Genomic DNA, 72,089 nt, shown 5'->3' with positions numbered 1-72,089 from the left:
TGCAAAATGTCAGTGTAAACTGTCAGGGTTGTAAGGTAGTATATTAATGCTACATTAAAAAATGCGTGTTATGTAGCATACAATACTGCACTGTCAATTCAAAGGCTTATTTTAAAAGGAGATCGTTCTGAACTATTTTGTGTGCGTGTCTGTGCTGTGACAGCTAAAACTGAATAGGTTCTTTACTTTTCATCCTAAAAGTGAAACGTTATGTCACTTCATTCGAGGGAACAAAAATGGGAATAGAAAGCATCACAGAGAGTTTGGGACTCTATTACTGTCTAAATTAAATATCTATTTTGCCTCTAATGTGAGCCATGGTTCTCTACTGCACTGAAGTGGAATTCAGCTAAAGCAAAAGCCAATTTCAATGCTCTGTGCCTGGAACACCAAAAGCAGGACATTCAGCCCCCACATCAGGTAATACTCCCACAAAGCTAATAGATTTAGCGGAATTGAAAAGCAATGTGACCCCTGAAACTGAAAAACTAGCTGACAAGGTGGCAATACCATAACCCTGGGATCGCCTAGGTTTGGTTTCATAACCAACTCACAGGGATTTGGAGCTGGAAGGGACCACCTGGTAAGGCCCAGGCTTTTCAGAGTAAGAATCTAATTTCATAGCCTTTAGCATTTGGTTGGGCTCACTGCATTGTCAGTAGGACTACAGATAACTGAGTGAAGGGACCATACCTCGGAAAGAAATATTGCAGCTGATAATTTTAACATTTGTTTATAGGATTCTTCTCTTTCTCTTTCCCTCTCTCCTTTAGGAAATATGTAATGAAATGCAATACTACTGTTGACCTTCCTCTGCTACCTTTTATATTTGTAAATATAATTTTTGTTTAAAATCAAAATATTTGTTGGATTAAAAATCACCATGAATAATCCAATACATGAGATCAAAATGGACATTTTTGCTTTGAGAAATAATTATCTTAAATTAAGGCTATTTCAGGAAGGTCACTGGTGGGGACACAAGGGAAGATGGGACAGATCTACCCCACTCTACCAGTCATGATACACACAAAAGCCAGGTCACAACACTTGACTAACCAGAGCTTATCAAGAACAATTATGACAAGATGCTCCATTTTTAACATTACAAATTAGGAAATGAACTGAATAATTTCTACATAGTTTCTTAGTTATGAATGTGTACATCCATAAATTATTGTTACTACTAGGGGCCCAGTGCACAAATTCGTGCAGCTTGCAAGGAACAGTGGGCCGCGAGGCTTCAGTGGGCACAGGGGCAGGTCTTGGCCCATCTTCCGTGCCCAGCCCGGCCCCTCCCACTGCAGCCCCTGGTCCCCTGTCTTCCAGCAGCTCCCATGTGCTGAAGTCGCCAGCCCCGCTCTCACCTGCTGACAGCACTGAGCAATCGGGGCTGGCACTGGGCGCTGGCAGTGGGTGTAAGCGGTGGCTCCAGCATGAGCAGCAGGTGTGAGTGCTGGGTGGGAGTGCACATGGGAACTAAGAATTTTTAGTAACCACCAGAGGCTCGCCCCATGACAATGACCGGCGCCCCACCTTTGTCTGGTGGCCCCGCTCACCTGCCCCACCAGCCTCCTGCAGCCGACGCCCACCACATTCTGCGCTCTGCAGCCTGCTGCCAATGCTCACCATGTTCTGCACGCATGCCCCCTGGTGGTCAGCGCACGTCATAGCAACTGGTTGTTCGGTTGTTCGATTGTTCTGCCATTTGGTCTATTTGCATATTAGGGTTTTATATACACTGAGTGGCCAGATTATTATGACCACCTGATGTTTGTAGGCAAATTAGCTATAATTTCGCACTGAAGCTGCTAGAGGGCCAGACCATTATACATAGGGAAGCAGGTTGTTTACCACGACAGTAGAAGTAAATTTTTTTTCTGAAGATATGGGTAAACAACGTGACTTAACAGCCTTTGAACATGGGATATATATTATTATGAGTGGCCAGGTTATTATGACCAACTTACATTTGTAGGCAAATTAGCCGTACACTGCATCATATGGGATATGGAAGCCAAAGGCCTGTTCGAACACCTTTGCTGTCTGCAGTTACCAAGATAAAACATCTCCAATTCGCACAGGAACACAAGGATTGGACAATTGAACATTGGAAAAAAGTCATGTGGTCCGATGAATCATGTTTCCAGTTGCATCATGCAGATGGCAGAGTGAGAATTTGGGCGGAAACAGCATGAAAGCATGCACCCCACATGCATGAGTACAACCCTTCAAGCTGGTGGGGGCAGTGTTGTGGTTTGGGGCATGTTTTCCTGGCATGATTTGGGCCCTTTAATCCGTGTGGAACAACGTCTGAATAGCACAACATACCTAAGTATCGTTGCTGATCAAGTTCATCCTATCATGTTGATGGCGTATCCCAATGGAGACGGCTTCTTCCAACAAGACAGTGTGCCATGCCACGGTGCTCGTACTGTGCAGGAGTGGTTTCAAGAACATGGGGGAGACTTTACCTTGCTTAGGTGGCCCCCACAATCACCAGATCTCAATCCAATTGAGCATTTGTGGGACAAAGTTAAAAGAGCCATCAGGCAGCTGGTTCCACAACCATCAAATCTCACAGAACTGGACAGTGCTATTCATCAGGCATGGTGTCAGATTTCTCACATCACCTGTCAACATCTTGTGGAGTCAATGCCAAGAAGAATCACCACAGTATTGAAGGCAAAAGGTGGCCCAACGAAGTACTGATGAGGTGGTCATAATAATCTGGCCACTCATAATAATATATATCCCACGTTCAAAGGCTGTTAAATCGCATTGTTTACCCATATCTTCAGGAAAAAAAAATCACTTCTACTGTTGTGGTAAACAACCGGCTTCTCTATTTATAATGATCTGGCCCTCTAGCAGCTTCAGTGCGAAATTATGGCTAATTTGCCTACAAACGTCAGGTGGTCATAATAATCTGGCCACTCAATGTATTTATAGATAATATTTGTTTTTGACTATAAAGACCAAAGGGGCTCTAGATTTATATGCCACCATCTGTAAGAAAAGGTTTTTAACTATAGTAAAACAGCTGTTACACCAATAGAGAAGGCAGGTTAAAATATAGCAAACCAAACACACAATCCAGGTCAACATTTTAGTTAACAAATTCTGGCAGCCTGCAGGAAAATCTCCTCTTGGACTTTTCTTTCTTGTTGTAAGACTAGATAGCAGGTGTCATCTTTACAAACCATTTAGGTGGTTACAACAGCTAGTTGTGATGAAATGGTTCCCTTTATCTGTCTCAGTAGTTTAGTGAGCACCAAGTTAGTGCATATTTTAATCAGAGAAGTTTAGATTATTTGACAATTGAATACATAACTAATAATTGCAATTATTATAGAAAATATACTGGGTTTTACAAACAGCCATTTTGAGTCTTTATTGGTTAGCATCAGGGGTGCTTAATTCAAAGAAATCAAAGATGTGAATTTGTATCGCTAATAATAACTGTTAGATAGCAATTGTTACAATTGAAAAGCCCTTATGCTATTTGTACAGGCGTTAAAGTTTTTGGTTATAAATTTCCAACCAAAACATTTTTTTTGTGACAAATTTCTCTTAATTTCAAGCAGTTAATTATTGATGTTTTTTATGGATAAATATAACCTATAAAGATGCATATTCTATTCATTTATAGAAGAAATGGATATTAACAAAATAATTATAAATGCAACATAAAATATTAGCATAATAATTAGAACAGGGAAATGAAACACCATTCAAATTATTAATGATCATTCTCTGGTTTGTTTTATTTATGTTTCAAATATATTACCAACTGTGTCTTAATCAGGATGTTTTAATATTGTAGGTAGTTTAATATTGAAACACAGAAATAAATATACACATATACATATAAATACATGCACATGCAAATATGGCACTTTAAAAGTCCAAATATATTTTTCTCTAAAAATATAGAATATAAATGATTACATAAACTGAATTATAATTTATGCTTCATTTGTTTACCAGTATCTAGAGTTTTACCTTAAAATTAGTAAAACTAATATGGGGGTTTTGGTGGTTATAGTGTATCTTAAATAGGACAGAATGGATAGAGAGTTTACTCTCATAGATTGTAGAAAACTAGCAAGATATTTAAAAGAAAAATTAAAACATTTTTCAAAAAGCTGGTTTGAGATGTTAAAGCCATGCAATGACTGTGTTCAATGTATGCTCTATGAAGGTCTGTGGGTTTATATCACTCTTACATTATTGAGGCCAGTTCTAACAGCAGCGGCCATTTACAATACCTGGGAGATACCAAGCAGTTTATTAAAGTGCTTGTTTTCACTAATAGTAAATCAGATCACTAGCTCTTTTTCTAATGTTATTAGGAAGGCAAAATGCATTTCCTCTAGATTAGATTTGGTGGTAATTTATCTTTGAGGTAGATGTATACTTACCCTTATTATTTTACTATATAAAAAAAGTAGGCATTTAAAAAATTGTTTAATAAAATTAATTCACAGAAAGTGGGAAAAGGAATTCGCACTTTACCAGGGATATTTTCCCAGGAGAATAAGTTGAAATAATGGACCCACCCTCATCCACATCTCCAGAACTCTTATTTACTTGTTTTTTTGTTTTGTTATTATTATTATTTTATTATTCCTCACAAGCAAACACATTGAAATTGGGAAATAGAGATGTGTTCAGAAATCTAGATTCCCATACCAAACGTCTTCTTTCTGTATGGCTTGTTTTGTTATTATCAGGCATAACACCAATCTCAAGGGAAATCAAGCTTTATTTTCGTGGCTAATAGAGATAAGTAGCAGCTTGAACAAAGCAAATCGGTAGGACCTTCTTTTTCCATACTTTTAGAATCAAATATTCTTAAATACTATATATACTTCCAGTTAATCCAGGATATTCCAGAATATCAAACCATACCGTAATTTAGCATTAATCTAAATTGGAATAGTATAGCCGTTATAAATGAATCTCCTTAATGTGAGAGATTATTAATAACAATTAAACATCTATTGGCACTAATAATAATAAAATAATGGTGTTGATAGTTTTCACTTACTGTTTGCTGTCTATATGCAAAATCCCCTTTTGGACTTTTCTTTCTTGATGGTAAGACTAGGTTGTGTCAAGTGCTTTACCTGGAGTCCATTATTTTACACGGACAACAAACCCTCGGGGGTTTATTATAGTCACTGCCAACTTTACTTCCATACTTGTGCTGATTTTGCAATCTCTCTCTCCTTAATTTTTTATAGCTATCTCATTTTTCTATCCTGCAAGGACTCAAAAATAAAATACAAAGCAAAGTGTTTTGCTTTGATTTTTTTCCCTGAAACATGGTTTACCAAGAAGAGTATTTGCAATCTACTGGTCGTTCTAGTTTTAGGATAATAATGGAGTTGTGTTGCAATACATTATAGCAAAATGTGTGTGTAATGAAAAATGTTCCAGCTTTTAAAATCCTCATCCGCTCAAGCACATTGTATCATTCCTCCCCTCCTGCCTGTTCTTCTCTTGGGTTCCTTTGCCTCTTGCATTTTGGTGTCCCTGATCTCATTTTTGGCTCAGCTCATATCTTTGGTCTAGATGTGTACCCAGAAATTCAGAGGCCCTATACTTTTTGTGCAGAACAATTTAGCTATCTGTTTATAATAATTTATGTATATATATTCCTAATGAGCGGCTACATTTTAAATCTGTTTAAAAAAACACACAAAGCCTCCACTGCTACCCTTAGAAAAATAAATGTATTTCATTCTGATTCTAGTATTTAGCAGTGGGACAAGCTGGGCCTATACCCATTGAAAAGTGGTAAATCCATTTCTATGCAAGTGGCATTATTCAGTTGGTCCATGTTGGCTGGGGCTCAAACCAATCAGCAGGAAATATAACCCAGAGGGAGAGAAACCTGGGTTGCTATTTCAGAATCACACGCCTTCCAGAGTGGGCTGTGAGAGCATCCCCTTGCTGCCTGGATCTGGGATCATGATATAGACCCGGGCAGAATTCCCAAAGGTTTGAAATGTGTTTCCCCCAATTAGCTGCTCTGAGATTACGCCTGTCGCCCTGTTATTCCCAGGTCTGCACCCAGAGGTCAGGCTATTGTGAAAGGCGTAAAGTCACCTCGCCTAGGGAATACCTTGGACTTCAGAGCTGGGCACTGTCTCTGTGAAGCTGCAATCTCCCAGGGTGGGGGGCACCTATTCTCCCCGTACAGACTCTATAGCTTATCTGAGGTCTTGAATGTACTGCCTGTCATATACCCCTATGTGTTACCTGGTGGGGTGTGGAACTCTCTTTTCCTCTATCCACTTTTTTTTGTTTGTTTTAGAGAAAGGAAGAGAGAGGAGAAAGGAGAGAGAGAGAGAGAGAGAGAGAGAGAGAGAGAGAGAGAGAGAGAGAGAGAGAGAGACATCAATTGGCTGCCTTCTGCATGCATCCCAACCAGGGATCAAACCTGCAACCTGGGCCTGTTCCCTGTTGGTATATGGGACAACCCTCCAACCAGCAACCAATTGAGCCACGCTGGCCAGGGCTCCTCTATCCACTTTTAGTTGAGGGATGGCATGGGGACTCTTCCTTGCACGCCTTTTGAGTTTATATTTCCAAATACCATTTATATGGTTGACATTGATAATGGTTAAATTAACTATAATAACTAAAAGGGCAATCCTAGCTCTCATCTCATAACTCCCCTCTAAAAACACCTGTGTCCCACATATTTTTGAAAGTCCCTGGGGAGTGTCCCACAAATGCTCAGAAACAAGCCCATATGTGCTGCACGTGTTAAAAGCCACTCTTTGGGGAAACCTTCTCCCAGCCTACCACAGCATATGCTTTGCTGCTCTGCCACTGTTCCTGCATAATTAGTAAGCTTTTGCCTTCATGTTCAATAGCTTCTTCTCATACTGAATTTACAGTAAAGTGCCTTTTAAAAATTAAAGTCTGAGATAGGACCTGGAGATACTCTCCAATGATAAAACCATGCTTGGAAAATGTGGTTCTCCCTGCATATTCTATCTGAAGAGTCCATGGGGGATGAAATAAATGGTTCCCATGATGATTTCTGCAGGGAGCAAAATGATACAGAATACTGGTCCTCAGCCCTCGCTGCACAGGAGAATCATCTGGGAGCTTTCAAAGTTCCTGATGCTCAGACCTGGCCCCAGACCATTTAAATCAGATGCTCTGGGATGGAGAAAGGGCATAAGTCACTTGTCAAGCTTTCCAGGTGATTCTAAGGTGCAGCTAAAGTTCAGAACTATTGATGGATGTGCCAGGACTGGCATGTGCTAGACCAGTGGTCGGCAAACTCATTAGTCAACAGAGCCAAATATCAATAGTACAGCGATTGAAATTTCTTTTGGGAGCCAACTTTTTTAAACTTAAGCTATATAGGTAGGTACATTGTTATTAACTTGATTAGGGTACTCCTAAGGCTTAGGAAGAGCCACACTCAAGGGGCCAAAGAGCCTCATGTGGCTCGCGAGCCACAGTTTGCAGACCACTGTGACCATTAGTAATAGAATGGAAAGAGTATGTATTATCCTTCCAATGTCATTGCCAAAAAAACAATCTGACAATCACTAAAGTTTGACCCTCAACTTTGTCTGAAAAATTCTATGTACACAAACCTAACCATCTTAGCTATGTATTCATTCTTATTTAATTTGATCCCAATTTTAAACAAATGCATACTATATGTACAGCATATATATTTATAGGAAAGAGGTATTTTCTCTTAATAAAGCTACTTCCTGCTGCCAGCTTCACACTTAATATCATAATCTTTTGTGACATCACAATTAATTCCTGCAGAGATGATTATAGTAACATGGAGAGGATTATGATTTGGGGAAAGTGATAAACAGCAGGGCCATTTTTTTTTTTTTATCTTCTCACAGATTACTACCTTGGTAAGAAAAAAAAAAAAAAGGAAAAGGTTTCTGCAGAATGCAGAATATTGTAAAATAGTGTAAAACAAGATTTGTTTCTTTTGTGAAAAGCAATTAACTCTTTAAGCAGTTTTCTGTTGATTGCACCAGCTTAATTACTTACTTAAACAGCCAATGCTTTGTCAGCTCAATCAAATATTTTATTAGTATTGCTTTACATTAAAGTCACAAAAGTGATTTAGACTTATCTGCATCGTTATTGTGAATATTGGCTATCTGTGGATGTTTTACTTTGCAAATACCTCCAACTTTAGACTTAAGAGCAGCAATGAAATAAACTTGGTCTTCACAGAAAGCCTTTATTGCCACTAAAGTTATAAAGAATTGGGTGATAAAGCAAGTGAGTTTTTTTGTTTACATAAGCCCTATATTCTTTTGAGAAAATAAGTTATCAGTGTCCTTAATTCCAGGAACCGATATCCAAGGGTTATGTACAGAGGACCTGCCTATATACTTTTGCTTAGCCATTCATTATATTATTTGACCCCCAAATCTCTCTTGATTTTTTTTCCATTTACATATATAGAAAGTGAGTACCACTTATTTATAGTGTGTGTGACTTATAGTCTTATATAAAAAAGGCAGAAATAGGAAGAGAGAGATGCAGATCAAGTTTGACTGTGAAACAAATATTCTCCCCTTGCTTTCCTGTCTGATGTGTACTCAAGAAGGATATTTGTGTAACTACAACTTTTCAGGATTTTTGTTTGCCTAGACTTTCATAGAAGATCTAACCAAATACATAAGGAGACATAAATTACCAACTACTTTCACTAATAATTTAAATAAAATTCACATCTTAGCTTAATGGGGGTGCTTTTTTTCTTCTTCAAATTTTGAAAGAAAAGCATAAGTGTTATTTAATTGTCTTACAAGCCATACTCAGCCTTGAAGGATTCAAAAGTATCTGCTTTCTTTCTGACAGACAGTTATCACTACTAGAAAGCTCAAATGCTACAATCAATAAATACAAGGTTAATTCTTTTCACAATTTTGGGAAAATAAAAACAAAATGAAAAAGTGTATAAATAACTTAAGGACCTGCAAAGAAGCATTTGCATTTTGTGAGGCTGCCTTTTTAAATAGGAGGAACTTTCTTCACAATTACCCAAACTCCATTTTCACTCTGAAAGCTTTTTAGCTTTGAAAATTTCCTAAATTATAATTAATCGATTTAAATCTTGCCTTGATGAAAGAACCCAAGCAGATAAGATTAATTTCTTAGCCTCTAACTATCTAAGTTACCCAAGAGGCTATTCCAAAATGCTCAGCACTCAGACCCCCATCGATTATAATTTATATAAATGATGTGTTTCTCTGCAAAGCTACGGAGGAAGTACAATAGATACACAAATCAGTGGGCTGGTGGGAGCACACAGAGCCGGCTCTCTCCACGTGGGCTATTATAAAAGCTGATTTAATTATTTCTTTTAGAAGTTTAATATGCAAAAAGTTAACTTCTAGAAATATTCAGACCATTGCCAGATGGCTATGAAAATTGTTTTTCATTAAATTGGGTTGTTCACATTTTCCAGGCTCACGAATCCAAAGACAGTTTAATCATAGTCAAAAGGGAATTGTAACTCGGAAAACTAAGCAGAACCCTCCAGCCAGGACTATAATGGTAATTATAATGAAATAAGACCACATGATTGGGGATCGGCCTGCAAGAAAGTAATTCTAGTCATCCAGAGTCTGACACAGGAGGTTTATCAAAGGCAAAGCTTGTGGAAAATGCATGGATTGTCTGCGGGAGACAAGGGGGGTGGGGGGAGTCTACTCTCTGGAAGAGATGAACACAGTATCATCACTGGGTTCCACATGCCCTTGGGTTGGGATTATGGTTTCTTATTTAATATTCATGTGCCCAATCAAAGGGACACTGATCAAATACCACATTTATTTTCCATGTTCGAATACAAAGTGATTTGACTGATTTGAAAACAATCTGCCAGATGAGCGAGCTTTTCACCTGCATCTTTATGAGGAGGTAACTGGGATGCTTCTCAATTATCAAACTATTCTGGAAATTCCCCTTTGCAGACCATCTTCAGAATCAGTTTCTAAACAATGTAAGATAATATATTATGACTTTAGATGTAGACATCATAAAACATTATGACTGAATTCTGGGGCCTGATGAGCATATTGAGGATTTACTATTAATACTAGAGGCCCGGTGCACGGATTCATGTATTGGTGGGGTTCCTCGGCCTGGCCTGCACCCTTTTGAAATCCAGGAACACTCGGGGAATGTCAGATTGCTGGTTTCGGCGCCATCCTTGTAGGCCAGGCTGAGGGACCCCACTGGGGCATGAATCCATGCACTGGGCCTCTAGTATGCATGTAAGATCTTTGGTTAATCTCTTCCCACTCTCACTCTTCCCCCCCTTTCTCTGAGATTCATCAGTCTGTTCCCTATTTTCATGCCTGTGCATTAAACACCTGCCCCTTGGTGGTCAATGCGCATCATAGCTACCAGTCGAACAGTTGAAGGTTGCTTAGGCTTCTCTCTCTCTCTCTCACTCTCTCTCTCTCTCTCTCTCTCTCTCTCTCTCTCTCTCTCCATATATATATATATATATATATATATATATATATATATATCTGAAATAGAGCAATTTCAAGGCTCTGTAACAATTGCATAGCAGTTTGGTGTAAGCACGAGACCCCCCCAGCACAATGAAACTGAAGTCTCTGGTGTCCTGGTGCAGCGGGGATGTTTGGTGTCCTTTACAGATTGTAAAGACATGTATGTTTTTGCAAATATTAGGGCTCTATTTTTACACAAAAATAAATATAAACAGGAATGAATCTTCCCACCAACAAAACATTTAAATGGACCTGATTCCTTCCCTATATTTGCAAATACTAATCCCACATAGAGCCTGGAGTTGCTGAAAGTTTTAGTAACAAATAAAGATAGAGTCATGATGGAGTCAGCTTAATAACCACCCAAATAATGTCAGTGTTTTGCCGACATTGGAGAGAAACACAGCTTTCCATGAAGAATTAATGAAGAGTAGGTACTTGTAGTTTGTGAATTACCTGAATATAGAGGCAAAGCTTGTGGAAAATTATCAGATTGTCTGGGCACTGAACCAAGCAGGATACGTCTTATCTCAGAAACATTGTGACATGTGCAGAAGATACTTTAGATTGTAACAGAAGTATTCTCTTAGCTCCACTGGTAAAAAGTTGCATCTGACCTTTGTAAAAAATAATTCAAGTCTGATAACAGAAACTGCCCTCTTTCAGCATTCTCTTATATGAATATGGAATCATAATTCTCATTGAAGAATTAATTTAAACAACAATGAGGTATTATCTCACACCTGTCAGAATGGCCATCATCAACAATCAACAAATGACAAGTGCTGGTGAGGATGTGGAGAAAAGGGAACCCTAGTACACTGCTGGTGGGAATGCAGACCTGTGAAGCCATTATGAAAAACAGTATGAAGTTCCTCAAAAAATTAAAAATGGAACTGCCATTTGACCCAGTGATCTCACTTCTAGAAATATATCCTAAGAAACCCGAAACACTAATTAGAAAAAAATAAATAAATAAAGGTGCCCCTATGTTCATAGCAGTGCATTTTACAATAGCTAAGATCTAGAAACAGCCCAAGTGCTTATCATAGATGAGTGGATAAAAAAGCTGTGGTATAGCTGAAACCAGTTTGGCTCAGTGGATAGAGCGTCGGCTTGCGGACTGAAAGGTCCCAGGTTCGATTCCGGTCAAGGGCATGTACCTGGGTTGCGGGCACATCCCCAGTAGGAGATGTGCAGGAGGCAGCTGATCGATGTTTCTCTCTCATCGATGTTTCTAACTCTCTATCTCTCTCCCTTCCTCTCTGTAAAAAATCAATAAAATATATTAAAAAAAAAAAAAGCTGTGGTATATTTACACCATGGAATACTATGTAGCTGTATAAAAGAAGAATCTCTTACCTTTGAGACAGCATGGAGGGACCTGGAAGAGTATTATGCTAAGCAAAATAAGCCAGTCAGAGAAAGATAGATATCACATGATCTCACTCATATGTGGAATCTAATGAACAAAATACATTGATGAACAAAATATAGACAGAGGCATAGGAACATGGAACAGACTGATGAATGTCAGAGAGAAGGCAGGGGTAGAGGGAGTGGGAAGACATTAACCTGGGAACTAATATGCATATGTACATAGCCTAAGGACTCAGATAGTAATGTGAAGGCCCAGGACACAGAAGGCCCGGGGAGGGTGGATGCAGGGTGGAGGGGGTCAATAGAGAAAAAAAGGGCGATGGGCATCTGTAATACTTTCAACAATAAAGATAATTTTTTAAAAAAGAATATTGTTGCCCTAACTGGTTTAGTTCAATGGATAGAGTGTTGGCCTGCGGACTCAAGGGTTCCAGGTTCGATTCTGGTCAAGGGCATGTACCTTGGTTGCAGACACATACCCAGTAGGGAGTGTGTAGGAGGCAGCTGATTGATGTTTCTCTCTCATCGATGTTTCTAACTCTCTGTTCCTCTCCCTTCTTCTCTGTAAGAAATCAATAAAATATATATTTTTCAAAAAAAGAATGTAGTTCAGTAATTCTCAATAAATGATTTTGTCATAGTCATAAACATCTTCAATCATTAGTACAAGGATACCTCAACTGGGAGTAGCCCACTGTGTTATCAGAGTCAAGTTCTGGGGCATTGAAAAATGGACAGTCTGGTAAACTTCTCCTTATAAACATCTGACTTGAAGGAGGCCAATTTCAACCAGCAGCTGGACGATAATGTATGTAAATTTAAATTCAAGGGATACTGCAATAAAGGAATTAACTAGGACCTATGGCGATATGTTGACCCCATGCATGTTTCCATTTATTCTTTTGAAAGTTATTGAAATATACACTTATTAATGTCACCACTAGGAAATTAGAAAAATTTCCTAATGGTGATTTATACTTAGAATTGGGTGAAGGTGTTATGCCCAGATTTCAGGATCCCCAAGAAACCACACCAGGGAGCCAGCCGTATCCAAAGCACAAGCATAAGCGTCTTTATTCAAACCCGGGCTTGGCTCCCCTACCCTCCTTACTGATACAGAAACAAGTGGCAGAGACAGAGCTAGCCCTGTGGGAAGAGGGGTTTTATAGGGGGTTGGAGTAAGGGGAGCAGAAAGGACTGTGGGCCCTGCCGATTGGCCAGGCGCAAGTCTGTGTCTTGTTACACAGGATGTGATCATATCTATGGCACGCACTTCCCTTGATTGTCATTGGTTAGTTTAAAGAAGTCCTGGGTGTGGCTAGCAGAGGCTTGGGCTTCTGGGAAGAAGCCTTGCTGAGCACATGGCTGCCCAAAAATGGAGGATCCAGGGTAAGATGGAGGGCATAGTCCTCGCCCTTTCAAAGGCTTGCCTTAACCAAAACTGATTGCTTCGCTTTCTAAATTTCTTTTGGTAAAAGTCAGGAAGGAATTAACTTTCAAATAAGACTGTCTTAAAAATATTCCTACATATGCAAAATAAAAAAAAATAGTAGTAAACAGCTAAATTTCATACCAAGTTGCACTACTCTTTGGGTGCTTTTCTGTTCCCTCTCCAAGACTTAGTAACTACCTGTTCTCTACCTGAAGCACACTTTGCTTCTCAAATAATAACAGCAATGAAAACTGCTAAGATTTATTGAGCATTTCCTAATGCCAGCTTAATTGTACTACCAATGTCATTTCATATAATTCTCACAACCAGGAGGCAAGGTTGATAATCCTGTCATCCCCAACCTTTATTCAGAGAAGGAAAGCTCTTAAAAAGATTAAGTAACTTGTCCAAGGACACTAGAGTTAAAGTCAAAGCCTTTAAATTTTACGTGGTATCACTTCTTTAAACTTTGCAGCAAACATCAACTTGTCTTATAGCTAGCTTCTTTTTTGTTTATCATGTAAGATTTGAGTGCCAACTCTCAGAAAAGAGTTTTTTTATTTTATTATGTTTTTTGGCATTCTTATACCCTGGATCCAGTGCTCAATGAATGAATAAAGACATGGTGAATAAATAAATGACTAAAATTCATTAAAATACCTTTCAGCCAAGGCAAAATTTACTGTTACTTTTGGTTTTTCACATAGATTTTTTAATGCTTTAAATCTTTGCAGCAAAGAAGAGAAAGCTCATATTTTTGTTTTGAAAATACATTCCAGAATGGTATCAGGAACAAAGCTAAATAGTATCACTTGATGTGAGGATAATTTTTTTTTTTCATGTGATGATAATTTGGAGTCCTTCCTTAGAGACAGCCCACAGGCAAGCAAGGCTTATAGCATTGGCTTCAGAAAGTATAAGGGAGACAAGATTGGACCTATTAAGACCTGGCCCTGCAACTCTGGTTGTTTATCTAAATGAAGGGGTTCATTGGTATCTTCGTTGACCTATACAGAAGCTGGATTTTTTTCTAGTACTATCTAGTTTAAACCAGTTTTCTCAGAATAAACAGTGGGTAAGTGCATCATTGAACCACATTTCTGATCCTTGCACTCTTAGTAATGACATCGATTGAACCCTGTGTCCAAGTTCCTACATGAAAAACTGTTGTACACTACGAAGTCTTAGACATTTGCTCCCAAAAATGATAGACAGTTTGAGCCTGAATAGTTTTCAAATGCTTTAAGAACAATATATCCTCTCTTAGCACCATTAAGGTTAGTGACTTTTCAAAAAAATATTTGTAATTGACTTTTAGAGAGAGAGGAAGGGAGAGGAAGAGAGAGAGAAAACATCCATCGATGTGAGAGCAAAACATCCATCAGCTGCCTTGTGGAAGCTCCCCTACTGGGCATCATTCCCTCAATCCTGCCATGTGCCCAGACCAGGAATTGAGCCTGCAAACTTTTGGTGCACTCAACAATGCACAACCAACTGAGACACACCAGCCAGGGCAAGATTAGTAGCTTTTAAAGAATTTAATATTTGCCAAACACCTAAAGCTCCTTGAAACGTTAATGTAAATATGAAAATCGCCCACAAGGTAGGCAATAAATGTAAATGACCCATAACGAAAAAGGAAATGAATCTTGAATTAGGCACTAAGTAAATTAGGCTATTTACCTTATTTGAATAGAATTTGCAAACACTAATCACAGAAGTTTTTCAGCTTCAGTTATTTCTAAACAAAACTTAAAAAATCTTTTTAGTGCTTTTCAATAGTTGATGGTAAAAACCTGCACACAGAAATAACACTGAGCCAACAATGAGATTAATTTTCAGACTTTTTTCCCTGTGAAATGATGTAGATCTTGAACTGATGTACCTCACTCAGGAGAGGCTGGGACAGAGCAGCCACCAAAGATCAGATTTGTTGATGACTATTTACTGGGACTTCCTTGTGTTTATCTCTAAGGTTGTCAATTGCCTTACACCTCTTGGTGTTGAGATGCATTTGAAGTTTCATTTGTCACAGTCTTGAAACTGTGTCCTAAAGGTTAGTTAAAAGACATAATAAGCTAGGCCAACCTCTCAAAAGTTTGGCTGCTTATTTGTACTCCATTCAAAAATAATCTAAATGGCTTTTAATATAATATTCTGACACTTTCCATTTAGATCTTGTTTGAAAGAGCAAGGGCAGAGGCAATCAAAAATAAAATAAAAATGTGGAGTGGGAAGAATAAATATTGAAACTTTATGAGCCTAAAAGATTTAAATTAAGTTTGTGCTGAAGGTCTGAAAGTGCCTTGACGGAAACCCTGCCTAGCTATTGCTGTAGCAAAGCCATTTTTCCTGTCTAGCTGAGATGTGCACATGAGATAAGGTTAGACAAGATTCTTGTCTATGCAGACTCTCTATTCCGCAAGTCTCTAACTAGGTGGAATATCAGAGTTAAGACCCTTTTATCTTTCTTTTTTTCTCATTTTTTAAACAAGTTCCTGTTTTTGCAAATTAGATTAAAATGGAACAGAACTTGCACAACAAAGACAAGCCAAGTCCTCTCATCTTCATGACCCATCCTACACACCTTATACTACTAGTATTGCTAATGCTGCTCCTTCTCCCTCAGGGCAGTGCTCACTCCATGGTGTGATGGTGAAAAGGCATACCCGGGGTCGGGTAAGGGAAAACTTGGCCTTGGCATTTAAATGTACCCTGTGGATGTTTGGGGATCTTTTTTTAAAATTCTTTATTGTTAAAAGTATTACATGTCTCCTTCCCCCCTCATTGACCTCTCCCAGCCCACCCCTGACCCCCAGCCCAGGCCATCAAGCCCCTATTGTCTGTGTCCATTTGTTATGCTTATAGGGTCCAATTGTTTCTTCTATATTCCAATACTTAATATAGACTAATGTTGATCCAGTGGAAGGATCAGGAATTGGGAGATGAGATCACTCTCTGAAAAGGAAGAATAATAGAAATCAGATTATAATGTATACACTGAAATATTACACAGGCATTCAGCTTAAGAGGTGATTTCTAAATAATCATTGGAAAGGTTGGGGGAAAATATTTAGCATGTGTTTGACTATCAGTGACAGACCTTAACTACTCAGTAAATGTTAATGCAGGAATGAGTGATTGAATTCATAAATAAATGATAATAAATAAAGAGGTTGTGCCATCTTTGTATTCACAGTTACTCTAATTATGATTTGAGGAAACAGTGTTGTAATTGTGATGAAAAATAAGATAATCAACACAATCCTTTAATGAATGAAATGCAGCATTTTTTAACTTAGAATGTTTTAATTACACTATCTTTTACTGTAGTTGTTATTACAAAATGTTCTAAGCTACAGAAACCAAATAAAATAAGTAAACAAATCCTGAGCACATAATTAACATGTTATTATGTAATAGGCATTCAATCTCTTTCTGTTCCTTATATTATGTTTACGTCATTCACTGTAAGTATTTCCTTGGAGCCCAGAATGTGCCAGGTATTATTTTATAAGTTAGGGAAACACAAGGAACAAGATGAACAGGTACCTCAGAGGGAAAATTAAGAAACAATCAATAACCAAATAAATAAAGGAAGAAAGAAACAATGTCATTTCAGAACATAATAAGCAATGCAAAAACAATGTGCTATGATAAAGTTAACTGAGAATAATTGATGTTTCTTAATTAGAACAGATGTTTCAGGAGAGACTATCTAAAGAGGTGATAATTAAATGTTTGACCTAGACAACAATACAGTCTAGATAAAAACTTCCCTTTGGTGCCTGATTTTGTCATGGATGTCCTACTGCTAAATTCACACTTTCCTTGATAATCTCCAAAAACCAATGCTATGCTTGATTGAGAAAGAATTCCTCAGAAGAAGAAATTTTAAGACTATACTTCCTCCTTATTTTGCGAATCTTCCAATGCTGTCAGATTTCAGGCTTCTTTTATTTTGACATTCCTAGAAGCATTTTTTTTTTCTTTCTAGTTAATTGGGGACATGTCTGCTATTTTTCAGTGGTTGTGCCAGACTCATGGGCACAGGGGGATACTCATCTTCTACATTTGTATTTCTTGTCAAAAGTAAACAAACAAAAACACTCAAGTTGTTGAAACTGCTGAAGCAGACCACTATCTTTATAGCTGTAGAGAAAATATTCCTTCAAATTTTATAAAGACATTTGGTTTATTACACCTTTTAAAAATAGTAATTAGCATGTCAGATCTATTTTACACCCACCTTTATAAGACATAAGTAGGTCATCTGTCCAATGAAAGTATATCAATAATAAACTATATGCATTGGCATGTCACATGAGGTAAAACAATTACTTGATTTCATTTAGTAAGCACTTTCTCATTTATTTTGTGTGTAGTAAGATCGTCTTCTCCAAAAAATGGACTGCTTGGAAGAGATATCCTTAGTTGGAAATGAAGACTTCTGACAGTGTAATGCTTCCTGATTTAGTGCTGTGGCCATGAGGGACACCTGGGATGTGAGGCTAAAGCCATATGCAATAAAGTGACATTCATCCAGCGGCACATTCCCCCTTGCTTTCAAAACACTATCTCTGTTGTCACACACACACACACACACACACACACACACACACACACACACACGCCCCATTACTTTCACTCACACACAAAAAGACAAACAAAGGAACAGGAAGGAGTCTCTCTCTCTCTCTCTCTCTCTCTCTCTCTCTCTCTCTCTCTCTCTCAGACATCATTAACCCACAGGATTGAAGAGTTTAAAGCATAGCTTCTTTCAGCTTACAGAACAACTGCAGCCATCTTTAGACCTCTAAAGTTTTTAAATAGTACATTATTTAATGGTTTCTTCGACAGTTCCCCAAAGAGCCTCATGCTGACTTCAACTCTGGTACTTGCAGATTTTTTTCTTCTTCCTCTTCATTTGGCAATGTAATCACTCATGACCATGTCTGGCAGCTCTTGTGTTGGTAACTTGAAGTGTAATGTAGATGGTTCATTTTCCTCAGCAGGTCCCATAATGTCCTCCTTTCTTCTATCCATAGAGCACTCAGTCAGAGCTTCAGAGAAGCGTAGTTCATGAAAATTGATGCTTCCATATTTCCTGTCAATAATTCAATTGTTTGAATACAAACATACAAATATGCATATAATTACAGAATTGAATAATTAATTAGTGAGGACAGCAAAAGTTCAGGGAAGCCTTATCTGAAGAAGTAACTCTTACGTTGGGACCAGGTGAGGAGCCGGGGAAAGAACATTCCAGTTAGGCGGAAGAGCAGAAAATAAACAAACCCAAGTGTGGCTGGTGAACAGGGAGCAGGAGGAACTCCTCCAGCCATAATTCTAGAGGGGAATGCAGAAGCCACATCATGTGGTATTTGTAGGACAAGCAATAGAGTTAAAATTTTACTCAAAGTGTTAAAAAATGAACTGAGACATGAATTTTGAAGAATTTACTTTGGTAAACATTGATTCCAATTGGGCAATGCCAAGTTGAATGTGGTTAGGAGCACTTCACCCACCGGAGCTAGGGGCAAGGTGTTTTTATTTTTATTTTTTTTCATTGATTTTAAGAGAGAGAAACAATGATTTGTTGTTCCACTTACTGATGCATTCATTGGTTTGATTCTTGCATGTTTCCTGACCAGGGACTGAACTGCAACCTTGGTATATGTGGACAACACTCCAACCAACTGAGCTACTGGGCCCGGGCCAGAGGCAAGGGTTTTATAGAGAAGATGGGGAAGCAAAGCAAGGACATTATTTTGACTGGCTATGATTTAAGTGGTTACATTATTGGAGAAAGTCTACTTGGCTGTTTGTAATCAGTTTTCTTTTTCACCTTGACACATTTACAGGAATTGACTCTGGCTTCGGTTTTGGTTTGCTTATGCAGGTGACTAAGGCATTAGAGCCACCTCAGTTTAATGCCTTCTTGTTTGGTTATTTTAACACAAATATATTGGGAAACCAATTAAGGAGATTACAGAGAAGAGTAGAATTTTATATGGTAAAATGATGCCACATTAATCCCGCCTCGATCAAGCTCTCACTGTTCTTTTCCACATTACTTCCAGGTGAACCAACTTCAAAGAAAGTTTCTGTTTCACTTTATTAAACTGTTATAATCTCAACCACTGCTCTCCATGGAGAGCTTGCTGCGTGCATCTCACATATATGACCGCTTTTATCCTTTTTGTCACCATAGAAACTCTGGTGATGGAGGAATTAATATTCTCACCTTAAAGATAAGGAAACTCATGACTGGAGAGTTAAATAGCTTCCCATATTTATCCCAGATTTGCCTGACTCCCAAGCTTGGTATGGGACATTGTCTATTCTCTTCCCAACCCACACTGTGTCCCCTTTGCCACCTCAATTGCATTTGAACTCATAAATGTCTTCTTTAAAGCCTATCTGACTACATTCATAGATCCACATTAATCTCCCTCTAGTCCCAGCAAAAATAAATTTCTAGATTTTGTTTCCTTATCCACCCATCCCCACATGTGACCCCTTACCATGTATAATGGGTTTATTCTATCACCTGGATGATAAAATATGTTCTAGAAAAACCCCTGATCAACAGAGAAGCTCAGTTTCACACCAACTCCACTACTTGGGCCTCACTGAGCCTCAAAAAGTCATATTTAAATAGAAATGGTAATCTCCAGCTTACCTACCCCCCAGGAATGAAGTAAGCAGTCCATGAAATATTGTACATGGAGATTCTCTCTCTCTCTTTTTAAGTATTTCTTTTTTTAAATATATTTTTATTGATTTCAGAGAGGAAGGGAGAAGGGGAGAGATAGAAACATCAATGATGAGAGAGAATCGATTGGCTGCTTCCTGCCTGCCCACTATTGGGAACCAAGCTGACAACCCTGGCATGTGCCCCTAACCAGAATGGAACCTTGGGACCCTTCCGTCCACAGGCCAACACTCTATCCACTGCACCAAACTGGCTACGCCTGGAGATTCTCCTTTAACTCTAAAGGATATCTTGTTTTAGACTTTTAAGAAACTGTATGTCTTCAACAATGTATGTTTTAGACTCTGCCCAGAGCTAGAACTCGTTCCCCATCCTCCTCCTGTCCAAATGCTACCGTGTCGAAGAACTGAGAACAAGGAAGTGTTGTGAATGCTAAACTGCTGTTATCCTGTGTGCACTCTCCTGTCCATACCTACGTAAGAATAAATTTGGATCTTTTCTCAAGTTTTCCACGTGTGGCTAGGCTATCATTGGTGCAAAATCTGTAGAAGAATCATATTTTCCGCTATCTGCATCCTCGCCAGGCCTTCCATGTTGCCATCCGAAAAGCAAAGCCCTGTCGGTCAGAGAACAGGCCCAAGCATCAGGCAGGTCTGAGTTGGAATCCAGCCTCTTGTACTTACTAGCTGGATAACATTGAGCAAAAACATGAACTCTCTTAGCCTTAGTTCTCTCATCTTGCAAATGGGATTATTAATTACATCTTGTCCCTTGAGTTGTTGTAAAATTTAAGTCAGGAAAAGTATGGGTAACACAGTGTCTGGCTTTCTATTAACTGTTAGTATGATCATCTTTCTTGTCATTTGCCGGAAGCCGGTCCATCCTTGCTGCTTGACACAGTCGCTGCAGGATAGAAACATCTGCACAGCATATGTTTCAAGGGACCTGGCGTATATAGCATACTGTTCTTAGATATGTTTGCTCCCCTTAGCGCTGTGTGTTTTAACCAAGGTCACCTCTCTGAGAAAGGTTGTTTCCCCAGGTAGGGATTTTTCCCCTGAAGTTAGGGAGGGAATAAAACCCCTCAACTAAGTGCCAGGCGGGTAATTAATCACTTTAACTATGAACAATCATGCTTAAGCTACATAATCTTTACTCCCTGGAATGGAGATAAGAAACGCCCTAACCTTTGTAATAGAGATTGATAGGATTGAATCAACTGGTATAAATACAGATGTAACAAGACAGCAAGAGACAGAACCTACACACAGAATTTAGAAGACAGAACCTACACAGAACCTACAGACAGAAGAACTTCGCTGGAGAGAACATGGCAAAAGATCCTGGACTGAACCTGACTACAGAAATTGGCAAGAGAACCTGACTAGAACCTGGTGACTGAACCTGGCTGGAGAACCTGGACAGAACCTGGCTGAAGAACCTAGCGAGGGAACATGGCTACAGAACCTGGCTGGAGAACCTGGAGAACCTAGCAAGAGAACATGAACACAGAACCTGGCTGGAGATCCTAAGCAGAACCTCTCTGGAGATCCAGACCAGAACTTGGCTGGAGATCCTGGCTGGAGATCCTGGCTAGGCTGCTGATCAACTGAACACTGTCTCCATGTCCTTCCTTCTTCGCCGACTCCGTCTACGCCTTTGGGAACCCCTGGACCTGCTGGGGTTGGACCCCGGCAGTTATAAATAGTATAGTGCAGCCGTGGGCAAACTATGGCCCGCGGGCCGGATCCGGCCAGTTTGAAACGAATAAAACTAAAAAAAAAAAAAAAAAAAAAAAAAAAAAAAAAAAAAAAAGACCGTACCCTGTTATGTAATGATGTTTACTTTGAATTTATATTAGTTCACACAAACACTCCATCCATGCTTTTGTTCCGGCCCTCCGGTCCAGTTTAAGAACCCATTGTGGCCCTCGAGTCAAAAAGTTTGCCCACCCCTAGTGCCCATTTGTGTATCTCATTATCATTAGTTTCCTGGAAGTTCAGTTAATGTGCATTTGCTAAATAATTCAATATATCATCTATTCCTTAGGACTTTTCTATGTAATAGCCATTTTAAGCAATCAAGCTGATCAGATTTTCTCTACCAGATTTCCAATCAGCCTCAGGTAAACGGTAACCAGGTTGCCCGAACCCTTCGATGAAAGAAATTGCATTCTGTTTTGTCAGCTGACAATACCATTTCCCTCAGACTAAAAGCAGTCTAATTACTTTTAATGACTTTTATCAGTTTTTAATCACTGTAGTTTTGTGTACTTAATAATTTAAAACTCATTACTTATATCAAGTCTTATTGTTTGGAATATAGAAATAGCCCAGCTGCAAAAGTGAAGTTAGAGATTGTATTACTGGTTGGTTTGCTTGAGATGCATGGTGTCTTTTGAAACACTATGTAAGTAGAGTATGGACTTGTTCCCACGTGACCATGCAAAGAATGCACCTGCAATTGATTCAGGTTGCCCTCCTTAACCTCTGAAATGTTTAAACTAGATATTAACTATCTTATAGTACCATGATAAATTCATCACGAACTTTACATTGTCAATATTTTGAATCTTCTTACCATAAGTTAATAACATAGAAAATTTAGGGATAAAATATTAAGTACTTTAGACAAGAAGGGCTTTGGAAAACACTTTACCAAAAAAAAAAATCCATATTGCTTTGGAACTATATTAATAAATTGGATTTAAGAAGATTTAATCATGTCAGTTCTTATTTACATTCATGGGATTAAACTGAAGGCTGGATCTGAGAATGGAGGTTTTTTTTTATAAAGGACATTGTGAACATAATTTGGCATCTAAGTCTTTTGTAATTGAAGCGTTTAGTTCATTAAGCAGGTTGTCTTTAGAGCGAGTGAGACAGAGCCTGCCATCACTTTAGAATTTCTTAGAACACTGAAGTCAACTTTGCCAAGAAGCTCTTTGAAACTTTTAACTTTCAACTCTAGGGCATTGATAGACACCTAAAACAGGAATACAGATTCCTGAGCTGAACAACTGTGTCCAAGCCTCACAGGCTACTGTCCACTGAGGAGCACAACTGTTGTACCCTGTTTCTGGTGCACTGTTCTCTGGCCTATCCCACAGCCTGAATTGGCATGTGTGAATTCTCTTTCCAATGCACTGGGGGTTTGGACATTCTGCTATCAAAACCAAATTCTTCCCACCCGCAGCTGCGTAACACTGGAGAAGTTATTTTATTCCTCTTTTACTTCCATTTTGTAATCTGTAGAGGGAAGATAATGTTTATATTTATGTTAGGAGATTTTGAGAGTATAAAATAAGACAATCTATGTAACCTAAACATAGTGTGTGGCCAATAAATGTTCACCATTGTTATAATATTCTTATTTATATATTAGTAATGTTTTTAATTGATCTTAGAGAGAACAGAGGAAAAGAGAGAGGCAATCAGTTGCCTCTCATACTCACCCCCACCAGGATCAAACCCACAACCTGAGTATGTGCCCTGACCAGGAATCAAGCCTACCACCTTTTGGTGTACAGAACAATGCTCCAGCCAACTGAGCCTCACCGGCCAGGGCTTATTTCTATTATTGATATGTTAAAAACACCAATAAGAAGGTGGGAATTGCAGAAAACAAAATAGTCTGCTAAGAGGAGTCAGATTAAAAAGGTAGCATGTCTAAAAGTGTCAGTTTCTTCATCTGGAAAATTGGGAATAATTATATTGTCTACTTCAGAGCTTTCTCAAGGATTCAGTGAAATAGTGCATTAAAGCATTTAATCCAGTGCATTGCACATTGTAAACATTTGAAAAATGGTAGCTATTAGGATGACGGCAGTGGTAAATAGAATGACATGAGATCAGGGTTACTATCTGTGGAGGGAGCTGGTTGCAATGTTCACACTCCAGGCAGGGAAACCCTCGAAAGGAGTGCTGCATCTGTCACTCTCTCGCAGAAACATAAAGGAAATCGTCGATACTCATCCGCTTAAAGCCCCGTAAGCCCTGCCCATCGCTGTTTCAGTGTTTCCCAAATTTGTCATTCGGGTGCCGCTTTCACAGATCTTGGCATATGGTACCCTTTCTGACTTTGTCTCCTGATCTGTTGGAGCCTGACTTATATTTTTCCCAAATACACACAGAAGCAAATCTGTAGCTCTCAGAGTTAGAAATCAGATCATCTACGCACCAAGGAGAATCCTGCTTGAGAGCATGTGTTCTATTTGGGGGAAACACTGAAACTAGCCTGTATTAGTCACTCCCATTACTGTTGCAAGTCAGGTCTAATAAAGTGAGGTTCTGAGAACAAGCAGAGCAGTCACACTGAATCCAGTTATCTTGGTGGGTTTGCCTACTATGGCTGTTTGCTGGTTCTCAAAGCCCTTTCCCTCCAGTCAGTCCTGGAAAACGTTCCAAGATCTTAATGTGTTACAAGCAGCTCAGACACTTGCATAATGTTTTCCTTATCTCACTTACTGTGCATAGATGTATTTGATTTTGTGTATAGTGTGTGCATATGGATGTGTATGTCATTATTGTTTTATTTTAGTTTATTTAGCCTAGGCAGATGAAATCAGGATGAAATACTTTGAAATGTAGGCCTTAGGTCCCTATAGTAAACTGAGGTAAAGGACTGAAGTTAGTATTTCCCAAGGCCCACTCCCTCCGCCAATTGCTTCTTCTTATTGTTTTCCTTCTTAATGTCTCTTGAAAATGGAGGTAAAGTTGAGTCATTCAGCTCCAGTGGTTCAGGTAATTTTCTCACCTTCACCCTTCACTCTGAAATACAGGCTATTAACTGTCACAACTCCTAGTAGCCGGGGAGATAAGAAAGATGGACTCAGACAAGGACAGGCATAAAACAGCTCATTAAAGCCCTGGTCCGCCCCCTCTGGGCTCTGAGATCTGGGGAGCGATCATTGTACACCTGCGTGATTCCCAGCATCCCGGGGACCAGCCTTGCGGAGAGGACGGCGCAGTCCTCTGTGAACTCCCTGGCAGCCTCGGGTCCGGTTTTCATTTCACACATGATTCAACTCCTCGCTCCAGTGACTGAGCCAAAAGCGCACCTGAGCCCGCGTGCGCACAGCGCCGATCCTTTCAATTCATGCTTTGGAGAGGTGGAGAGTCTAATACAAATTCTTCAAAAGCGTACACACCGGGGCTGTTAGGGTGACTCTTAGAAGTCACTCCCGAAAATGACACAGTTTGGAGCCAGAAAACATGATTTTTTTAGTTCCTGATCCACCTTCCCAATGATGATGTTTCCGTGGAGCTTTTCTTTTCAGGATCTTAATATGTACTTGGACTCAAGTGTACATGAAACAAACATTATTTTTCTTAAATGCAAAATAGCCTTCGTTGGTCAGGTGGCAGGCTATTGGAGAGTGAGGAGAATCCATCTGTCATCCTAAATTGGCCCTTGCCTATAAATAGCCACATGCTCTCTTAATCAAAGGTTACTATTTCTAAACTTGATATTTTCTACATGACACCAATATTAATAGTTTAAAGTTAAACATAAAAATTAAAAATAATAGCAACCCATTTGTGGAACCAATTGGTGATTTAAAAAAAGAAACAAAATTAATAGTTGAGTATTTATGACAAATTTTTATTGTTATTTTAGCAATAATAAAACATTTTGTTATTACTAAATTTTTACAGTTAATAAATTAGTAATAATATTTGGAGCTACTGTAAAACTTTTGATCAGCTGAAAATTAAAAAAAAAACACAGAGAAATTAATATTAGCCATATTTTGAACTTAACATTTATTTGAAATTTGGTGTAACAGGGAGGAATATAATTTTTCCTCTATCTTTCTGGATTCTTGGCTGAGATCCCCCTGAAATAAAAGACAGATTAACAAGAGAAAAAAGAAGAAAAAAAAACCCAGACATTAATGACATGCATACCTCCTTTATGCATGGGACACCTTCCATTTCATGGGATATCTTAGCCCTGGGTAATAAATGTTGATTAGACTAGAGAACCAATCCCAGTAAAGCCAACTTAATTGCAGTAATAGGTTTAGGCAGAAGGTTTTGATTCAACACTGGACAATAGAAATAAAGGTTGTGTGTTGTTTTTTTTGTGGGGAGGGATGGGAGGATGATGACAGGAAACTGAGACATGAGAATAGAACACATCCCTACCTGACCTGACCTTGGATATTAGAGCTTACAATGTGATGCTTGGAGCTGCTGTGGGCATATTATAAACACATTGCATAACTACTGTCCTAGAATAATCCACCTCCAAAATATATTTGTATAGGAGATAAAAAGTTCCTTCTGTTAAAGTAATTTATAGTAAGATCTTCTATTAGCCAAACTTAAAAGCATACTAATTCACTTGAACTTCAAGATTTTGGATCTGTCGCCCTAGCTGGTTTGGCTCAGTGAGTAGAGCGTCAGCCTGTGGACTGAAGGGTCCCGGGTTCGATTTTGGTCAAGGGCACATGCGTGGATTGCGTGCTCGATCCCCAGTAGGCGTGCAGGAGGCAACCAATCAATGATTCTCTCTCATCATTGATGTTTCTATCTCTTTCTCTCTCTCTTTCCCTTCCTCCCTAAAATAAAAAAAAAAAAAAGATTTTGGTTCCATCTAAATAAATTCTGCTGCAGTTCCAGTGGATTTCCAGGTAAACTCTCTAAGTATTTACTTGGAGATTAATTATTCTTCCATCTTATGGCTCCGCCATCTTGATGGATGGTTTCCAGGGTTACTGAATGAGGAGAGGAGAGAGCTAGGGGGTTAGTGCCTCAAAATGTTGGTGACTTCTATTCACAGTGAACTGGCCAGAGCTAGGTCTATAACCCAGATGAACCACAAGAACTTAGAAAGTGTAGAAGCTATTCCATGAGCTTTAAAATCCCGTTACAGTGAACATTGTCTACACTTAGAAATGTTAGATGTTAGGATTAAGGAATTTACTTCTTTTAATATATAAGCATAAGAACAGACTCGCCTGATTCCCTTTATTCCTCTCAATCATTTAGAGGAAAATTTTTGGAGATTTAATTACAAAAAAAGGTTTTATAAGAGTTGGGAGAACAGGAAAAGTGTAGGAAACGTACATGTGTATAGCAGAAATTTCATAACGATGGTGTCAACGTCCAAACCTATAATTTTTTATAAGACTTTATTTGAGCCAAATTGACTACAATGCCAGGAAGCGAGATCTCAAATGCTCCCCTGAATGACAGTTTTTTTTCTGTTTCTTTTATGCTTATGGAAATTAAAGAATGAGGGCATGAAGGTGGTAAAGCCAAGTGAGCGTTGGATTATAGGACAGTTGACAAGATAAGATCTTGTGCTTTCTACAGGGTAGTTGTACTTCACAGGTGACTGAAAAAGGCATTTCAAAAACCATAGGCTTGGCCAGATGGCTCAGTTGGAACATAATCCCATACACCACAGGTGTGTTAACCTAAATGCACAGAAACAATGGATAGGGCTTGCTTAAGATAAGATAAACTTTTTACTAAAGAAGTTATAGGCCTGCGGAGTGACTACTTACTATGACCTGCCCAGTTAAGAGTTTATGATCAGAGCACCCTAAGGGTTACTTTGGGTTGGATTTACTACAGTGCCTCTTTTCATCCCCATGGAACTGGTTCAGAGCCTGGACACTGGAGTCCAATGGCCCTGTGGTGTGTACCAGCTTGTTCACACCCTAGCTGTGTAACTTAGGAAAAGATTTTAAAGTATTTAAGATTAGACTACTCATCTGGAAAGTGAGAACAATATTAAACTCTATACAGTATTATATAAAACTAGAAGTCCGTTGCACGAAGATTCACGCAATAGGCCTTCCTTCCCCCGGCTACTGGCACAAGTTTTCCTCTGGCACCCAGGACCCAGGCTTTTGTTCCGGCCGCAGAGGAGAAGCCAAGCCTCTTCAGTCTTCAGTCTTCAGTCTTCACTCCATGCCTGTGTATGCAAATTAACCGCCATCTTTGTTGGGTTAATTTGCATAGTCACTCTGATTGGCTGGTGGGCATAGTGGAGTGACACCAATTTGCATGTTTCTCTTTTATTAGTATAGATATGCTTGACTCATAGAAACATGAATAAGATATTACAAACATTATTTTATATGGTATTATAAGCATGATGTTCAATAAACTTGTCGAAAACCTACATAGATCTTATCAGTCCCATGCGGCACAGCCATCTCTGTTGTGTGTTTTCCAATAGCAGCAGGTAATCCTCCAGTCCTCAACAGACACTGGTTGAGTGTCCCACAAATTCAACTAAATTCTGACCCTGTCCATATAGAGTGTCATATCCCACTTGCGGGATTGATGGGCTCAGTCCCACAAGACTGCTCCCCCTTTAGACACCAATTGCAAGTTTAGGTTATTACCTGAGCTTCTAAAGCATGGCTGTAAATCAGAGGTTCCTGCCACACCTCTCCTTGGATTCAGTTAATTTGATCTGGCTCACAGAATGTATAGGAGCATTTATTTACACTTACCAGTTTATTGTGAAGGATATGATAAAGGTCACAGAAAACCTATCAGATCAAGAGGTACATAGCGTGAGGTCCAGAAGGGTGCTGAGCACAGGAGCTTCTCTCCTTAGGAAACTGGGCCTTGTGGACCATTCATCAACCCAGAAGTTCACTAATTTTCCTTGTTAGAGAGTTTCTACAGATCTTTAATCTCCAGCCCATCCCCTTTCTCTGAGGAGGCCTGTGGGTGGGGCTGAAAGTTTCAGCTCTGTATTATTTGGTCTTTCTGGCAAGCAGCCCTACCCTAAGGTGGTCATTGTCCTGCCCCAGTCACCTCATCAGGGTAAACTCAGGTGTGATTGAAAGGGGCTCATTGTGACTAACAGCCACTCAGGAAATTCCAAGGGTTCAAGGAGCTTTTTGCGAGGAACCTGGCACAAAGGCCAAATATATTTCTTAAAAATTATACCACACCAACAGCATTTTCTTTTATTCTGTAAATTCGCTATTCAGCATGTATATATTATACTTAAAATGCAGAATGGGTAGAATTAATAAATATGTCTTTATACAAGTCAAGTAGACCATTATTTCTTAACAAACTTTTTCCTGTCTGCTGTCCATGTTTGGTATTTTATGATCATGTCACAATTCTGCCAGTGGAATTGTATATGTATATGCATGCATATATTAAGCAATGTCAGCAAATGTAATGGCATGCCAATAAAGGATGGGGGATTTTCTCAGTAAATAGAGCTTGGGTTATAAATTCTTCTGCATTGTATTTCCTAAGTCTCCACAGTACATCCATCAGAAAGAATGCCAGAGAGGGTCTGTGATATTGATATTTTAAGTGCATGTTGGCATAAATAGCATCCGTATTCTTCAACCATAATTGTGTCAAAATTTGCTACACTTACTGATTTAAATATACAGAAAGCAGAAATAGCTTAGGTATAAAATACTCTTAATCCTTTTATGTCTCCAAAGGCCAACTTTTTCTTTAATGAATTGTGTGTGTGTGTGTGTGTGTGTGGGTGGGTGTGTGTGTGTGTGTGTGTGTTGGTGGCATGGTTCATTGGAAGACCAGGTAAAGTGGTGCTTGCTTCCCTTTCTTTTAGCAGCTCTCCATTCATTCATCAAATCCTTATTTAGCACTTGTTATGTGCTGAAAACTGGACTAAGCACTGCTGACAATAGCAAAGACAGCAAATGCATTGTGTTTCTAATAAGTGTAAAGCTTAGTAGTAATGATAAATATTAAATAAATAAAATCATTAAAGTGTGCCAACTCATCACATGGCAATATGTTATATGAATATTTATCATCTGATGCTCCTGGTACTGTTGTAATTTAACCTAGTTATCATGAACTGTAAAGGAGGATAGGGTAGAGAGCATGCCATTCCTGTAGCTTTGCCAGCAAGCTGCTGTTTAACACTCTCCAGGGCTGTTCCCCATAGATCACTGTGGAAAGGTGCACATGTCCAATAAAGTCTGCCCAATAAATACAGAAAGTACTTGTCTGTCAGTGACACCTGGGAACAGGTCATTGGCCAGAATAAGTTTGATCACTGCATGGGTGAGAAACTCGGGATATTTAATCTCCTAAACAAGGAGTTCTCTCTCTTGCTTGTTCATGCTTGGCTCCTGGCTTGCTAGGCTCTCACAATCCTGCATTCTTTCCCACCTCATGTATTTGTAATCAGGAAAATGGGGAAAACATAAAATAAGTATGGATCTGGGTTTTCTGAAGCTGAGTACATCAGTTTTCAAGATCTATGGACTTTAGACATAAGCTTAAGGTAGGCAAGAGTCCTGGCTTTCAGTCTGTCTATATTAGAGATAGAATGGGCTGATGGTAGTTGGTTAACTAAACCTTTTGAGCACGGGATTTTCAATGACTAGAGTTGGTATCATTTACCTGAATATATGAGTATAGATAAGTATGTATCTATGATTGTTTTATTACTGTTTTTATAGATTTGTTAATTTATTTAAGATGTCAGAATACTATGAACTTCAGATAAAATAAAAAGTATTCTTGACCACTTCCAATTTCAATCTTTTTCTTATTTTTTTTTCTTATTACTTTCAGTGGGTGGGGTTCATTACTGGGAGATAATAGATGCTTTTGCACCCTGTTAGAAATGATCTTAGGGCAGAAAGCCTTTGTTGGTTTATTAGCTTGTTTTTCCTCTTCAGGTAATTATTTTCTAGAATTCAGGACTGGTCCAATTCCAGGACTCTGAAATCAAGGTGAAGGAGATTGTAATAATAAAGGTCATCAATGACCCTGATATTCATCACATAATGTGCTGTGTACATGAACTTTTGTCTAATTGTGAATCACTTTTTCTGAAGTCCAGAATGAGATGGTTGGATGAGTGATAATGAGTACTTTGGTAGGTTCTAGTGCAAACCTCAACACAGAAACAAATTAGAAATATCCAAGATGAAGAATAAATGATGGCAGAAGTTACTGAGTTTTGAGGGAATTTGAGGAGGACAGGTGAATGGGGAATTGTGAGTGTAGATAAGGGAGAGAAGCTGGTTGGCTATTGTGTAGCTGGGCTACAGAAAGGAGTTATGCCTGTGGTCTGCAGTGTGCTTATGGCATAAGAAGTACTGTGTGCTGTGTGTTGAAAGGATGGATGCAGTGTGGTGGCCAGCTAGAATGGGTTAATTGGAAAGAATAAAATGCATCTAAAACGCAGTGCCTCCTGGACACAGTGTAATTGGCTCCCAGTGGCACATTGGGGAGATGTGCCAGATGCTGGCATTGGCAGGGAATGGGCTCAATTAGGCAAATCTATCCACTTCTTACCACCAGCACTGCTCATGCTCAGGTCTTTGGCAAAGCTTATTGCACTAACTTCCTAACAAGTCCCCCTGCTACCCCTCTTGCCCTTTTACAGTCTGCTTGCCACATATCAGCCCAAGAGATCCTTTCAATTTGTGAAGTTACATTACATCACTCCTCTGCTCAACAACCTCAAATAGTTCTCATTTTCTCAGTGAAAGCCAGAGTTCTCATGGCTTATAAGTTGCTATATGTTCTGCTTCCCCCACTCCTTCCTGTGTTGACCTTGAATTCGACACCCCTCCCCTGAGTCCGTTTCCCTCCAGCTACAGGTTGCTCCTCACTATGTCTCCAGCATGTGAGGCACACATCTTCTTTTGAGCCTCTGCACTTGGTGCTCCCTCTGTGGACTAAAGAGAAAATGTCTGGAGGTAAGATCTCAACAGACTGAGAAAAATCAGTTTGCAGTTTATTTTCTGCATATGAGATTCAAGAGGAAATGTCAGGAAGATTACAGCAAGGCAGGAGGATGCAAGACAGAGATTGGATTACAGGGTAGTTAGGATTCTGTGCTCTCTTGAACTCTTTAGAATGAGGCGTCTGAACGGGGGCATTTCAAAGGTGTGTTAACCTAGATGCACAGAAACAAAGGGCATGGCTTGCTTAAGTTAAAGATAAGCCTTTTAGAAAAGAAGTTATATGCCTGGTGCATGACTACCCACCCTGACCAACTGAGTTAAGAATTTATGATAGATAACCATGTGAAATCACTTTCTTTTCTTTAAAAAAAAATATTATTACTTTTTGAATTTTTATTGAATTTATTGGGGTAACATTGGCTAATAAAATTACATAGGTTTCAAGTGTATATTTCTATAATACATCATCTGTATATTATATTGTGTTCATCACCCCACGTTGTCTCTTTACATCACCATTTATCCCTCACCTTTACCTTCTTCTACCTGCCCCCATCCCCCTTTTCCTCAGTTATCACCATACTGTTGTCTGTGTCTATGAGGTGTTTTTATTTTTATTAATTCCTTCACCTTTTTCACCCAGCCCCTCCAACCCCCTTCCCTCTGACAATTGTCAGTCTATGAGTCTGGTTCAGTTTTGTTTATTGTGTTCATTAAATTGCACATATACGTGAGATCATATGGTATTTGCCTTTTTCTGACTGGCTTATTTCACTCAGCATGATACTCTTCAGGTCTATCCATGTTGTCACAAAAGGTACGGTTTCCTTCTTTTTTATGGCCCAGTAATATTCAATTGTGTAAATGTACTACAGCTTTTTTATCTACTCATCCACTAATGGCCACTTGAGCTGCTTCTAAGTCTTGGCTGTTATAAATAGCATTGTAATGAAAATAGGAGCATCTATTACTTTCCATAGAAACTCTTTCCTGGCACGCTCTACCTAGTGAGGTATGTTATGCCTACTCAGGGCTCAGGCTGTTTTAGCTTTTAGAGAGGACTTCTGGGCTTTGTCTGCTATAACAGCTCTCATGGATACTCAAAACCCATCTCTCCAACTAAAATTATCTGTATAGCAATTATCTACTTCAAATGTATGCATATGTGTGTGTGTTACTTCTCCATCTCCTAACACTTAAACAAGTTATGTCTGTCTTATTCACTGATTTTTTCCAGTACCTAAAGTTATCTAACATGTAACATATCCTATCTAATAAAAGAGAAACATGGTAATTGGTCTATGACCGCTACCCTTCCCATTAGCTAATCAGAGAGATATGCAAATTAACTGCCAGCCAAGATGGCGGCCAGCAGCCAGGCAGCTTGAAACTAACATGAGGCTTGCTTGCTTCAGTGATGGAGGACTCCAACATTCCCCGCCTGCCGCCTGCTGCTGCAGGCCTCTGACCTGCAACTCTAAGCAACTATGTAACAAATATAGAAGCTAAACAAAACCCCAGAAACCCGCTTTAGTCTGCCCGGCTTCAGCCAGCAGGATCGCAACATTGTAAACAAAGTCCAGAAACCACTTTCAGCAGCAGAGGCCTAAGAGCTGGAGCCAAGACTCAAAGCTAAAGCTGGCCCAGAATAAAAAAAAAAAAAAAAAGAAAAGAAAAAAAGGAGCGGTTGGGAGCTTCCATCACCCACCAGCCAGAAAACAGCCCTCAGCCCCTCACCCAGACTGGCCAGGCACCCCAGTGCGGACCCCCACCCTGAAGGGTGTGTGACCAGCTGCAAACAGCCATCATCCCCTCACCCAGGCTGGCCAGGCACCCCAGAGGGGACCCCCACCCTGGTCCAGGACACCCTTCAGGGCAAACCAGCCAGCCCCACTCATGCACCAGGCCTCTATCCTATATAGTAAAAGGGTAATATACCTCCCAGCACCTGGATCAGCGGAGCCGTGAGGCCTCCCAGCACTGGGATCAGTGTGACAGGGGGCAGCGCCCAAACCCCCTGATCACCCTGTGGCTCTGTGTGTGACAGGGGGCTGGGCCACAACCTCCCTATCCGCCCTGCTCTGTTCGTGACAGGGGAAGGTGCCCCAACCCCCTGATCAGTCCTGCTCTGTGCCTGATAGGGGGGATCTCCCCAACCCCCTGATCGCCGTGTGGCTCTGTGTGTGACAGGGTGCAGCGCCCCAACCCCCCACCCCGCCATGGGTCCTGCTCTGTGTGTGACAGGGTAGAGCCATAACCTCCCCATCGGCCCTGCCCTGAGTGTGAGAGTGGCGGTGCCCCAACCCCCTGATCCGCCCTGCTCTGTGGGTGATAGAGGGCGGTGCCCCAACCCCCACCCCACGGGCCCTGCTCTGTGCGTGACAGGGGGCAGTGCCCCAACCCCCTGATGGGCCCTGCTCTGTGCATGACAGGGGGCAGCACCCCAACCCCCTCATTGACTCTGCTCTGTGCGTGACAGGGTACAGAGCCCCAACCCGCCTGATAGGCCCTGCTCTGTGAGTGACAGGGGGCAGTGCGCCAACCCCCTGATTGGCCCTGCTCTGTGCATGACAGGGGGTGGGGCCACAACCTCCCTATCTACCCTGTCTTGAGTGTGACAGGGGGCGGTGCCCCAACTCCCCAATTGGCCCTGCTCTGAGCCTGACCAGGGGCTGCACCTAGGGATTGGGCCTGCCCTCTGCCACCCGGGAGCAGGCCTAAGCCAGCAGGTTGTTATCTCCCAAGGGGTCCCAGACTGCGAGAGGGCACAGGCTGGGCTGAGGGACCCCCCTCCCCCTCCGAGTGCACAAATTTTTGTGCACCGGGCCTCTAGTCTATAATAATAAAAGCATAATATGCTAATTATTCTGAACAGCTGAACGACCTTCCTGATGTCCTTCCATGCAGGAAGCCATCACTTGCCAATACTGTCAGTGCACCAAGGAACGCGGAAGGCCAATGGACCTTGAAAGTTAGCAGGACTGACACTAAGCACCCAGTATTAAGATAGTGGTGGGTTGCCCTGACCAGTTTGGCTCAGTGGATGGAGCATCAGCCTGCGGACTGAAGGGTCCCAAGTTCGATTCCAGTCAAAGGCATGTGCCCAGTGGGGAGTGTGCAGGAGGCAGCTGATCGATGTTTCTCTCTCATCGATGTTTCTAGCTCTCTATCCCTCTCCCTTCCTCTCTGTAAAAAAAATCAACAAAATATATATATATTTTTAAAAAGATAGTGGTGGCTCAAGGCAATCCCCTAACCTGATAATCCTTTTACTGTTCACCAAACTTTCCCTTTTTTAAAAACATTTTTTATTGATTTTTTTACAGAGAGGAAGGGAGAAGGATAAAGAGTTAGAAACATCAATGAGAGAGAAACATTGATCAGCTACCCCCTGCACACTCCCCACTGGGGATGTGCTCGCAACCAAGGTACATGCCCTTGACCATAATCGAACCTGGGACCCTTGAGTCTGCAGGATGATGCTCTATCCACTGAGCCAAACCGCTTAGGGCCCAAACTTTACCTTTGATATGAATATATGCATTGCTAAAGGGCAAATGTGTATTCAAGTAAATAAAAGGTGGACCAGAAGGCCAGAAGTCAGTGTGTCTCTTCAAGAAAGAGTCTCCACCTGGCTCCCAATGCCTTCTAAATTCATATTTCTTATATAGCATTTTCATTTGTGTATCAGCCCCTCTTTCAGATGCTGAACCCCACTGCAAAGGTCGTGGCACTTCTGAACAACCTTCTGGATGAAGCCAGGTCTGTGAGGGCTGAGGCAAGGTGCTGCAGCTGCGAGGGTCAAGCCCCTTGTATGAATTTTGTGCATTGAGACTCTAGTTATTAATATTTGTTTGTTAAAGGAATGAATCATACAATTGGGCCATCCCTTTAATATCCAGAGATACCAACTATGTATATATAAAACATATGTTGATGAATATATATCACTTATGTTTAATGAGCCAGAAGAGAAAAAGTAACAAAACGAAAGAAAAACACACAAAAAAGATCAACACAATAGTGAAAAAAAGAGGCATGGGGAGGGAGAGAAGGAGAGAGAGAGATAGAGAAAAGAGGAGTGTCAATATTAAGAGGTACCAAAAGAAAAGGAAATTTTAGAGAAATCCCAGAGGATGACTAAGAGGGAACCACTGGCTTAACAGCTGTAGGGTCATTGGGCACCTTTAAGAGATTTTTAATTTTGAGGAGGATGGAAGCAACACATGAAAGTGTTTAAAGGTCAAAATAGACCTGGGGAAAAGAGCCTAGGCTTCTTAGACAAATAGGTAATTCCAAGTCTGGGACAGGAAATGTACCTGGAACATCACTTAAGAGTCACCAGGTTAGCAGACATTGCCCTGCCCCTCAGTGAAATTTAGTGATGCCCTAGTGAGCCCTGGTGGAAGTGCTCTGCTCCTTAGTAGCCTGTGTACCTCTGCTCCCACTGGTTGACTTGTTTGATTGCTAAGAGTCACTTCATATTCACTCCCAAGTTTGTTAAGTTGCACTTTTTATTGTAATTATGGAATTTAGTAAAACATTCTACAAATGGATTTAAAAAAATTAAGCAAGCTAGCAAAAAGTACTTGAGAGTCAGATTGAAGAGGGTTCCATTGTCCAAAAATTAAAGCATTAATAACAATAAGTGCTATTGAGTGAAACACATGAGATATGATTATAAAACATTAAAAATTAACTACAAGGGGATGAGGGCATGAGTGGGGGAATAGGGGATAATGTGAGGATAAGGACACATATGTAATAACTTATTCAATAAAGAAATTAAAAAATAATAATAATAACAATAAGTACTATTGGGTGAAACACATGAAATCCTATCTAATAAAAGAGTAATACGCAAATTAACCATCACTCCGTCACTCCGTCGCAAAGAGGGCAGTGGCCACGGAGTTGGAGTGAGCAGAAGGCTTGTCTTGACCCCCCCCACCCCCTGCGATGGAGGAAGCCAAGCTTCCCGCCTGCCCTGGCCGGCACTGGACTCCACTCAAGGCTACAAAGTTTCAATTATAGAAGATAAATAAATCCCAGGAAGAAAGAAAAAAGAAAAGAATAAAAAGAGAGGCTTGGAGCTTGGGTCTCTGGAGGGTGTGGCCAGCCTGAAAACAGCCATCAGCCCCTCACCCAGGCTGGCCAGGTACCCCAGTGGGGACCCCCAACCTGAAGGGGTTGTGACCAGCCTGAAAATGGCCCTCAGCCACTCACCCAAGCTGGCCAGGCACCCCAGCAGGAATCCTCCACGCTGAAGGGGCTGTGGCCAGCCTGAAAACAGCCTTCAGCCCCTCACCCAGGCTGGCCACACCCCCATGGGGTGAGGGTCCCTGCTGGGGGGGCTTGGCGAGCCTACAAACAGCCATCAGCTCCTCACCCAGACTGGCCAGGCACCCCAGTGGGGACACCACTCTGAAGGGGGTGTGGCCAGCCTGAAAATGGCCCTCAGTCCCTCACCCAGGCTGGCCAGGCACCCTAGTGGGACCCCCACCCTGATCTGGGACACCCTTCAGGGGAAACCAGCCAGCCCCGACCTGTGCACCATGCCTCTATCCTATGTAGTAAAAGGGTAATATGCAAATTGACCCTAACAGCAGAACGACTGGGAATGACTGATCACTATGACACATACTGACCACCAGGGGGCAGACGCTCAATGCAGGAGCTGCCCCCTGGTAGTCTGCTCAGCCACAAGCCAGGCTAACGGCTGCCAGCATAGCGGTGGTGGCAGGAGCCTCTCCTGCCTCCTCAGCAGAGCTAAGGATGTCTGACTGCAGCTTAGGCCTGCTCCCCGCTGGCAAGTGGACATCCCCTGAGGGCTGCTGGGCTGCCAGAGGGTTTCTGACTTCCAGCTTAGGCCCATTCCCCCGGGGAGCAGGCCTAACCCAGCAGGTGGACATCCCTCGAGGTGTCCCAGACTGAGAGAGAGCACAGGCCGGGCTGAGAGGATCCTCCCTCCCCCCTTGAGTGCACAAATCTTTGTGCACCAGGCCTCTAATGATTATATACATGCATTCATAGTGAAAAAAAAATCAGCAAAGAAAATAAGATGGTCATCACTGGGAGATGCTAGGAACAAGCGAATTATTTTGAAATGGGTAAATGAAGAATCAGGCATTTACATTGGCCTTTTGATATTATAAACTAATAAACCACATATTAGATGAAGGGAAATTTCTCTTTATACAATTTTTACCTGATAAATAAAGACGACCTTATAAAATTTGGAATGGTTGTTTTGAAATTCTATTTGAACTGGTGAACAGAGGCACTGATCATCAACTGTTAACATACAAAGAGAGACAATCAGACACTTTGTTTCCTGATGGAAGAAATACCACCTACCAAAGAAGCAGAAGAAACAGAACTGAATCTCATCAAGCTTCTATAAACAGCTACCAATTTACAGAGCAACAGATTCATTTGCACCATGGAAATGTAATCAACAAAACGCAGACTGTGGGAAATGTACAGGACAAACAACCCAGTATCTTCAACAAATCAATCACGGGAATAAATAAATTAGGTGGAACTTAGAAAAGAGTCTTAAAGAAACATCAGCCAATTATATTGTGTGGATATTATGTGGACTCTGATTTAAATAAGTAAAAGTTAATAGGCATGAGACAATGGAAATTAGGATACATTGGATGGTTGATGTTAATGTTATTAAGAAATAATTGTTAGTTTTATCTTAGCTGTGATAAGGATGTTTCATTATCTCTTGAAATATTTATGGTTGAAATCTTATTATGTCTGATACTTGCTTCACAATTAATTCTTATTATTTTCCCTTAACATGTTTCTCTAAGAATTAACCCAAGCTTGTGTTTGCCAGAGCAGAGCCTGAGATGAGGATTGTGTGTAAATGGTTTACCAAGGAAACACTCTGAGGAAAAACCCTCAGCAGAGCGAGGATGGGGAAGAAGAAGCATAGTGAAGGGGCAAAACTCTTACCAAAAAATGTAATGTAATATTTATATTTATAGGCTTTCATTCAATCCTCAATTAGGTTATAATAGCCTTGATAAAAAAAAAAATCTCTGGTAATTTATTGTACTCCTAGTAGCCTTTCCATTGAGGTGTTCAGTAATATTTGTTAATGCTAAGTCAGCACCTATGTTTAATTGGGATTTTTGTTTAATTTGATATTTTTCTTTCTTCAAAAGATAACCCTCTTTTTTTTTTTTTTTCTCATCCACGTAGTATCAGCATAAGGGAGGCCTTTATTATTTTCCACTGAAGAGGTGACTTAACCATTATTCCTAAAACTACACCGCCCATAATTAATCTTCCTTCTTCATTGTCTCTTCCACACTGAAACAAAATTGATAAAAACCTAAAGAATATTCAAAAGTGGACGTCCATGACCATCTGGAATCAGGGAGCACCCTCATTTTCTATCTTTCTCTGCTAACATTTCCCTATCCAAACCATTGTTTTCAATCAAATAAGTCGGGACAGTATTGCTTGAATATTCTTTGGCCTTTTCCACTTTTATTTTTTTTCAAAGAAAATTCAATAAAAATAGTGTATGTGAAGAAATTTTATCTTTAAGATATTTTGAGGAACAAAAATCTCCCTGTTGCTATGCCTTCAAGATGCCAATTAAGAATTTTTTCTGTTTTGAAACATTTTATCAAGCTGTTGAGCGTAGTAAATATAATTGCTAAATTAGGTGAACCTCCATTATATGCCTTATATTTAACCTCATGTGAGTTTTCTCAAATATTCAGCAATTATTGATTTTCTTCTATTGAGTTTCACCCACGGTGTCAATTTTTGCTCACTTTCCTCCTGTACCACATATTCCCCCTTTTCCCTCAGGCCTCCCCCCCCCATATCTTCATTTCTAGAGGTACTTATTACTTTCCAAGAGGAACATCACAATTCAGAGATTGGTGTCCTTTAATTGCCCTCAACATTTTTCTCTAATAATTTACACCTTGTGCTTAGCCTGTATTTACAGAAGCTGAGCCTGAGAGGAAGGTTGTGTGCAAGTTATTTGCTAAGGAAGTGATCTCAGAAGAGACCCATAACTGTATGAGATCAGGAGAGTGAAGGGGAAGAAGGCAAGTGAGATAGAATGCCAGCCTCAGCCCGATTTTGCAAAGTAGCCCATAAGTATTAATTATACTTTGAAGCTGGAAATATGAGAAAGACTCAAGGTGTGTGGAAATGGGAAATCTGTGGGGATCCAGAGAGCGAGGAAATCAGCTTAATGGATGCAGGGATACAGAATGACTTTGGGAGTCAGAAGGCTAAGCTTTAAATGATAAATAATGGCTCTTCCACTAACTGTGCCTTCGTATCCTCATCTGAAAAATGAGGATAGTGATCATAACCACCTCAAAGAGTTGTCATGGGGATGAAATGGGGTAATATATTTATAAATCATCTAGAACAATGTTTGGGTCATAAGTCTTGAATAAATACTAAGAATGATTGATAATAGATGTTTCAATTGATAGATGTCCTGAAACACAGGATCTGTTTTTAAGGGCCCACAAAGTCAGTAATAAGTATCAGTAATACTAAATATGTGCCTGAGCAAGTAGGTAATGTTTATGAAAGAATTAGTAGTGATTCAACCAAAGAGATGGTGACTATCTTAGGTGGTTTCCACTGGTAGCAAACTCTAAGATACTGGTTTACATGCATCAAAGAATACTCAGGAGTAGCATCTGTGAGGGCCCAGCGAAGTAGAACTGGAATCTTTAGTAACACCAGGGAGGTAAGGTAAGATCATACTTTCTTGGGGAAATACATTAAAATGATGCCTGGACTCAAAGTACTACTTGAGTACAGGAGCTGGATCCCATGATTTGTTGTATCAAGAGAGAGCTTGAAGCTAAGAGCAAGACAAGATTTTGATTACTATAAGCAAAATATTATGTAATAGTAGGGCAAAACTAAAGGTTTACGTGATGATATAGACTGAGTTATCACATTTAATCCTCACAGCAATCTGATAAAAAGTGGTTAATATCATCTTCACTTTAGAGAGGAAAACCTGAGGTGAAGTTTAAGTAATGTGACCAAGTTAATACATCTTCTAGATGGAACATTTATAACTAAATCCCAGATCTCTCTAACTCCAGAGCTTAAGTTCTTAACTTCAATGCTGAGATTTTGGTTTTGAGCTTTTGGAACTATGGGAGAATCATCATCAGGCACTTGACCATTAAGGTTCATAAAGACGTTGCCTATTGATGCAATGTGTCCAGTATGAAGATGCTCCTCCCAAGACAAAAAAAAAAAGTCATAATGTACTGGAGTTAGAATACTGTTTCAAACATTAAACATCATTAGTAGAAATCCAGAACCAGGGCAAAATTACTCTAAACTTCTTGTTCTGTCTGAGTCATAACTCAGCTCCAGTAAAGATGGGTGCTATGAAGCTGAAGTACTTGTCACTGTAAGTGTGTGGACAGTGGATTCCAAAGAGGAAAAGCAACATGTATCATGGGAATGATTAAGCTCATTGATAACAAGCATAGAAACAAAGAAGTATGGAAAAACTGATATTTTTTGCATCATTGCTCTTTATTAATGTGTCGGCAAGCATGAGATCATTTCCGTCCAGCTACTATATAGTGCCAATTTAGGAAGAGAATGAGAGTAGTTGGCTCAACATTACCTATAGTCACTTGTTTATCTTCATATGTATAAGCCTAAGCTACTGTTACAACTGAACAACCGGAACAATCGCAATGTCTGGTTAACCAGTCGCTATGATGTGCACTGACCACCAGGGGGCAGATACTCAACGCAGGAGCTCCCCCTGGTTGTCAGTGTGCTCCCACAGCCAACCTCCTGTGGCCAGCCAACCTCCCGTGACCCCTCCCCCCCTCTCTTCCTGCCAGCTGGTAGACCCCAATTGGCTCGCCACCCACCTGCCACTGTGGCAGTGTGGCAGCAGGGGAAGGGGGGGTTGGGGAGGCAGGAAACCATATGGTGGCAGGGCACCAATGGCAGCATCTGTGTCTGGCATCTGTTCCTTCTACACCTGGGCCCAGCGATCCTTGCCTCCTCTTCCGAACCCGACTGGGGCCTTAGGACCCCAGGCTGGGATGGGGAACAGTGGGTGGGTGGCGACGTACCCGACCCCTTTACCAAGGGGGCTGAGGGCCGGCTCCCTCCTCAGGGCTGACAGCCAACCTTCCTTCCCCTGTCCCTCCCCCGGCCCGGGAGGCCCCAATCAGCCCTGATTACTGGCCAGGCCTATGGACCTTGCACTGGGCCTTTAGTCTAAAAATAAAACACTGAAGGGCATGTTGACAAATTAAATAAACATGAGTCCTGGTCATAATAAAATAAAAATGCAATACATCCAGAGAATGTTCTTATATCGAACTTTCCCCCATGTCCTAATTAACTGGCTGGAATAACTTTCTAAGTTCATCTTATTTAGCATTTGGAAATGTAAGATGTTTCATTTAATGGAAAATTTGCATTTTATTTTAAAGCTGGAATACAAGACTTTGGTTTTGTTGTATTTTATGAATAATAATTCACAATGAAAACAGATTTATTTTAGGATGATATTTTATTAAGCATAAAAATACAAATCCTACTAAATTAAAAACTAGAATGAATGTCAAGAGTTCTACTCATATGCAGAAAAACTGTAAAAAAGTTGTTACTAACTGTGATATAAGCAATAGAATAAAAATTCATGAAGTTGGCACATCAGTGCTAGTACGTAGTACTCAATGACAACAAGCTGAGTAAGTTATACATATTCAAAGAATGGTATGAAGAACTGGATGACTGAATAACTGAGTGAGTGAATAAATTCATAATTAAATTTGAAAAGTGAGCTTAAACAATAGTACTGGTTCTAAAATTCTTAGCCATTTACTGACTCCATTCCAGCTTTTAATATCTACAAGTTTGAATATTACATATTCTGATTAATAGCATAGGAATCTACTTAAGAAAAAATTAAGTTGGGGAAGAATTGACAGTCTAAATCAATTTGGTTGACACCATATACATCAAGGTAACAATCTTTATAAAGTAGCTAGCAGACTTTTTGCTGAAAAAAAATTTTTTGAGTCAACAAATCAGACTTCCACATAGAACTGTGCTGCAGTCCTCTTTGTATATATCAAACATATGCTATAGACCACAATATGATCTCTCCATACCCACATTAGCAAAACCTAATGTTTGATTAATGCATTATATTATTGAAGACATAGTTCTCTTCTGCTCCATATGGTATTTTTGAAAAAGAAATTTTCCTAGAAAAATAAAGAGGCTGATGAGCATTTTTTTTTTCAATTAGTATCTAAGAATTCTGATATCTGTCTCAATGTTTCAATTCTGAGAGTATTTCAAATAGTATAATGAAGAATTGACTTGTATATATTGCTGATATAGACTTATTATGCATTTTTTTATTAAAAGAAATTGGATAGTTACAGAAAAGTAATTTGTGAAGGTACTTTGACTATCAGTCAGAGGAGTTTGGTTGTTTCTATACCCAAGGTGTGTGAGGAGGAACTATATTTTATTAGATTATATTAAATGTATTTTATTATTAAAAAGTACTATTGTCAGTCTATGTGCTGCAATGTAGATAACAATTTGAATTCCAATATAATTGAGACATGTCAAAAATGCTTCTATTTCACACCAAGAAAAAATAAATAAATAAAAGACAATGTTAGTCTAGAATAACTTAGAAACAACAATGTAAGACTTCTGAAATGGCAAATTGAAAAACTGAAAAAAATTATTTCCCCCAAAGCAATGATCAAAATTCAACAAACTGTCAAAAATAACCATTTAAGGACTCTGGAAATTAGCTAAAAGCATACAATAACTGAGAAACATGAATTTAAGAAAATAGACTGTTTCAGTGAATATAGTGAGGGACTGTGGCATTGCTCTGTTCTCACCTGACCCAGCTCTGTTGTCCAGAAGTTCGATCTGGGAATGCAGGGCATGCATGGCCTGAGGACAAGTGGGCTCACTGTCAAAGGTCTGCATGCACAATGCTGTGTGCAAACTCAGGAGAGATTGGAGGGGCCCCAATGAGCTACTGAATTTTAGGCCTTGAGAATGGATAAAGTAAAACCATCCAAAGACATAAATGCCTAACTTTGTTTTTTTGTTTGTGTTTATTTTCATCCTCATCTGAGGATGTTTCTCCATTGATTTTTAGAGAGTGGAAGAGAGAGAAAAAGACAGAAATGTTGATGTGAGAGAGACATTGATCGGTTGCCTCCTGCATGTGTCCCAACTAGGGCCCGGGCCAGGGAGGAGCCTACAACCAATTCCATGCCCTCGACTGGAATGGAACCCGGGACCCTTCAGTCTGCAGGCCAAGGCTCTATCCACTGAGCCAAATAAGCTAGGGCTAAATGTCAAACGTTGAATGCATCCTTCAAACTACAGAGATCTGTTGGCAAAACACAAAAACCCTATTGGTTCAAGGTGTTTGAGTAAGACCTCTAAACCAGCATTGGATACTGACTAAGAGGTGCTGACACCAAAGAAGCCAACCTTAAAAATAAAAATTTAAGGAAAAAAAAGAACAAAACAAACCTATAAGCGAGTTACTGAGCTGAGGCACCAGTCACCACCCAGACTGCAAGTTAGTCCAAGCAAGTCACCAAACAAATTAATAAGCAACTGAAAAAATAGAAACAAATATCAACCATTGTAGAAGGAATCAGAATCTAGAATTGCTTTAATGTATTATTTTAAAGTCTATGTTTTAACAATAAAATCATGAACTATGTAAAGAAATGAGACTTTTTGACCTATTAAGATTTACTGTATATTGTAATTCCTGGAGCAACCATTAAGAAAATACCTTAAAAAACATAGTAAATGACTCAGCAAAAGAATTTGAATGGCAATTAGGTACTTATCAATTTAATAGTAGGAACAGCAGTAAAAGAGGAAGAGAGAGAGATAGAAATATATAGGAAATAATATAGCAAATGACAGACATAAATCCATACATGCCAACAATGACATTAAGCATTTACGGATAAAGCCCTAACCAGTTTGGCTCAGTGGATAGAGTGTAGGCCTGTGGACTCAAGGGTCCCAGATTCTATTCAGGTCAAGGGAATGTACCTTGGTTGTGGGCACATACCCAGTAGGGAGTGTGCAGGAGGCAGCTGATTGATGTTTCTCTCTCATCGATGTTTCTAACTCTCTATCCCTCTCCCTACCTCTCTGTAAAAAAAATCAAAATATATATTTTTTAAAAAAAGCATTTTTGGATTAAAATCTACAATCAATTCACATGGGAGATATAGCAACTATAAACCTGTACACACCTGATAAAGATTCAAAAAATTATGTGAATCAAATTAACAAAATTAAAGGGATAAATAGAATATTTAACGAAAATATTTGGAGAATTCAATAGTCTTAAAAATACCAAGTTCAAGTAGAGTGAAAGAATATTAAAAACAAGACATCTATCCTATATAATAAAAGGCTAATATGCAAATAGACTGAATGGTGGAATGACACACACAGACCACCAGAGGCAGATGCTCAATGCAGGAGCTGCCCCCTGGTGGTCAGTGCGCTCCCACAGGGGAAACGCTACTCAGCCAGAAACCAGGCTCATGGCTGGCAAGCACAGCTGCAGTGGTGGGAGCCTCTCCTGCCTCCGTGGTAGCGCTAAGGATATCTGACTGCCGGCTTAGGCCCATTCCCAAGGGCTCTGGACTGCAAGAGGACAGAGGCTGGGCTGAGGATCCATCCCCAAGTGCAAGAAATTTGTGCATCGGGTCTCTAGTATCCTAGCTAATAATAGATAAACATGGTAATTAACCGTAGCTCCGACACGCTTTCCATTGGCTAATCAGGGCGATATGCAAATTAACTGCCAACCAAGATGGTGGCTGGCAGCCAGGCAGCTGAATCGAACAGGAGGCTTGCTTACTCCAGTGATGGAGGAATCGAAGGTTCCCCACCTGCCGCTGCCAGCCTCTGAGCTGCACTCTAAGAAACAGTGTTGCAGTTATAGAAGCTAAACAAACCCCAGAAACCTGGTTTCAGCCAGCCGGGCCTCAGAGCTGGAGCTGCAACAGTGTTTCAATTATAGAAGCCAAACAAACCCAGATACCTGCTTTCAGCAGCCGAGGTCTCAGAGCTAAAGCCGGCTCTCAGTTCCAGTGACAGCCATAGAAGGTAAATAAATCCCAGAATAAAAAAAAAAAAGAAAAAAAGGAGAGGATGGGAGCTTCAGTCACCCACCAGCCTGAAAACGGCCCTCAGCCCCTCATCCAGACTGGCCAGGCACCCCAGTGGGGACCCCCACCCTGAAGGGGGTGTGACCAGCTGCAAATAGCCATCATTCTCTCATCCAGACTGGCCAGGCCCCCAAACGGGAGCCCCACCCTCATCCGGGACACCCTTCAGGGCAAACCAGCTGGCCCCCACCCATGCCCCAGGCCTCTATCCTATATAGTAAAAGGGTAATATGCAAACTGACCCTAACAGCAGAAGGACTGGGAATGACTGGTCACTATGACACACACTGACCACCAGGGGGCAGACGCTCAATGCAGGAGCTGCCCTCTGTCTGGTGTTCAGGCCGCTCTCACATGGGGGGAGCTCTGCTCAGCCACAAGTCAGGCTGATGGCTGCCAGTACAGTGGTGGTGGTAGGAGCCTCTCCTGCCTCCTCAGCAGCGCTAAGGATGTCTGACTACAGTTTAGGCCTGCTTTCTGCTGGCAAGTGGACATCCCCTGAGCATTGCCAGGCTGCCAGAGGGATGTCTTATTGCCATCTTAGGCCCGATCCCCTGGGGATCGGGCCTAAGCCAGCAGGTGGTCATCCCCTGAGTGGTCCCAGACTGCAAGAGGGCACAGGCCGGGCTGAGGGGCCCCACCTCCTCCCCCGAGTGCACAAGTTTTTGTGCACCGGGCCTCTAGTATATATATATAAAAGCCTAAGCGACTTTTATGGTGGAACGACTGGAACGACCGATTACTATGATGTGCACTGACCACTGGGGGGCAGACACTCAACACAGGGGCTGCTCCCTGGTGGTCAGTGTGCTCCCACAGGTGTAGCACTGCTCAGCCAGAAGCTGGGCTCACACCTGGGGAGTGCAGCTGCCACAGTGGAAGCCTCTCCCGACTATGTGGCAGCACCACTAAGTGGCAACAGAGTGCTAGCAGCGTGGTGCCCGGCACCGATTTGGGCTCCTCCCTGGCCGCCTGCTTCCACTGTGGCAGTACTGCTACATCCCCCAAGGGGTCCCGGATTGCGAGAGGGATGTCCAACTGCTGGCTTAGGCCCGATCCTGGTGCATTTCTCTGTAGAAGGCAGTTAGTCTGAACAACTCAGGGACTCAGGGAAGTGCAGAGAACTCAGGGTGAGCCTACCTGTGTGCTTGACTCACCCACTCGATGGTGTTCACAGGGCAGACCATGGTGGCCCAGCCCATGCATGTGCAGCAGCTGCTGAAGCTTAAGCAGTAGGCTGTGCAGCAGCAGAAGGTCATCCAGCCACAAGCTGGCAGTCAAACATCCCCTTAGGGATCTCAGACTGTGAGAGGGCACAGGCTGAGCAGAGCGACACCCCTCCAATGTACAAATTTTGTGCACTGGGCCTCTAGTAAGATTATAAATGACACTCTCAATAAAGATGACTAAACTGACATTTTTTAGAGCACTCTAAAAGCAATAGAAAAAAATACATGGAACATTTTCAGGAAAAAACTATATGCCAGGCTACTAGAATTCTCATTTTTTTAATAATTATTTGATTTCTACAAAGTATGTCTTCTAGTCATAGTGAAATTTCCTGTGTAAATAAAAAATTAAAATAAAGTGTTGATATATGCATGAACCTGACAATCTTCTCTGCATCTGAGGATTCTGGAAAAAGATGGTTGCAAACTGACCAGTAAGTTGTTTGTTTGTTTTTATATTTATTTGAGATCATCAACATGATTCACCCATGTTCTTAGTGGTCCCTATTTACAATAACAGATGTGAATCTGTATTTGTGTCTTGTGTCACTCTGTATCCCCAGAAATTTTGAAAAAAATAAAAAATACTAATTGTTGAAAATAAGTGATCTCTTTTTTATCTTTAAAATATTTATAAATCAGAAATATAAATGTAACTCCATAGATGTTATGTTATTGATCAAATAATTTTTAAGTAAATTGACTAGGAATAATTTCCTCATAACCTTCCTAAAATGTTATATCACTAACGAAAAAAATTTACTTAAATTTCATATTTCTGTGTTGGATTTTTATTTCAGAATAGGTGACTGAAGTTTTCTAAATGTTGATTTTTCTTGTTAAAGGCCAACATTTTTCAAGACTAATGTGAGATCATAAACTTCACTTAACAAGTGTCTCGGAGCTGAATCCTTTAGGAAAATCCCGATGTCCTAGCTGTTATTTATAAACTAAAAAAGAGTAGAGAAGTCAAGGAAACACAATAAGAATGATTCCACATCTCTTGCTTTTAGCATCTTTGATATATAATTTTAGCCAGAGGATTCTGAATCAACCATACAGTTGATTGATTTGAGCAGGTGATAGGGTAACAACTGCCTTTAACCAAGAAAATAACTTTTTGTTGTGCAGTGGAAAAGATGAGAGTGGCCCAGGTGACTTATATTTTTAGCCTTAGGGAAAATCCATTGATTATTTTATATTTTATTGCTATTGTGTTGAAAGTGGAAGATTTCTTCCTCATGTTGTTCTGTTTTTGGTCAAATAACAAATGGCAGCATGATTTTCAAGGAGTCATAACAATTCTAGAATGTAGGGTGGGCTTATTGGATCATGATGCCACTGCTGATATTTTGCATGCCAAACACTTTATAATTGTCTACTAAATGCCTGTGATACTCCAGCATTTTGTTAGGTACTATTGGAAAATACCAGCAAAGAGTAAAACTTGACCCCAATATACGTGTTTGTGTGTATGCAGGTATGTGTTCTGCGATATGTGCATTTTCCTCTTTAGCTAGAAATTAAAAGAAAATTCAATGCTAAATTTTATGGTATTGTCTGTAATTTTAAAAAAATACAGTTCACAGTGAGCATCTGAACATGTTTTGAAGTAAAGTTGAGGAGGACTCTAAGCTCTTCAATTCATCAGGCCTGTGAGAGCAATAAATTTCAATCACTGCCTTTCCCCCATCCTTTCTGAATGAAAGGCAGAGATTGAGAGCATGTTGTTGTTATAAGACTGTGCTGTGAGACAAACTAGGGGAATCAGAGTCAGTAGAGAAGGTTCACAGTCGTTCGTAGGCCCAAAACGATGTGTCAAGTAGACTTGCGCTCCCAAGCTGGCCTGTATTAGCATTGAGGAGCATCATGCAAGTGAAGGATAAGTTCAGTTCAGGCCTAGCCAACAAGTATATTTATATGTAGATGTACATCCTAGTTTTGGTGGTGAAAATTTCCTCTTCTCTCAATTCCTTCCAATAATTCCAGGATTATCTATATAAATCTTTAGGTTAACTTAAGCTTCTACTTTTACAGGCACTCCCTTGCTTATTTTCTACTTTTTTCATTCCAACCAAAATCAGAAAAAAAGCTCTTCCCTCTTATCTTAGTCATCTTGGGCTTTTATAATAAACTAGAGGCCACATGCATGAAATTCATGCAAGGGGCTTGAGCCTCACAGCCCTGGCTTTGTCCGGAAGGTCATTCGGAAGGTTGTTCGGCTGTCCAGTCTCATTAGCATATTATGCTTTTATTATTATAGATTATCTCAGACTGGGTAGTTTAACAGCAAACATATTATTTTCTCACATTTCTGGAGGCTGGAAGTCCAAGGTCAGGGTGCAGGCACCTAAGTTCTGGCGGAGGCCCTGTTCCTGCTTTATAGAGAGCTAGCTGTCTTTTTGTTGCATCCTCACATGCTGAAGACGGAGAGGTCTAGCTATTTTTCTCTTCTTCTAAGGACACTGACTACATCATGGGGGCTCCATTTTCATGACCTAATTGCTCGCAAAGGCTGCACCTCCTAATACCATCTCCTTCGGGGTTATAGATTCAACATATGAATTTTGGAGTGGCTCAAGTATGCAGTCCTCAATACCCCTGAACACGTCACTGCTGCTAGGGTCAACCAAGGAGCACTCTCATTGCTTCTGCCACCCAACATTGGCAACTCAGTCTTTGCATGTGTGCACATGTGTGTGTTCTTGCATACATATGCGCATATGTATGTACATATGTATATGTGAAAGGCACTGTCTTTTATGAGAGGGGACCCTGTGAGTCACTGGCTCCCTGGCTGTAATTTTGTTATTATAACTTAGTGAATTGTTGTTTCTTAAGGGCTGAGCTAGAAGACAATGTACTATGCAGTCACTACTCCCACATTACTTAGCTCATTCTCTTTAAACCAAAGGTATATGTCTTAATCTCTCATAAAAATGAACTTTTATGAATTTGGTTTATATTTTATTTCATAAACCAATAAGATTCAACAGAAATGAGGTTCAAGCTTTTACTAATAATGAAAGTATATTCCTGGTAACCTAAATTTATAATATAACAACATATAATCTATTAAACCTAAAATTTATCACAATAAATGTAAAGCTAATGGCTTAATTTTAAGAACTTACTCTAGCCCTAGCCAGTTTGGCACAGTGGATAGAGAGTCGGCCTATGGACCGAAGGGTCCAAGGTTTGAATCCTGTCAAGGGCATGTACCTGGGTTGCAGGCTCCTCCTTGGTTTCCCTGGTCAGGTTCAAGATGTGTTTCTCTCACATCGATATTTCTTGCTGTCTTTCCCTCTTTCTTCCACTCTCTCTAAAAATCAATGCAAAAATATCCTAAGGTGAGGATTTTAAAAAAAAGAACTTACTCTATTAAAATATGTTTTTAAGTCATTTATAAATATTGCATTTTAAAACTTTACAATAAACATGTGAGATATTGTTGCTCTACCCATTTTACCAACAAAGAGATTGTGTGGTACTGTGAGGAAAAGAAACTTGATTAAATTTACATGGTTAGTAAGGATAGGACCCAGAACACCAACCTAGGATATATGATTTCAGAAAATAAACTTTTAATATAATATCTGCTTAAGGATGATATAAATGATTGGTTCATCAGTCTTAGAGGTTCATTAAATAATAATCTGGGTATGCAAAGATCTATTCAATACAAATAAGCCTGTTAATAACATAAATTTTTCCATAAATTAAAAAAAGAAAGAAAAATATACTCAGTTAATACAAATGAAAGGTTTATACAAACACATATATCATTCCAATGTGTTAAACACGCATTTTAAAAAATTCATAAGTTTTCTCATTAATATATTTAAAATAAAAATAAAATAATTATTTTCCATGTCCCTATTCATTTACAGAGAAACACAGGATATCCTTTTTCAAATTAATTGGAAAAGAACAGGATCCTATCACCATTACTGTTGGGAAAAGTCATTTTAGCTGACATTTAGTATTGGTAAAACATTTCAAATATTATATGTCCCTCTTTATACTAAAAAAATCAAATATCCCAAACTTGCTAACCAAGCTGATTGCAAAACTAGCCTGCTAACCACAACATTTTCCAGAAAGCTACACAGCTAACTATATTCTCTTCTCTTAACTTCACTAAGAAATAGTTTCTATTGCAACTTGAAACACTCCACTGACACCTGTGATACCCTCCAGTTGTTTCTCCAATTATATAAAGAGGCATGCTCCAAAGACCGCAGGCCGACACTGCTCTGAGGTTTAATGTGATATACAGGCTCACTCCTGGGGTGTCAGAGCCATGGAACCTCTGCTTAGAAACTCCTTCCCAGTGTGAACTGGTCATTTCCTGTTCTACTGGAACATGATAGAATTTTATTTGTATTCCAGGTTTGACTATTTTCATCACAGCTTTCAAGAGCAATAAATATTTTTAAACAATTAATAGCATGTAACAAAAAAGAAAAATATCCAAAAGTAAAAAAAATGAGAATTAGCTGACATGATATTGATGAAATATGAATGCATAGAAAATTAAAATGAGTATATTTGAATAGATCGATGTATCCTCAACTTATTATTACTTGTAATATTTATTTTAAAAATGTAGAAGCTTTTGCTATTTTGTTAGCGTTTAGCACTGAATTTTTGATCCATTTATGGTTTTATTTAATATATCTGTGAAATTTTACTAAGTTCTTTCCTTTACATAAGTGTTGGACTGTGGGTAAAAGAGGAAAGATTTTGACAACTTTTCAGCTTCTCTTAGGTCTCTGAAATATTCAGGTTTGGTTCATGTATTTTTGATAAAATAATACTTTGTGTTTTCTTAGGAAATTAACTATTTTATCCAATACTCCTAATGTATTTGCCTATACTTGAATAAATTACTTTTATAATTCCATTGTAATACCCTGTATTAATATTTATTTTTATTCTTACTATTAATTTTTTGTTTTCTCCATTTCTCATGGCTAGATTTCCTAGTTCCTTGTTTTTTTAATGATTTCTCTTAAATTAGATAAATAATTCTTAGCTTTACTTCTTATTTCTGTTGTTTCTTGATTTCTCATTTTATCATTTTCAGCTTTTGTTTTAATGAACCTTTTCCATTTAATTTTGTTATTTTTCCTCACATTTAGTTAGATATAGTATTTCATTCGTTCATTTATTTTAATTCTTTCTTTTTTAGCAATGTATGTATTTAAGCTTATAATTTTTCTAAAAATGACCTTGGTTTATTACATAAAATGTTTTCATTACTCTTTAGATCTGTGTTCTGCACTATGGTAGTTACAAGTCATATGTACTTTTTTAAAGTTAAATTTAACTTGATTAAAATTAAATAGAATTTAAACTTTTATTTTTTCATCACATTAACCACAATAGGTATGCACATAGCTACCAGTCTTTTAAAATTCTGTTTCAGGAGTATAAATTCATACCAGATTAACTGTTTTGTAAATTGATTTATCCTTTTAATAGTACATAAACTATATCATTCAATTTCAAATAAGTGTAGTGAATGTCTGTGTGTCTAGGTCCATAGTCAGAATGCTGAGTTCAAATCCTGACCCTTTATTTAACTGGCTATTTGATCTAGAGATAGTTGCTTAACATTGTATTATTTATAAATGGAGATTCTCTAGTAACATTCTCATCTAGCTGTTTTGAGTATTAAATGTAATATTACACATACAGAAGTTGGCCTATTGCCAATTACATAATAATTGTTCAACTAAATTTAACTTTATAATTATTAGTATTAATCATATAAATTTTCCTCAGTTTGTAGCTAGTGCGTATTCTGCATAACCATTGGGCATTTGACTATTTACTTACAAGTTTTTATTCTTGAATACAATGGCATTGGAGTTCTTGATGTGAATTTTTAAGAATCTCTGTAGGTTGATACATAACTTTACATTGTTGGCTAAACGGGGCTGAGCATTAAAATTGTGATAAATGTAGGGAAAACTCCCGAACAATTTACCCTTCAACCAAGAAACCATGAGCAGAGCTAATGCCTCACAATTTTCCAATACATAGTAGGTCTATCACTATTCTTAATTTTTACCAGAATGATGCAATTAAAACAATCCTAATCATTTTAGTTTGCATTTTCATTCTACTACCAAATTTTATTTTTGAACCTTGTTTAATACCATTTGCATTTTATTGTGTATAAATTACATGATTGTATACTTTTAGCTTTTCAATGGGGCTGTTTGATTCTCATGGCTTTGTCTGTCTGTGGGCATTCACTTATACATACATAGGAAAATGTGGATATGTTATAAACATTTCTATTTTCTTGTTATACTTGTTGCAAATATTTACAAATATTGAATGTGAGGAGATATTTAGATCTTCAAATTCTCTTAGGAATACAGGTGCAAAAACTTTGAATAGTAGTTTTTTTTTTTTTTGTTTTTTTAAATATATTTTATTGATTTTTTACAGAGAGGAAGGGAGAGAGATAGAGAGTTAGAAAAATCGATGAGAGAGAAACATCGATCAGCTGCCTCCTGCACATCTCCTACTGGGGATGTGCCCGCAACCCAGGTACATGCCCTTGACCGGAATCGAACCTGGGACCTTTCAGTCTGCAGGCCGACGCTCTATCCACTGAGCCAAACCGGTTTCGGCTGAATAGTAGTTTTTAAAAAATATTATGGTTTCTCGAAATACCTTTAATTCATCAATGTCTGGACTTTTCTGGGGTTAGTAATAAAGAGAAGTGGTAGAAATGGAGTTCATTTCTTTCATTACATGGCAGGTAGACAGGCATTTTATTGTGGTGAGTCAAATGTTGTTTAAGTGCCTTGGATAAGGAGCAGGCAAGCAAGTTGTCTCTCCTTCATGTAGCTTACATTTTTCGTTTGTTTTGCTTCTTCTCTCTTGTAGATTATCTGAAGCTTATTCAAGATGAACTACCCAACTCTTCCATAGGACTTTAATTACTTGTTTTGGTGATTCCCTATGACTTAGTAATGCTTCCTGTGCCTCTACTTTCTTGGCTTAACGTTTTCCCAATGGAAAAAAAAACACAAAACAAAACAAACAAAAACAAAAACAAAAAACACACAAACTCTCCCCTCTGGAGAATCCTACTGGCTGTCTGCTTGATAATTCATTTCTTACCTACTTCTCACTGAATTAATCCTATGCACATTCCTTCTATTCTCCCTGGGCATTTATCGGTGTCCTTCTACTCCTTCTTCTCCTTTTCCTTCTTTCCTATCTTTGTAGAAATTCCAATGCAATGTGAGAAAATGGAAATATCTGTAGTCAAAAGTGGTGAACCAAATAACAAGTGTGGTTATTTGAAAGATCTAAATACCACAATTTATAGGTGTAGACTAAAAGGGGCTATTAATGCTCTATTAAGTTATAACTGAGTTCCCAAATTATGACTTTATTCAAGAGTTAGTAATAGAATATCTGAATAAAGTAAGTCTCATGGTGTGATCTTATAAAATGGAGGCCTCTGAAATGCAAACTTCTCAGGTTATACAATCTATTAAAGTGGAAGTAATTTAAAACAGTCTGTTTCTTGTTAGTCTTTAAATATGCAAATAAGAAAGGCTATTCAATTCATTTGTTTCTATTTATGCCATTTCCAGATGGGAGCATAACTAATCATTGTGAATTCATTCCCACTTTCCAGCCTCTTGACTTTGCATCCTAGCTTTTAAAAAACAAATTGATGCCTAAATGTTACATATTAGATTTTAACTATTATAACTAATTCCAGCTCTAGATGGTATGAATTTATAAACTCCAATAATGAAGTATAGTTGTCAAGTTATTGCCTTGTGCAGTTTAGCCTTGGGTTTTTAATAATATTCATATAAAGAAATTCATAATGAGTTTAAATAATACTTCATTAGTAAAGAAATAATTTTATTTATTATGTTCTCACCTTTTACTTTGAATTGAGAAAGACTGTGACTTTTTGCATTGTTCAAATGAAGTCACTCTATTTTGTTTGTTTGTTTAAGGAAATATCTTCATTTTTCTATCAAGAAAGAGGTATTCAATTTTCACAATTAAATGAACTTTCCAAATGGGGTTCTAATTCTTTGGTGGAGATGGCCTCCTGTTTGCTATAACATATTCATATAAATGAATTTACTGAATGAAATTAACTTAACCTCATGATTAGAGGGGGACTCTAGAAGATTGAAGAATATTATGCTACTTATATGTATTTCTTTGGTCAGATACCTAAATTTAATCTGAAGTCATCAGATTGTTCTTACCAATTATGGTTCTTTGTCACCAGTAAAAGAAGTACACATCTGTTAAATTCTTCATTTATTTAATCTAAAATTATTGAGTATTTTCTAAATATAAAATGTGAATTATTATCTATATTTTAAAAATACATAATTAAAGATTTATATTGAACACACACACACACACATCTCCCTGCTAGCCAGTGTTCACAACCTTATTTACAGCTAAACATTGAAAATTGTCTTTATTTGCTATCTTTACCTCTCAAATACACTCTTCTACCTATTTTACCATAGAATTCACAGGAAAGCTGTTTCAAAAAAAAAGATTTAGCCAAAGATATTAAAGGTGATAGATCAATTAAGTTAAAGACTAAAGTCAAATTGGATGTTGCTTGTGTTGGATAGTTTCAGTAGATGCGGAAGGAGTTGTTTGTTGTTAGTTCAGGTAATAACAGCATTAAATACTCTCCAACCATCCTATCACCCCAATACATTATAACAATTTCCTGCTCATTTTTATTTAGCATAGGGCACCTTTGAGTTCAAAAGTCAGTAATCAACCAAGTAACCAATTACAGCCATTCCCAGTTGTTTGAGCTAGTACTTAAGTCCTTCTACAATAATGCATTGTTATTGACACATTCAGCCTGATCAGAGGTGACATTTTCTTCCTGGTCTGGCATCCTCAGTATATTCCCAGGTATTTTTTCATATTTTTGCCAATATAAATTAGCAACACTTTACAGTTGTTTAATTGTTAAGCTTTCTCCTCTGAAGTTAGACTTTGAGATCCTCCTCTCAATTTCAAGCTGGGCTATCATTCTTGCTAAAGGTCGGAGGCAATGGGAAAGTGATGAAGACATCTGGCTTCCCGATGCAAGGTGACCCTTCAGGCAAAGTCGTTTAAGCAAGGCAGAAGGAGTCTCATCAGCCAGAGGTAGGCAGGCTGCTTCTTCTGGCCAGCAACACTTAGTTGGGGTTTAGGGTTCAGATTCCCTGTAATACCTAATACACGATCAAATATAAGCTACTTTTATTTCTTTTAGCTCTGTTTTATTCATAGCTGAAGCTTTACGTAAGAGGCAGGATACAATTGTGATTCCAAATTAGCAGGTAACAAATGAAATTTTGAATTTGGTTTTTGGCTATGTTGGTCAAAAATGTACTGGGCACCTTTAATACAGAAAATGTCACTAGAGAGAGCTATCTTTCAATTTTCTACCTTTATTCTTTGTAATGTAAGTAATCACATATATTTCTCTCTTATCCTGCTGTAACTACATTTCCTAAATTTATGTATTTTCATTGTGGTTTAGTTTTAAACAATGCTTATTTTCCAAAGTGTGTTTTTTTTCTCTCTTTTATTATCATTTACTTTTTGCTTCTCTTTATATTTTAGATTGAGGGTGTTTCTAATGGACATACTAGATTATCTTTGTCTTTTTTATGGTATATTTCACTCAGCTATATTTAATTCGATTAATGATGTATTTAATTTTAAAATGTAACCTTATGCTGTGTATCATACTTATTTCCTATTGTTTTTCCTTTCTAACTTAACTTTATTCATCATTCTTTTTTCTACCCTGTGGTGGTTTAGGGTAAAAGTATGTAGATGGTTTTCAACATTGATTGTAGGAGTCCCTGTTGATTATGGAAGAGCATCCTAGAGAAGAGATTCCTACATGAATTAGCTGCAGTCTCTACCACGAGGGAGCTTTAAATCTGTGAAGGGAAATAGACACAGATAGGGATGCTAATGTAAAGTAGACAAGCACTGAGATCATTCAGTCTGTGGAAGAGAGATTAACTCAAACAAGGGAGTCCTTTTGGATAACCCGAAAGTTGAGCAAGTGTATTAAAAACAGATGGTAATGCATTAAATACAGGGTTGTTGAGTGTAGGTAGAATATGATCTCTGCCTTCAAGAAGCATATGATGTGGTTATGTATAAATCTTTCTTTTATTCTCTATTTATTAATTGAAATAATAAAAGTTGTTTAATATATTCACAGTGTTTTGGAAGCATAAGGCTGGTATCAGAAAAGTTTTAGTCTTCTGAGTTAAAGTGGATGATGGGCTCTCTGGGGAAATATTTCCACATCCACAAAGTCTTAGGATTGGGAAACATTTCATCACTGAGATGTTCTTGTGGGGAAATAAACGAATCAATATGATAGTGTAGAGCATAGAATAAAAACCTAGGGAAAAATACAGTTGCATTGTGGTTGAGCAGTGCCATTCACCACACAGATCAAGAAAGCCATGGGTGACTTTGTACTTTCATGTGGAGTTGTCATTGAGGGGGAGGGTAAGCAAGGCTCAGATTTCTCCAGAAAGCACCATGGTAGTGTTTTGGTTTTTGGTCACAGTATTTCTTCAGGATGCCTTAATTAAGCCGCTACTACAATCCAGACACATGTGACAAATGCATGAGTAAATAAATACACTGCAACAAAGTGATCAATACTGATAAAAAGGGAGATTTTCTCTTTGCAAGGCCAATCAGACTTGCTGTCTAAGTAAAACTTGTTATGTAACTAGGATGTTCTAGAGTTGTATGTATCTAGCTCTTGTGTAGTTCCTTTACATGTGCCCATGTGATATTGTCACAACCCAGGAATACGTTTTGAATCATGAAAATGTCTTAATATTGCGAAATTCTATTTTATAGGTAGAAGAGATGAGTGGTACAGGGGAAGATCTTTTCTCTAGCACAGGTAGGGAATTAATCAGATGGTTATTAATAGCAAATCCTATGGTAGTTTAGCCGGTAGTGAAAAGTGAACCTACTGAAATAAATTTAATTGAATGCTAGGCATAGAAATTTTTGGTGATGATTCTTCTGAATATATATTCAGTATATAATTAATAAATTTTAGGTAATATCCAATATTTTGATTAACTTAGGTCTGCAAGGCTAAAAGAATCTTAATAAGGAGGTCAGGAAGTACAATGAGTACTATAAAATCATAGTTACTAACACAGCACCACATGCGCGCAGGCACTCAATAAATATTTCTAGATGGGAACTTGATAGGATTGTGAGTACCTAATGTGGCTATTTATTACGTGAGGAAATGGTAATGAGAAAAAGTAGGTTTATAACATTTTAATCCATTTTTCTTTGTTCAGGCGCAACTGAAAGCTTTTAAATAATATAGCTAGTAATCAAAAACTGAATGCAGGCTTGATTACACAAACAATTTAGGGCTTTGTCAGTCCTTTTGAGAACACTTTGATGTGATCCTGAAATGCATTTCAACTTACCAAGGTGTAAAAATACAACAGTATCTTCATCAGGGTGCTATTACCATGAGGGTGTCTGCTTTCTAAAATTGATGCAGCTATCTGCTTTTGATTTTTGCACGTTTTTGTATGTATATGGTGCTTCAAAAAGAGTTTTGTTAAAAAAAATTATGGTGCTGTTTGTTGCCCACGATTATAATATATTCTCTAGTTGTTGTTGAATAAAATGGACTTCATGTGAATTGGGAGACAGTGAATCCGAAGGCTGGATTGGAAGTGGACATGGAATGGAGGTAACAGACAAATCATAGAGTGTGTTTATATGCACAGGTACACCATCGGATTTGTCCCCAGAGGGTTGGAGAACCAGTCAAGCGTTTTAAGCTGAGGGTGACATGATCAGATTTCTACTTTAGGAAAAGCACTCCTGTGGCAGTGATCAGGCAGGATGTGGGGAAGGCTTTAGAAGGAACACCAGCCTGAAAGGAAAGGATCAATTTCTTCTGAGGTAGTGCCCTAACTGCTCCCTGATTGTCAGATGGATCTCTGATTGCTCTAACATCTCTGTCTCCAAAGGAGAAATATGTCAGGCAGATATCATGATCCTCTTTCCAGAATTCCCTTAATCGCCCTTGCCTTTTCTGTGAGATAGATCCAATTTATGTTCTCACTCTCTCCCTTGGATTTAAGGAATTAGACAAGCAGTGTGTTGAGAGGAGGAGCAGCAGGGCATGCTGGTTACCCAGGTAATGAATATTATTTGGCTCTCCCTCTGAGAATGGTGAGTGGTGTCAATATAAATATAAACTGGGCACTCTTAAATGATATTATCCAAAGGAAGAATGTGGCTGATACTCATAGAAACATGGCTATGATTCATTATGTATTTGTTTCTACTAATGGACATGAAAGTAGGAAAATAAGTATTGCATAAGGATCATGATGTCCAGCTAGTTTCCAGATTTGGTTGAACTTCTTTCTTAGGACACTCATTTTCTGGCTTGAGCTCAGATGTCATCAATGGTGGAGTGTGACAGAGCAATACTTCTGATAAAGGACAAATTGAGGACCCTAAATAACAGATTCAATGTTAGGGATACATCAAAGTACCCAGTTAGAAAACACAGTGGACCAGATGCAATGTGTTAGCTAATAAATGGTGCCCAGGCAGGTCAAGGCACAAGAATAAAACAGAAACATAAATCTCAGTATGTGACACTGCCCAGGCTTATGTTACCAGCTTTTCCAGTACTCTGCTATACCCTGGGTACATCGTCCACGATCCACATCCCATTTGAACAAGAAACCTTCTGAATTTCCACTAAATAAAGACATTGTTTACTTGCACAATGAATTGTCTGAACATTTGGATAAAAATTATTGCCTTCATTTTGAAGGCATTATCAAATTGGACATTTTATTAGGGAGTTGGATCTTGAGGCCAGGAGGTCAGTAGATCAGCTGATATTAGACATGAGAAGTTTCTGTGAATTGAGTTAGTTAAAACATAGAAGTAAATGAGTTCTCATAAGTCTATAGATTGTAGGGCAGGAAGATAATTTGCCTGATCATTCTCTCCCTATGGCTAAATTGGATTTCAATATGTGGCCAATGCTAAAGAATACACCAATGTTCATTCACATAATTATCATCAATAAAGCTGGGGGAGGGGGTTATAAGGCCAGAATTTCAAAAATACTCTATTACAACTTTGTTTCAATCTTCAAATTAAATGTGAGGAAAGCCAATGGCTACTAACACCTTCACCAATTTAAAAATGTACATTTCCCTTGGACTAGTTTGTCACTTTTAAGCAGGTGAAATCCAGAAAGAAAGGGAAAATGCCAAAACTTGTGGAGTCTGACTGGTCCATGACACTTAAGTACAGGCAACATTCCAAGCATAATAGAATGACATTAGTGAAGCTGTGTTCTTGATTTTCCAGAATAAATCTGCAACTCCTAATGGGCTAGATGATTCAGATAAGCATGGATCTCAAAGAAAACTTTTACAAGACCTTTCTTTTTTCTTTTTTTTTTAAATGGGCCCAACCAGGAAGCCTAATAACTCATAATAGTACATGTTTTGAATTTACACTTAAAAATGGCTACTGTGCCTAATGAAGCATGCATTACAATATAATTTTATAGCATTTGTTTATACAAGGATGGATCCAAAATTATTAGAGCTGTATTGCAAATACCATTCTTCTCAATAAATGACAGACCAGTGTACCTATAGGTGAAGGGAAGAGATCTGTGAGAATGGGGCCAGATGGGCAAGGAAACATAACTTTGCACATTATGCTTGAGGCTAAGAAATGAAGCCTAATGGTACACTGACATATCTCTTGAACAGTTTTGCAATACTTGGCCATCCTTGGGGAGTGGTGCAGCTTGGGGAGCTTATTTTTCTTTTAGTTTTCCATATTTTATTTAATCGGGGTGTGGGGGATGGAGAACCAAATCTACTATCCAGAAAGTTTAATCATTCTGATTATATACAGCCTATAAGATTTGACCTACAACTTTGGGAGGATTTTCTCTGCCAAAGAGAAATTTGAATTTGATAAAGACATAAATATGCATGTCTTTTATAGGTATGTATATAAAACCATTTATTAATGTTCAGATTTTAAAATGCTAGAACATTCAGTTATTGATGCCTATATTATTGAATATTTAAAATGTTATCCGGTATTATTAGTAAACACAGGATAAAGCTCAGGAAAAATTTCAAAGAAAATTTCAATTTTTGTCTTCAGTCACCAAGCATTTATTTAGCATGAACTGTGAGGAATTAACATGGCAAAGGAAAAGGGAGCTACTGGGGGAAGGAGTGATTGATAATGCTGTATTGTTATCTGAGCCACCAGAATATTTTTAAATAAGAGACATTGAACACAACTTATAGGAAAGATTTAAATTATAGGAGTTAGAGTTTAATTATATTGGACATTTCCATTACTTTCCCCTCATTAACTTATGAATGAGAACTTTGGAGATAAGCCAATTTACTTACAGGATATTTTTTTTATTTAAGACATTATTGAGATATAATATTGTATATTTTTAGTGTAAAACATTTATTTGATACATTTATATTGCAATATGATTACCATTTTAACATTACCTAACACTTCTATTGCATCACCATAATTCTAATATCTTTCTGTGGTGGCAAAAATTAAAATCTAGTCTTTTAGGAAATTTAATGTTTATAATAGTTTCTAGTCTATAATTACTGAGTTGAGGATTAGATTTCCAGATATTATTTATCTACTAGTTACAAATATGTACCCTTAAAAACAATCTCTTCCATCCCTCCAACCCCCATGAATATATGTTTTAAGTGTATGAATATCTGTAACTATCTACATCTCCAGATATTAATTTGATCATTAGAATTATAATGCATATTGAGCCTTTTAGTTTGTTATAACTTTCTTAGCCCCAAAAGACAGATACTTACTTTGAAGAATTTTGTGCATTAAGCAGGATAATGGGTGGAATCAATAGAAAAATTATAGACATGAAGTATGTTTCCAGGAACCCACATATTACACTATTTTGTAACTTTCCAAGTCTATTTTAACTCAAGGGTGGCCTTGCCTATACATTAACTGAATACAAACAAAGGCTTAATAAGGCTCCATTCTCTCCCAAATAAATTTTATTTTGTCTTGTCATTTTGTGAAAAAAGATTGTTTTGTTTTATGTGTATTTTTAATTCACCGTTGGGTGGAAAATTGATTGTATCACCCATTCATAGCTTCTGCTTGATCAAGGAACTTGAGACAACATGGATAAGCACGGTCTGTTGAACAAAAGAAACAGCCTCTCTTTCTTATTGGCCAAGGGTTTGCCTATATCAAAGTAGTAAAGTCTTCCAAGATGAACGCATGCTTCATACACAGAGTTGCATTATAATTCTAACTTTTGGCCCTTTGGAAAAATTAGGAGAAAAAGCAGGAAACACTCAAAACTAGCTTTCTTAAGTGGCATGCTTAGTTATCATAGTCTAACACTAAGAGTTATCAAGCTCTCTGTAACCTTCTGATAAATCAGATACAGCTGTGTATATCTGTCTTATTATTCAGCTTTATCGACACAACTCATTTATGTTTCTTCTATTTCATCTGATCTTTTCCTGTCTACCTAAATGAGCTTGTTTTTTAGTGTTGTTTTTTTTTGTTTGTTTGTTTTTTGAGGGGGATGATTTATCGGGAAAAAATGCATTGTAAAGTTGCTAGATCAAAAGGTGGTCTACAGAATTTGAATTAGAACTTTGATCAAGAGACAAATTCAAAACTATAATGAATGGTTTTTCTATACCTTAAAATGATATTGTAGAATTCAAGATTTTGTTAGATACTGATTGTTCTCAATTAAAGTTCTGTGCCAACTAGTTCAGTTCATTGTTAGCCCCTCAGACAGACAACAGGGTGAGAAAGAATATAGCATATTTTAAGAAACTTGCATCTCGGTAACAAGTTATATATCATGATAAAAATCTAAATTTCCTTTTAAGAATGGTTCAAATGTCATCCTTTTTTTTCTTTATTGATTAAGGTATTATATATGTGTCCTTATCCCCCCATTGCCCCTCACCCACCCTCACTCATGCCCTCACTGCCCTGGTGTCTGTGTCTATTGGTTAGGCTTCTATGCATGCATACAAGTCCTTTGGTTGATCTCTCTCCTTACCCCCACCCTCCCCTACCTTCCCTCTGAGGTTTTGAGACACCTTCCCAGACTGGTGGGTCAGTGGCTTCCTTCTTCCTTCTGCAATGCTTTGTGTAGCCATGAAATGGTTAAACAGAAAATGCCCTGAGTTGCTGTTGCCACAAGGGATGCTTAATGTCATGCAGAGAATATAAGACTGAGAATATAAGACTGCCAAAGCTGCTTTCCATGTGAGAATCTCTTGTTGCATTCGACCCTAGTTCTGAAAATGTCCCTTTTGCCAAATTATGGAAAACTAAATGCCCCCAATGAATAACACACGAAGTCAGTAGACCCAGCAGTCCAAAGAAGAAACAAAAAATGCTGGACAATTTAAGAAAATAAATCTGGAAAAATACCAACCCAGAGATAGTTCTTTCAATGACATTTGGATTAGGGCTTTCCCTCATTGAAGGAGAAAGAGAATGAAAGTTATTTTCAGAGTCTTTCTGAATATAATTACTTATTATACTTAAGTTAAATGCATGGTAATAAGCTGCTTAGTAGTCATTATATAGTGTGAAATCAACCATTCTCAAAGTACATATATGGCTTTGCCTTTATAAACTTCAAGTTAAAAAATATTAATTACAAAGAGACAGCTGGCTTATTTGAACCTTGAATGATTTCTGAGAATATGATTCACAGTTAAAGAATAATTCTCAATGGTGACTCTGCTGATTTTTACTGAATGTGCTAAACAATACATAAGTGTATCACTTCATCATGGCATTTACCATTTGTTAAAATTGTATATGAATTTTCCTTTTTTAGAGAGATAGATAAAAAGAGAGAAAAAGAAAGATCCATTGTTGTTCCACTTATTTATGCATTCATTGGTTGATTCTTGTATGTGCCCTGATGGGGGATCCCACCTGCAACCTTGGTGAATTAAGACCATGCTCTAACCAACTGAGCTACCTAGCCAGGACAAACTTTCTATTATTTTATGTATTCCTAGACATAGGAGCTATAATATGACCCTTTATATAAAGAACACTCGAATTAGGGCATAGATGGAAGTATCACCTTGACCTTAGTTGATTGTTCTAAAAAGAGGCATGCAGTTAGACCGATGCATTCTTTCACCAAGATTTTGAACTTCAGATGCATCAAACATATTTGTTTTTTTTTATGGATAAGAATGTGAAAGTTAAGGCATTTGCCATGCCTTCTACAAGGGTTTATTTGTTTCTGTGTTTGTTTTTTAAGCCTGTCTGTCCTGAGCAAAACAATTTAACTGAGGATAAAAGCCAAGGCTAGTAACAGGTAGACAAAATCCTAATAAGATTTTTCTTAAGGATCATATAATTTCTATCTTTGGGTTTTATGAGACTCCTAAAATTCTTTTAAGTTAGTTTGAGCTGTGTTTCTGTTAGTTGTAACCATAAAATCACTAAATAATATGGGTAGTGGGTATGGAGAGGCAGGAAAGCGTTTCCAGTTAGAACTCACCAGGTTGTAAATATATTCTCTTCACAAGAGTTTGTATTTAAAAAAAAAATGTATCTAACGGAAATTAATGAGGATCTCATGGAAATTCAAGAACAGAAACCTTAACTCAGGCAGGCCTGTGACAGCTAGAAAGGGAGATAAAACATCACCAGGCAGCCCCCTCTCTCAGGGGGGAAATTTCTCATGGCACCTGTGTTTCTTTCTTCACGTCGAATCCGTTTCCTTTCTACATCAATTTGTTTTCACTTACTATTTATGGTCAAGGCTCTACTAAATCATTGGGTTGCCTATGACCTCACCAAGGCACCAAATCACCTTGTTATATCTGGTGTCTGGGATAACATGAACCGCAGAAACAACAATAACTAACATATAAAGTACTTATTATTTTCCTGAAATTCCATCCAGTCGAGGCACAGAAATGTGACTAAAGCTCCACTAATCATTCAAATCCATCAGAGATAAGTCAAAAGTTAGTTATGTGAAAAAGCAGGGCTGTGGCCATCCATTTTGGTGAGTATAGTGGGATTCCCTACATCCCACTGACAGCATAGGCTGTCTCCAATAGCAGTTCCAGTGACAGTGCCCACCACTGCTATCATTGAATAAACTATGGTGCCTGCTCCTCACAAAAGAAAGAGTGGGCTTCTGCTAATCTGGGGGCTGTAAGTGTGATCTAAAAAGCTCCTGCAGCACCTATGGTCTTTGTAATATCCTCTTAGATTGTCCAAATGTGGTCTAATCACTGATGTGCATTTTGAGCATACTTGTTATATATTTTAAACCAAACAAACACACTTTAAATATCTTTAAGCCTTTACTTCTATGTTATTGAAATGGGACTAGAAGTAAGCCTAAATTGACATTAGGGAGATTATAAAGCTTCTGAATAGACACTCTGTAAGCCAGGAGATGCTAGCAATGGGTCCTAAATCTAAAACATAGGTACATAAGCCAAAAACAAACAAGAATATAAATAAATAAACAAAACCCTTAGAAGGTTCATGCTTCAATATACCCAGAAGAAGGCAAAATATATTTACATTATTTTTTAATCTTTATTGTTGAGAGAATTACAGGTGTCCCTCATTTTTTCCCTCATTACCCCCATCCACCCAGTTCCCACCCCACCCCAGGCCTTCGCCACCCTATTGTCTGTGTCCATAGGTAATGCATAAATGCATATAAGATCTTTGTTTAATCTCTTCCTGGCCTCTCAACCCCGCTTCCATCTGAAAATCGACTGTTCCATTTCCATGCCTCTGATTATATTTTATTCACCATTTTTTTTCTGTTCATTAGATTTCTTATTCCTTTATTTTGATATTTAGATTCAAATTGTTTAATAGGTATGTATTTGTTGCCATTTTGTTGTTCATATTTTTTTTTCTTTTTTCTTTTTTCCTCTTCTTAAAAAATACCCTTTAACACTTGATATAATATTGGTTTGGTGGTGATGAACTCCTTTAGCTTGTTCTTGTCTGTGAAGCTCTTTATCTGACCTTCAATTCTAAATGATAGCTTTGCTGGGTAAAGTAATCTTGGTTGTATGTCCTTGCTATTCAATTATTTACTTTGAATAATTCTTGTCACTCCCTTCTGCCCTGTATATTTTCTGTTGAGAAATCAGATGATAGTCATATGGGCATTCCCTTGTAGGTAACTAACTGCTTTTCTCTTGCTGCTTTTAAGCTTCTCTCTTTGTCTTTAGCCCTTGGCATTTTAATTATGATGTGTCTTGGTGTGGTCCTCTTTGGGCTCCTCTTGTTTGGGACCTTCTGTGCTTCCTGGACTTTTAAGTCTATTTCTTTCAACAGGTAGGGGAAGTTTTCTGTCATTATTTCTTCAAATAGGTTTTCAATATACTGCTCTCTCTCTTCTTCTGGCACCCCCATAATGCGAATGTTGGTACACTTGAAGTTGTCCCAGAAGATCCTTACACTATCTTCACATTTTTTCATTCTTTTTTCTTTTTGCTCTTCTGGTTGGGTGTTTTTTGCTTCAGCATATTTCAAATCGTTGATTTGATTATTGGAATACTCTAATGTTGAATACCTATATATTATTCTTTATTTCAGTCAATGTATACTTAATTTCTGACTGGTCCTTTTACATTTTTTTTTGGCATTCTCACTAAGATCCTTGAAAGTCTCACTAAGTCCCTTGGAGATTACTGGCAGATTCTTGAGTAACCTTATAACTGTGGCTTTGAACTCTATATCCAGTAGTTTGCTTTCTTCTATTTCTTTCATTTTTGACATGTTTCTTTGTCTCTGCAGTTTGGCTGCTTCCCTGTATTTTTTCCAAGTATTGGGTAGAGCTGCTATGTCTCCTTGAATTGATAGAGTGGCCTTGTGTAGTAGGTGTCCTTTAGGGCCCAGTGGCTCAGCCTCCCAAGTCACCTGAGCTGGGCCCTCTAGGTGCACCCCTTTTTGGCCTGTGAGCACAGTCTTGTTATAGTTGAGACTTGATTGTTATTGGTGTCACTGTGAGAGATTAACCTCCAGGCCAGTTAGCTGTGAGGACCAGCTGCAACTACAATGGGAGATTGCTGTACAGGAGACACCCTATGGAGCAAGACTTGCTTCAGTGGAGCTTTGGTGCTCAGTGAGTCTGCCCTTTCAGTGTGTCTCTTATGGATACGTACAGTTGTAATCTGGTATGGTCTGACACTCACTACTGGGTACACTAGCTCTTGGGTCTCCATGGAAATGCAAAGTCAGCCACTGACTGGAGCCACCCAGCAGGAGCTACAGAGAGATCTGCAAATTACTCCTTTCTGTATGGGGTTTGGAAGTGCCCAGACAAAGGCCAGCTATGAAGCAAGGCAGGCTGGTGCTGGTGCAAGGCCCTGGGCCTTTTATTGAAAGGTTTGGGGCTCCCCGACCCAGCTGCAGCTTGCTTAATTTTAGTCTGAGCAAGGACAGGCCATATATATGCAAAAGCCTCTGCACAACAGCTTGAGTGGGGTGTAAATTAGAGGAGGTGGGGGTCTCAGGTAATCACCAGGGTGGAGCAGACAGAAATGGTGCCAGTCAGCCCCACGACCTTGGAGGTTCCAGTGTAGAAACGATGATTCCTTCTAGTACCTCCCTCTGGGAGAAAGCTGCCTCCAAGCTCCTGCCCCAGTGCCGGACTATCCAGTTCCTCCTCATATGTGTCTGTGCCCCCCACAGCCTCATCCTGGTGCTGGAGCTCAGAGGAAGCAGGGCCTTGTAAGTTCAGTTTGTGATGCCGGCCTTTTAAAAGGAACAGCTGGGTCGTAGAGCCCCAATCCACACTGATTTTTACAGCCCATAGTTATGGGGACTTCTCTTTCCAGCTCTGGGACCCTGGACTGGGGGTGTGTGGTGTAGGGCTGGGACCCCTTGTTCCTCTGGACGGCCTCTGCAGAGATAATCTCCCTCCTGATTAAAAAAGAGTCTCAGGAGGGTGCCAGACCAAGCCTGTTCCGTGCCTCCACACCTCCTACCAGTCTCAGTGTGCTTTCTTCTTTACTTCTCTAGTTGTAGAACTTCAATTCAGCCAGCTCTCTAGTGGTCCTGGATGATGGTTGTTCTGTATTTTCATTGTAATTTTGATGTTGTTGTGGGAGGCAACGAGTACAGGTGTTATCTATGTTGCCATCTTCCTATTTCCATTCTTGTCCAAAGAGCTAGCCTCATTTAAGTCCTTCTTCAAATTCCAGTTTAATTCCAAACATAATAAAGAAGACTTCAAGGAAATTTTAAAAATGTACTTGTTACATGCTTTGAGTGCCTATGATAATCTCAGTTGTTCTTGCTGTTCTCTACTATTTGAGGAGTAAATAGCAGCCGTAATTGATTCAAATCCCTTAGCACAAGCAAACTAGTTTTGTTATGTTGTTTGCTTAATACTGTAGAATTCTGGCTTTCTATTTTTCTGATATATCCCCAAAAGTATTTTTTAAAGCCATGTATCTTAAAGATTATTAAAGTCTCACATTAAAATTTTTATTTTTACCTGGGCAATGTGGCTCAGTGGCAACATATGAACCAGAAGGTCATGGTTTAATTCCCAGTTAGGGCACATGCCTGGGTTGCTGGCTGGATCCCCAGTGGGGGGTGTATAGGAGGCAGCTGATCAATTATTCTCTTAACATTGATGTTTCTATCTTTCTCTCCCTCTCCCTTCCTCTCTCTGAAGTAAATAAAAAACATATTGTTAAAAATCACACAAAAAAAACAAATTTTATTCTTAGTTGAAAAAGTTGCAAAAAGGACAATTTTTAGCATATTATCAATATTGACATTTTAAAATAAAACTGTTAACAAGTATATTAAATGTACTAAATGACTACAAATATTTTTTTATCCACCTTAAAAATATATATGAACAAGTTTTTCAAGTGATGCACATTTAAATCTCTTCTTTTTCTCTCAAATTTTCTATTCTACAACATTCTTATAATGTTATTCTAATTTATTATATCCTTGAAAATATTTTATCGCTTACAATTTATATTCCTCCAAGCAATAAATATACATATTGTATATATATTGTAGAAAATTAAAGGGATGATGTTAAAAAAAATTTGTTGTCACTAAAGTCTGTAAATCTTTTTAAAACTCTGGATTGTATCATTAGTACAAAATAGATCAAAGCAACATATCTTACAAATTATGTAAAATAGCCATAAAGCATTAAAAGCAAGAGTTTTTAGTAATGCATTTCTTAATCAGATATAATATTTTTCTCTAAGTAATTCTTGTATTTATGGATGAATATTATTTATTCTTCACATTAGAAAACATAGATCATTGATTGTATTTTTATTTCACTTTTTATAAATGAAAGCAATAAAACGTTGAGGTCATATAAACAATGTGTAACTAAATTCATTACAAACTCTACCCAAGCTATCAGCTGAAACTCTAATTCCATCCTCTTCATTTTTGTTGAAAAAAACAATTTATAAAATGATTATTCTCCAGGAAGTTACTTCTTAATTTTCATTAATTGTACCAAAAAAAGAAAAACCCACAAGAAAACAACTTTACTGAGGCTAAATTAATGATTGTTAATTATACTCATTACTCTTTTATTTGGAGGCATCTTATTTAACTGGGCACACTCTAAAATATTTGGAATAGTACTCATATTTACTTTAATTTCATTCGTCAATGCAATCTGTCTTGGTGATAGGATTTAATCTCATTAACTAATTTAAGTAAATTTTTATATGCAGATGCAACCCAAAATGTGGGTGGAATGAGAGGACAGTCTGCTCATCCTTGGTGAGAAAGTCTAAAATGCAGAGTGCAGATGGAGGAGCAGACAGGTATTTCTGAGCTGAGTTTGAAAAATTATGGATATTCAGAATCTGAGAAATACACAGGTTAATAGCCTCTGGTATGCTATTAATTTTTATAATTTAACTCTCAGATCAAAATTCTTATCTTTCTAGTAACTAACTTCTTAAATACTAATAATTGCAGTATTATTATTACATAAGACCATCGCTATTTTTGTTTGTTTGCTTTTCTATTAAACAGAAGCAATAGAAACTAAATATAGCTAGGGAATATATATCCTAACATAATTAAGTGAGAAAGTTGGGACCATATCAATGAAATCATTTGTGATTAAAATCATCATAGATTCATGTATATAATAGTACTGTTTGAGAATTTATTGTATAAAAATAATTTATCTGATTTTGCTTAAAGGTGATGTTTTTATTGGTTGTGGTCAACTTTAAGCAATCATCAGCTAAAGGCTCACTGTATTTTATAAAGACTAAATTGAGGGAGCCTAAAATTCACTTGGAAATAATATAGGAAAGAAAAAAATAAAGAGAGAAAAGGAAAGAAGGACATTAAATAAAATAAATGAAGAGAAAGGAAAGAAAGAAAAAGAAAAGAAAAAACAAACAGCCTTTTTCCAACAAACCTCTTTCCTCACAAAAGGCTTATTGAATATTGACATCTGAGTGTGTCAGATGTGAAAGATATCTGCTTGCCCAATTGGCATGGCTCAGAAGTTGAGCATCGACCTATGAACCAGGAGGTCAAGGTTCAATTTCAGGTCAGGGCACATGCCAGTAGGGGGCATGTGTGTAGGAGGCAGCCAATCAGTGACTCTCTTTCATCATTGATCTGTCTATCTCTCCCTCTCCCTTCCATTCTGAAATCAATAAAAATATATTTATTTTAAAAGAAAGATATCTACTTATTTTATAGAATTTTCTTTATTCTTAGTTTATTTGAAGAGCAAAGCAGAATAGGTTGGATATTTTGAATATTTAAAAGTGGCCACATGACTCTCAACTTTCTAAAAAGGAGTCTAAGCATTTATTAATGTACTTGTTTATTTCTGAATTCTGCTCTACTTTACAGAGTATTTCAAGCAGCTCAGAGCTTCAACATATCAATACAGTTAGAGTACTTATTCTGGCCCTATTCTGTGAAGCTATTATGTGAGTGATCTATTTTTTCTGGGCACCAGAATTCCGACTACAATTGTCAATATGATGCATCCGGATCAGTGGAAGCACTGATAATTGAAAATATAGAGAAAACCACTAAAATTATAGAATCTATACGATGGACAAAAAAAATATGTAAGTTGTTAACTATTAAACTAAACACATATTTTAGTCCCAACAAATCGTAATTATTAGACTATCTACAGCTTGAAATTCTTAGCCAAAAGTGGGTCTAAAATTTATGTATTTTCCATTTAAGTGTGTGTTTAATATTTCCCATAGTAATTCCTATTATCTCTTCTCTAATTCTTCATTGCAATTGTGCAAAATTCAGAATTTCAATTATGGAATTTTCGCCAATCTATTTGTTTCACCTGTGGTATTTTTCTCTAGCTCTTTTACAGATCCATGCAATATACAATTTTAAGTGAGCTTACAATTTCCATTGCATGCTCTCAAATACATATGCAACAGTCCTGGAGAGTGGCTATTCATTTTCTAGGATTACCATAGAGAATACCACAACTGGGTGGTTTAAAACAACAAGAATTTATTTTCTCATAGTGCTGGATACTGTAAGTCCAAAATCAAGGTTTTGGCCTTAATGGATGGTTCGTTCTTGCCTCTTCCAGCTTCCAATAGTCACAGATGTTCCTTGACTTATAGCAGCATAACTTCCAATTTCTGCCTACATCATTACATGGTTGTCTTTCCTGTGTGCCTGCATCTTCACATGGCACTCCCCTTTTC

This window comes from Myotis nattereri (assembly GCF_964212035.1).
Source record: "Myotis nattereri genome assembly, chromosome: 1".
In the NCBI taxonomy this organism is placed as follows: domain Eukaryota; kingdom Metazoa; phylum Chordata; class Mammalia; order Chiroptera; family Vespertilionidae; genus Myotis; species Myotis nattereri.
Note: the sequence above shows the minus strand (reverse complement) of the source record.